General features: G+C 52.1%; 3 protein-coding genes across 5 annotated transcripts in view; 2 read left to right on the plus strand and 1 right to left on the minus strand.

Annotated features, from left to right (window-relative positions):
- Window positions 1–337: 337 nt before the first annotated feature.
- On the minus strand, window positions 338–15,623 carry CDCA8 (cell division cycle associated 8). 2 transcript variants are annotated; one of them, XM_080799925.1, is made up of 11 exons: window positions 15,513–15,613; window positions 15,233–15,345; window positions 14,986–15,114; window positions 12,932–12,972; window positions 9,760–9,832; window positions 7,473–7,555; window positions 5,965–6,029; window positions 4,785–4,880; window positions 3,575–3,701; window positions 2,730–2,816; window positions 338–1,728 (listed from the first exon to the last, which is right to left on the minus strand). In XM_080799925.1, the coding sequence occupies exons 2-11, from the start codon at window positions 15,327–15,329 to the stop codon at window positions 1,684–1,686; spliced, it is 843 nt and encodes a 280-aa protein (XP_080656051.1). In that variant the 5' UTR covers window positions 15,330–15,345; window positions 15,513–15,613; the 3' UTR covers window positions 338–1,683. The 2 variants fall into 2 exon arrangements, with proteins under 2 accessions (XP_080656051.1, XP_080656050.1); XM_080799924.1 differs by having other exon boundaries at window positions 15,233–15,623.
- A 127-nt stretch (window positions 15,624–15,750) lies between these two features.
- On the plus strand, window positions 15,751–21,200 carry AIRIM (AFG2 interacting ribosome maturation factor). Of its 2 annotated transcripts, XM_080800737.1 has the most exons (5): window positions 15,751–16,084; window positions 16,262–16,536; window positions 18,472–18,651; window positions 20,212–20,330; window positions 20,700–21,200. In XM_080800737.1, the coding sequence occupies exons 2-5, from the start codon at window positions 16,262–16,264 to the stop codon at window positions 20,735–20,737; spliced, it is 612 nt and encodes a 203-aa protein (XP_080656863.1). In that variant the 5' UTR covers window positions 15,751–16,084; the 3' UTR covers window positions 20,738–21,200. The 2 variants fall into 2 exon arrangements, 1 of the variants encoding a protein (XP_080656863.1); XR_013966678.1 differs by lacking the exon at window positions 20,212–20,330 and having other exon boundaries at window positions 15,767–16,084; window positions 18,472–19,883; window positions 20,700–21,179.
- A 47,789-nt stretch (window positions 21,201–68,989) lies between these two features.
- Window positions 68,990–69,445, plus strand: part of RSPO1 (R-spondin 1) — a gene marked incomplete at its 5' end in the record, with an annotated part of 12,536 nt that continues 12,080 nt past the window's right edge. Inside the window, 1 exon segment of the mRNA XM_080802253.1 lies at window positions 68,990–69,087. Coding sequence (XP_080658379.1) covers window positions 68,990–69,087 — 98 coding nt within the window.

Consider the following 69,445-nt stretch of genomic DNA (forward strand, 5'->3'; position numbering starts at 1 on the left):
CACGAAAACTGTATTATCTGTGCTCCTGCTTTGTTCCTGACCAACAAGTCTTGACTCAGTGGGTGAACTACAGATAGCCTAGATTTTGTCCTCCCACATGTCAATTTCTTGTGAACAAAGGTGTCAGGGGAAACCTACTTGGGATAGGTTACCTATGGCCTGCATGTTGGGGCGAGGGGTCCCTTCTTCATGTATCAGAGAGATTCTGCTACAGGAGAGGTTTCTGTATCTTCTGAGGGAAGCAGTTGCTCAGAGCCCCCCACTCCGACAGCTTCAGCTCCCAGACGGCCTCTAGTCTAGGTAGCGCAGCGTGGAGAGGACAGAGAGGCTGAATATTGATTAAAAACAAACCAACCCACAATTTATTGAAAACGGGTACCTTTCAGTAGCCCTAATTACAACAGCTTAAAAGATGCCATTAATCAGGAACACAATATGCACAAAAGTCTCAGGAAAGGAAGAATAAAACAACTTGAAAGGAATACAGCTGCAACAGGACTGGATTGCTAGAAGGGTCACAGAGCAAAGTGACACGGAGTAGAACACAGAGCCACACAGGAGAACACAGGGCCCTCGAGCATGGGGCGGGAACTCCTGAGTTTCCGTACTTTTGGACCACATCTCATGATTCGTCGGGGCGGAGGTGCAGGCTGGAGCACAGGGACCATGGGGTGGGCTCTGAGTAACTAGCCGATGCCCGAAGCACAGGCCAAACACGTGGAATGAGGCCACCAGGCAATTCACACCTGCCCCCCAGTGAACCCCGTAAGAGGAAGTGCTCTCTGCGAAGTCTGTGGACCTGGCAGGGACCACTGGACCACAGAGAGCTTAGAGATAGTTTCTCTGCAGCTGGTCACGTAAAACCCTAGACTAAACTAAGCCCTAGAATTCTCTTATCCAAATTCCTACCATCTAGAGAGGTAGAGGTGCCAGACGTGGAAGCTGCCTCCAAACCAGTTTTTGGTCTTCGGTAAAGGGATAAATACAAACCCTGGTTCCACAAGTCAGCTTGGAAAAAACTACTGCGCACAGCGGGTGTAAGATCCTGAAGCCCCACTAAGTATCCACCACCGCAGAAAGCAGGGCTGGGGCCGGGCTGAGATGGGCTCTGCTGTGGCTACTGCTGGGACACGTCCCATTCTGCTGTCCTGTCCCCATTTGCATGGTTCCTCCCAGCTTTCTGGGTCTGTCCTCCTATGGCCCAGAGCTCTCACTGCTTTGAGCCTAAAACTCCCAGCCTCAAGCAACACAGAGCAGAAATGCCAGATGTAGAGGGTTCTCTGAGGAGGGGGAGCAGGTGGTCTTCCTGGGAACCTGAGGTTCTCTCCCACCACCTCCCCTGAAGTAACAGCAGGACGGAGAGGAGGCTGGGTTACAGGAGGCAGGCGGCAGCAGCTCTGAGAGCAGGAAGGAGAATTCTGCCAGGAGAGTGATAGGAGGTTTCGACTGCATGGATGCAGCAGGCAGTCGGGTTGGGAGGCGTGAACAGCAAAGCTTAATCTAACCGATGGGGGAGCAGTGTGTCTCCCCGCTTCCCAAATTCTCCCAGAGGAATACCACTCCCTGCTCTGGAACTTCACACTCAAACAAACAGTAAGCCTGAAGGGAAGAAGTCTCTTCAGGGTCCCGGAAGTGCCCGCAGAAAGTCCATCCTGTCAAGCTCAGTTTCTTGGGACAGCAGCCTCATTTGTGAGTCCGTATGCTGCTGCAGATCTGGGCAAGGCGGCTCTACAAAGGAAAGGGGCAGGTCACTGAGAGAAAAGGCCACTGGCCACGCGTGCCTGGTAGCCACTTGACAAGTCACCTCGGGGGGACCCCGGATTTGGGGTGGGCAGGTCCGAGTGGATCTCAGCCCTCTGCGCTCTAGCTGGATCACAAACTAAGTAACTGTTCTGAATGCCCACTCCTCATCTGAACGCAGGAGTAAAACAAGACCTCAGATGAGCCAGTCGAGCTATGGGTGCAGACGAGAGGATGAACGTCACTGGATCTAGGCGGCTAGGTATGTGTGGGCCCTTGACACCTGGCCGTGTGCCCTGGATGTACACTTCACAGACTCCCCCCGAATGGGGGTCCCATCCACCGCCCGAGACGGTGCTGACTGGACCACGGAGGCCCATCTGACCAAAGCAGAATCAATTTACTTTCCCTCCTGAGAACTGAAGGGGCGACAAGGAGGGGAAAGTCAGTGCTGGGCATCAGAGCGGCGAAGTCAGAGTTGGGAGTGCGGCTGCCGGAAGTCACAGGCAAGCTAGTATTGAAGGAGAAGGAGTGGGGACCCAGAGCCCCCTGGAGGAGGTTCTCTGCCGAGAGGGAGGGATGGAGGAGCGTCGGAGAAGCGCATGCGTGGGCTTCAGACAGAGAGGCTACGGGAGCACCAGAATGGAGCTCCACACACTGCTGTCACTGACGGTCCCACAGCTCCAGAGGCTTGGCTGTTCAGCGCGGTCTCTGGTTCTGCGGGACTCCTCGGAACAAGCCCCTCCCTCTCTCCCTCCAGGAAGCTTCCCTCCCTGGCAGTCAACCGACTGCCCAACTGAGGCAGAAGTCTGAGTCTGCAATGGAACTTCTGTGGCAGCAGCCCGGGGACGGAAGCGCTGCGAGGTAAGGGGGAGAACAGCTACAGTCCCTTGGGGGAAGAAGACAGCACAATGCTAAATGTGAAGCCCAGGCGGAAAGACAATCCTAGGTACAGCTGAACTGAGCAAGCGGAGGGTTACGAGACTCACAGAGAGTTTCTTGATGTTTCCCAAGGCCTCTGGGTCCAGCTGTGCGATGTCCATCCTCTGCAAGTCACTAGCCAGCAATCGCATGCTCTGTGTGGAGAGCGGGATGTGCTCAGTTGCCATGTCCCCTGGGGCAGGACCCTGCACCCAAAGGCCCAGTGTGCCCAGGGGTCCCCTCGATATCCTGCACTTTGGGCAGGAGGATGGGGGCAGGCAAGGCAGTTAGGAGAGGTGCTTGCCCTGAGGAGATAACGACAGCAGTGCCTCTCACTGGCCCTCGGCTGGCTCACCCGGGGACTAAGGGAAGGGACATGAGCTTATAAGTGCCCTGCAGACACAACTGAGGTACACCTTCCCTCCCTCCCGGGAGCTGACGTCTGCAATTTGCTCCACTCAGCTCAGGGCTACTGGGCTCAGCCCATGTCAGAACCCCTCTGGCTTTTCCAGAGTGGGAGACACAGTTCATGCTCCCCTTTCTAGAGCACACACCCTGATGCTGCCTTCCTCTGCACTCCCTGTAGGGTCTCCCTTACTGTCTGTGTTCCTAGACTTGACTGTGAACCTATCTTGACTACTGAACGCGTTCTCAAGAGCGGGAAGCACGTCATCTACACCTGGGGGAAGCCACAACACAGGTGGGCAAATGTCAGCTGATGAACAAACGGAACATGGAGCTGGGCAAGGATCCCAACCTGGGCGAGAAAACTGGTTCTGAGTCCTGCGGAAGTGTGCGCATCAGGACCCATGCAACCCAAAGGACTGTGGGGGTGAGAAGTGGGTGATGGGCCAAGGAAAGAAATGTCCAGGGAGCTGCGCGTGGTGGCCCAGCCGTCCTGTGAGACGCTCACCTCTCCACCGCCCACCGGCACCGTGAGGAAAATCTCTTTGCTGTCAGCAAGAGGGCTGCCATTCGCGGAGACATTGTAGATTCGCTCTCTGGCTGCTGGGGTCCGTAGGCCCGGGGTCTTGAAGACCCTGTGAAGTGGGAAGATCTCTGTCAAGATGGCTTGGCAGAGTGAGTGACACAAGGCGCCATGAGCTCTTCCAACCCCCATCTGGCCTCAAGCTGTAGTTTTCAAATCCTGCATTTCTAAGAAGGCGAGTTCTAAATTTAGGGCAAAAAGTCTTTTTAAATAGTAATGACTACACACAGCTGGAGAAGGGAGCTTGTAATGATCAAACACGCATCTAGCCAAAGTCAGTTCTTATCCATGGAAATCTTAGGTCCCAAGCTCTGCATGGACACCAGTCATCCATCCATCCATCCACAGAGCCAGAAATAAACTATGGTTAATGCACTTCCAAGAGTGGCTAAGTGCTTCCAGCAAGACGAATTTTCCAGGGTCAAAAAAGGAGGATTCAGAGATTACATCATTATATTAATTCCCAAATGAACTTTCTCAAGACAGTTAAAATCCTGCTACCTGTTTTTCTCTAAATGTCCTTTGCTTTGTTCATGTGAAAAAACAGTTCAAGAGTGGGAATTAAAAGAAGTCTTTCTCCCTCCCTCTCCTCACCCCAGAGATTCTGACTTTCAAATCCTTAATGCCTTCCAGAAACATCCTCTGTATAAACACAAATGGGATCACTTAGGACACGCTGTCATGCAGTGCACTGGGAGGTGCCCGTGGCCACGACCCTGCTCCATCAGCACAGAGTCGCCTCTTTCTGGCCCCAGAGCATCTCCTGTCCAGTTGACCAGCCGGTGGAAGAGATTAGCTTCCAGCCTGGGTCATGTCAGTCTCCCCAGCATGACGTGGTGCCCATCCGCACTCTCACAAAGGGTACAGGAGAGTACCTGCCCATTTTGAAAAAGGCTGAGCAAGAGTCACCAGAGGCCTCCTAGTCCTCAGAGGCAGAATGTTCTCTGCCTCTCATCAAATAAAGACTTATTCTGTCGCTGGAAACAGGTGAACCTGCACTTAGGGGAGAGGCAGACGCTCAGAAGCCCAGAAGCTACCCTCTTCCAAGGAGCCGTGTTTTCCCACTAGCTCTTCTTATGGACGGAGGCGAACTGGTGGGCTCCCGTCAGACGTAGGGGCTGCCCCCATTACTCACCTCGAGTCAAACCTAGGGGTCAGGCCTGGGGTTGGCTTCACCATAGACAACTCCAGCCGGCCCACAGCTGGGGTGACAGTGTTATAATGGCTTGACCTGCGGGTAAGAAGTGGCCATTAGGGGTGCCTGGGTGGCTCAGTAGGTTAAAGCCTCTGCCTGCAGCTCAGGTCATGGTCTCAGGGTCCTGGGATCAAGCCCCACATGGGGCTCTCTACTTAGCAGGGAGCCTGCTTCCCCCTCTCTCTCTGCCTGTTTCTCTGCCTACTTGTGATCTCTGTCAAATGAATAAATAAAATCTTAAAAAAAAAAAAAAAGTGGCTATTACGTCCACAGGTCACACATGGAGGGTGCTGACCATGTGGCTACGTCCCGAGTGCCTCGAGTACACCAGCTCGTGCAGCCCTCCCAACAACCCGAGACACACAGCTGTGATCCTCGTTTTCAGCCACAGAAACTCGAGTGTACCAACTCCAGCAACTTGGCCAAGATCACAGAGCCAATGAAGGGGGAGCCAGAACTCTGAAGCTGGGCAGAAAGCCTCCAGAGTCCGGCCTCTGAGTCAGGCTGACAGAACAGGAGGAAGGAGACACCTTCTCCACACCCCGAGGGTCCCTCAACCAGAGCTCCTGCCCTCTTGCTAGGCAGCCACCACTGCTCAGGGAGTGTCCTTCACAGACACACATCTCAGCCACTACTTTCTAAGCTTCTTAAGATGTACCCCCCGTCCCGGCCCAAATGGTTCAGCAGGGCCCAGCATAATCAGTTCAAGTCCACGGTGATTCTTTACTGATTAGGAAACAGGTGGACCATCTCAAGGAACAACTGTAGGTAGGTAAGTCACTTTGTGACTGGCCCCGGGGTTGGGGTGGGGCAGGGGGAGGGGGCTCTGCACATGGGCTGTCAGGCAAATGCACAAAATATACAATGCTTATGATAGGTTTCTGGTTCTCACTCTCCCTGCTGGGATTAAAACAAACAAAAAAAGGTGGGGGTGGATAGAGAACATGGGCAGAACTGGAGAACACGTTGGGTCAGATCATTTCTAGAGGCCCCTCCAGCTTGGAGATTCAAGTTCTGCTTGAGCACAGGCCACAAAAACCCTTGTACCCCGTCTCTGCCGTGATGGATGGGGCTCTCCAATAAAACCAAAACACACGCAGACATTTGGAAAAGCCGTCACCTTTTGCTTTTGCCTTTTCCTTGTATGGACTGGGTTCTCTTCTTGGATGGAGGACACCTTTTGACCTGGATTCACAATCAAATGACACTGTGGTTATAAGAAGCCCCAAAAAGGGGAAAGTGAGAGCGGGTAAAGGGTAAGGAAAGGAGGGGAGGGGGGTCAAGTCTGGAAATGTGAATTGATGAACATGAGCTCTATCTCCCAGAAGTAAGTGCTGTAGGTAACACGGAACATGGCTGGGGAACTAAGGACGTCCACTGCCTGGGTCTTCAAAGTGGACGGTTTTGGCCAAGATTAAAGGTAAATCTCTTAAACTGACTGTAGCCTGGCCGGCCCTCAACACTCCCCCATGCAATGCTGTTGTGAAGGTCACTCAAGCCATCCTGGGGTACCCAATCTTCCCCGCTGCTCTGGCTGTCCCTACACAGGCTGCTGCGTAAGCTCCTCTTTCTAGCTTCCCTCCAGGTACCTGTCCTCAGCCTCCCCCTCCATGCCCTCCCTGCACGACCTCATCGATGCCCATGCTAGGAGTCAGTGTGCCTCTCAACCTCCTACTTCTCCCTGAACTTCAGGCTGAAATTCCAGAAAAGGATGGACTCCTCGACATGTCGGGTAATTAGCACCCCGGCTGCTCGCCTTCACCTGAACCCAGCACCCTCTTGTGGGCCGCCTTCCATGGATGAGGGGCACCTAAGCTAGAAACCAATCGGGTATCCCTGCTTCCTCCCTTCCTCCACCAGTCCTGCTCACATTTGTCAAAACTATCCCTTCTGGGGCGCCTGGGTGGCTCCATGGGTTAAAGTCTCCGCCTTCAGCTCAGTTCATGATCCCAGGGTCCTGGGATCAAGCCCCGCATTGGGCTCTCTGCTCAGTGGGGAGCCTGCTTCCCTTCCTCTCTCTCTGCCTACTTGTGATCTCTGTTAATAAATAAATAAAAATCTTAAAAACAAAACAAACCATCCCTTCTCTGTGTATAGCACGAGACTCTCAGTTTCAGAATTACAACAGCCTCCCAAATGGCTTCCTTGTCTCTGGTTTTTCCCCTCGTCCATTTGTCACTCAGTGTGACCAACCTGATGAAATGCAAACTTCTGAGCTCAGCACACAAGGCCATTCATCTTCGGGCCCTCCTGTAGGCAGATCACCCACAGCTTATAGCCCTGTCATCCCCAGTGGCTTCCTGTTCTTTAAATGGAACTTGAGGGAACGTTCCTATCTATCTCCTCCTGGGCTTCCCTGCCCTTTCTTCTTCAGCTAGTGAAATCCCCCTCACTTTTAAAAGCCTGGGTGCACCCTAAGCGGGGAGGTAAAATTTGATAGCTTCCTCTTCGGCCTTCTATGTGCTGTGTACCCACTTCTCTGAGGGCTTTCGTATGAGCCATTAAAGCGGTTCTTCTCTGTGAAACAGTGAACTCTGGTGGGTTGGAGTGGGGTACGGGGAGGTCAGGTATTTTTGTGTTTCCCTGTCCCCCGTCAGCTCCCAGCCCCAAACACAAGTGCCTACTAACTCTTGAAGTTTGAAGATTCTTTTTCTTATTTTCTTCTTCTTCTTCTTCCACTATCATTTCATCCAATTTCATTATCTTTCGTGCTGTAAGAAACAGTTTTAACAGAATCATCTTTCTCATAGGAGTAAATTTTCATGCATTCATGTTTCTTAGAGGAAATAAAACGTATGAAATCTTTGGCTGTAATCAAGAAATAGACTTTGAATATAAACAAGATGACTTTTTTTTTTTTTTTTTTAAGACGGTTTAGAAAGAGAAAACTAACCAGACTGGCTAACGAAGCCCACATGATGCCCAGTATTCCACTGAGAGCGCAGACGCTGGACTCAGCTAGACTCGAATGTGAGGCCCGGTCCTAGCACCGCCCAGGTCATGGGGCTTTCACTGCACTGCCTCAGTGTCCTCATCTATAAAAGGGAGCAGTCACTTCATAGGGACAGTGAGACCTGGAAGGCGCTCCGCAAGAACAGCATCTTTGTTATTTTTGTTCCTATTTCCCCAAACACTAGAATTGTGCCTGTGAGTGTTTAAGTGTCTGTGGAATGCATGAACATAGAGCCCTTTTGACAGTACAGGACACGTGTCATAAGAATTATTATTTATGGGGCACCTGGGTGGCTCAGTGGGTTAAGCCTCTGCCTCCGGCTCAGGTCATGATCTCAGGGTCCTGGGATCAAGCCCCGCATTGGGCTCTCTGCTTGGCAGGGAGCCTGCTTCCCCCTTTCTCTCTGCCTGCCGCTCTGCCTACTTGTGATCTCTCTCCCTCTGTCAAATAAATAAAATCTTTAAGAAAAAAAAAAAATTATCGGGACGCCTGGGTGGCTCAGTTGGTTAAGCGGCTGCCTTCGGCTCAGGTCATGATCCCAGCGTCCTGGGATCGAGTCCCACATCGGGCTCCTTGCTCCACAGGGAGCCTGCTTCTCCCTCTACCACTCTGTCTGCCTGTGCTCACTCTCTCTCTCTTTGACAAATAAATAAATAAAATCTTAAAAAAAAAAAAAAGAAAAAAAATTATTATTTATTACAATATTATTATTTACATAGATTAGAAAACTTTCTAAGCACTACAGCTGTTTAGTGATGAAAGTTAGTGTCTCACTGCTAACTCTGTACTGAGCCAGACAATCTTGAGCAGGGATTCCAGAGATAATTCAGGCATCTGATCATGGCGGGTAGGGTCTCAGATGGGACAGCTTTTTAGCTTTTTACTTTCTGACACATTAAATTATATATTTATTTATTTATTTTTTCCTTTTTGGAACTAGCTTACAATGTAGACAAAGCCCAATGGTCAAGAAGGCACAAAACCAAGTTTTACTGTTGGTTGACTTGGATCCTGGTGTGTCTGTTCCCAGGGGTGAGATCAGAAGACCCCTCCCCCACCACTTGAGCAAAATTGTGGAATCCAGAAGAGAAATCAGTATTCCCCAAATGTGGAGACAACCCAAAGTGAACTAACACACTATAAATATGCGGCCAAGGATCTCCAGGAACACCCGAGCCCAATTCTGTCGTAATCTCACCAAGGCAGCACTGGAGTGTGACACTGGCAAAGTGAAAGCTCCTGTTCTCTTCATACTACGAGGTCATTCGATGGAAAGCAAAATGGACTAAGAACTGGGCCGTGTTTCTGGCCCTCCCCAGTGGAGAAGTGCCCTGGTCAAGATCCAGGCCCTAGGTCAGGCCTCGCCTCACAAGATGTAGATGCACTGAGCTATGAAAGCTTAATGACAGTGGCACAAAGTCTGTAGTAGGGCTCATCCTGTCCCTGCTCCATGATGCTCACGGGTCACAACCGCGTTTCCCAAACATATTTCCCCTGGGACAGCATTTCTCAGAGTGTGGGGTATGAGGGAGGGATGATTTTCCGCAGCAGGTCACTGAGTCCAGGAACGTGGAATGGCGCCCGGAGGATACTGGTCCTTTCACAATTCTCTCAACCCTTCTGATCACACGGGGGTGCCTTGGCGGGCCTCACCATGTCCCGTAATGCCTCTCAGTCCTGCCACCCTCTAACTGGCGGAGCCAGGGGCAGTCATGCTTCCCACACAGCTTTTCCTCTCCTTCTACTCTCACTCTTGCTCCCACAATGGCCAACAGTTTGCTCACTATCAGTCCTGCATACAATGAACTCAATGCAGCGGCCAAAACCACATTATCGGATTTGCAAGACGGAGGACCAGGCATTAGAGGGAAGAGCCCCTACCACTGAGGCCTCTCTGAGCTGCCGGCCTGCCACCTGGCCTCCACTCTCCCAGTTCAACAAGGGGTTTTGAAAAGTACTCACTTTTGGCAGATTTCAAGGGTGTCTGAATAGCTTCTGCTGTTAGTCGGTTTATTTCTGTGATATCCAGGTCCGCCTGTTGCCAACACAGCCAGAAAACACCAGGCATATTCCATCAAATATGGAGAATATTTTAAGACTCAAAACAATTAATTTCAAAAACATATTCTTTATTACTTACGAGACTGTTACGTATTAGTTATAACATGGTATTAGTGAGCTCCTATAAATGCACTATACAACCCAAGAGCTAAAATCTTGCTGATTACTTGCTTCTAGCTCTATAGTCTTTCCTGTTCTATTTCCTTCTCTTCCCCCAAAGGTGACCACTATCATTGCATAAGCATGTTTGTGTGTGGGTTGTTTTTGTTTGTTTGTTTGTTTGTTTTTTACAAAGGTATACGTGCTTAAATAATATTTGGTTTCGCTTCTGCTGCTTCTGGCGTAGTTTGTTTGTTTTCACTGTCATGTAGCATCCCACTGTGTGACTCTATCACAATTAATTTCTCCAATCTCCTGTCAACAGTCTTTTGCTACTCTAAACAACTTCTCCATGTGTCTGATGCACATGTCCAAGTTTCCTCTTGGCTGTATGCTCAGGGAAAGTGGTTGCACTTGATTATGTCCCGTTGGCAAACAATACAGGTTGCTAATGACTCATGTTCTCTGCACTTGGTGCTGTACTAGACTTTTCTCTTTTTAAAAGTCTAGAGAGTCAATAAGGTTTTCTGTTGCACCCACAGGCCCTTCAAAAAGGCTTCTAGTCATCACCATTATAATTAAATGTGCTCCCCGTGGTGACTACCTATGTGAATGAGAATAGCTACGAGCAGGCATGATTCTCTGCCTTTTCCTGCAGGACACATGTAAGTATTAGAGGAGGTGTTACAGACTAGGGATGACAGGTTTCATCTCCAGACTGGTAGGGAGTCCGGGGAGTCCTCGGAGGAGCATTCTGAGGCTGTCCAGTCTTAGCAAGAGACAGTGCTGTAAGAGCTTAGTGAGGTCTGGAGTGGTCGATGGAATGGATAGTGGCCAACTAGGTGCCGTCTCTAGAAACAACTTGCACGTTATGAAGGTGTCAGTGGTGGCAGGCCCCTGATCATCTTTGTGCAGAAGAGTTAACAGGCCTAAGACTGATATCCTTAGAGAGGCTTATTTGCATGGATGGGCTTGCGTCTTGCATGAGAACTTGGATTTCAGGATTCCCACCATTCCCTGGTTAGAATGGCTCTCTGGGCCTAAGCTTTGTACAAACAACATGGCTTATGCTGCATACCTGTTTTCCTCCCAGAAGTCTGGAATTTTAGTACATGCTAGGCAGAAGATGCCTATGTGACCAGCCCCCAATGAAAATCCTGGGTATTGAGTCTCTAATAGGCTTTTCTGGTAGACACTGTCTCACGTGTGTTGAATTAAGGTGTCACATTTGACTCCACTGGGAGAGGACTCTTGGGAGCCTACGCCTTGTTTCCTCTGAACTTTGGCCCAGGTACCTTTTCCCTTTGTTGATTTTGCTTTATATTCTTTCACGTAACAAATCATAGCTGTGAGTATGACTATATGCTCAGCCCTGTGAGTCTTCCTGGGAGTGGTCTTGGGAGACCGCCACATACCTAATCATTATGAACTTTTGTGCCAAAGTATCATTCCTTTCCTGAGTTCTAACGCATATTAGCTAAGGCTACAATTCTCTTGACTTGGTGTGATGACACCGGCTATTTCATATTACATCAGAAGCTCTCTGATTTGTAGTTCTTTATGTCTGATTAATTAAAATGAGGGTGATGCATTAGCTAACAGGTATAATTCATCTCAGAGGTAAGTCTTTTGAAACATCAGATCTGGGTGTGTGGAGGCGGGAACATGTTACAAAGAAAGAAAAAGCCAGAACTAAGAATGTTTTTATTAGCTCTTGATTTTACTTTTCAGTGATCTCCACTCCTCTCCTGCAATATTCATCTCCAAACTCTTTTTTTTCTGACTGAACAACTGGCTCTGAAACACCTTTAACTTCTGAGGCAGGTGGAGATCTGCCATTCAATGCTACCATGTACCCTGTGTAGTCAGGTCCCTTCAAACCCTGAGATTCCAAGAGATCCTAATAACGCAGAGAAGGAGGCAGATTTTTGGCTTCACTCTGTAAACCTGATGAAGGTTATAATAAACGACTCTCCAGACAGATAACAAATGCATGTATGTATGCGCATTGTTTTTGTCTGATTTTAGAGTGCCTAGGGTCTCTGTGAAGACCATTATGGACTAGTTCCCAACACTGTATAACAAAACTTTCTGCAAGGGTAGAAATGCTCTATTTCTGGGCTACCAATATGTAGTCACTAGTCATGTGTGGCTAGTCAACATTTGAAATGTGGCTAGTGTCTCTGAGGGACTGAAGTTTTAATTTAATTAATTTTAATGGATTAATGATTTATTTAATTAACTCTAATTGATTAATTGATTAATGGTGGCTATTGTACTGGACAGTACAGATCTAAAATCTAAACTCTTTATTTTGCTTCCTCATCTGACTGTCTTCAATCCTAATGCTGATGCTGGGATGAAAGAGGTGAGAGAGGGTGAGGAATCCTAAGAGTCCCAAATAAGAGCGAAGCTTCTAGAGGATGACGTGATAAAACAACAGTCTCGGGACACCTGGGTGTAGCAATTGGTTGAGCGTCCGACTCTCAATTTTGTCTCGGGCTGTGATCTCGGGGTGGTGAGTTCGAGCCCCATATCTCGCTCTGCGCTCAATGCGGCATCTGCTTGAGTTTTTCTTACCCTCTCCCCCTCCACCCTTCTCTCTCTCTCTCAAATAAATAAATCTTTATAATAAAATAAAAATAAAACAACAGTCTCTGACACCTAGCAGACCAGGCCGTCAGGTAATGACCTAGGGGCTTAGAGGGACTGGGCTTGAGGCTTTTGCTTTGCCTGAGAGATCAGGGCAGAGAGCCACAAGGAACCTGCCAAAAATAGAACGCCTCCCTCTGTAGAACTTAACAGTATTTGGGCTTCACAGACTCAGCCTTTGACAACCACAGTTTTGCAGTTGGCACAAACAGGTCATGTCCCCTAGGAGCCCTCTTCCATGGTAAACACCCACTGGTTGGATTTTGTGACGGGATTAAACTTAAAAACTAACCACGGTTTCAAAATAGGACAGGTCACTTACTGTTGCGGCCTCTTCCAGTGCCTGTTTGCTTCCTCCAAGGGCTTTAAAAAGAACATTTTATTTAGTTACTATCAGATCTTAATGATAAACCATCTTCCCATTAGCTGTCTAAAACTGGACCAGCCCTGGCTTCAACACTCAAGGCCCTTTGTAACCTTGTTTAATTTTTCCCCACAACTGACTGGCCGCCTTATAGCATATTCTAGGTCCCACCACACACAAGTCCTTATTTCCCAGATGTGCCACCGTCTCCCGTGCCTTTGCCCCTCCGCGCTTATTATTCCCTTTACCGGAAATGCACCTCTGCACCTGGCAAATTTCTAATTCATCTTTCGAAACTCAGTTCAAACCCAAAAGTCTTTATTTTTCTATGACAACAGGTTGCGGCAAAGTGCTGAGCTAGTTGCTCAATTCTCATCATACCGAACAACTACTCAGAGCTGTTTAAAGTATCCCCCCTCCACCGCCTTGAACTAAACTCCTTGAAGACAGTTTTGGGCAAAAATATGGCATAGGGTAGGTATGTAGCCAGTGTGTGTTGAACGAAGAGGTTTGTGCAAGATTTAGATGTAGAATAAAGTTAGGTTAATCCTCCTAGAAACTCTCATAGTGTCCTGTAGAACTGTTAAGAATTCACGCTTTGAACCAGACAGAGTGCTTAGGTTTAAACACCCTCTGCTACTAACTAGCTTATGAGACCTTGAGCAAAGTAACTAATCTCTCTGTGCCTTAATTCTGTCACCTGTAAAAGAGTAGCAATATTAACAATGAATACCTTTGTTGTGAACATAAAGTCAGTTAACATGTGTAACACACTCAGTACAATATCTGTCTAGCACATATAAACATACAGCACTAGATAAATGTACCTACTGATCCCTACTCTTTCCCTTTTCTGGTACCTACGATTTTGACTATCTAATCACATGTGCATTTTTAAAATGACCCTCTTCTACTAACTTGTAAGTTCCTGAGGGTAGGCAATGTCTATGTTATTTCCCAAAGCACTTTCAGCCCGTAGCACTGTGACTGAGACATGCTCAGTGAATATTTGTAGAAATGTGCAAATAAAAGGGCAGGTCAAAGAATCATTAAATATCTATTATTTGAACAGAACATGCATTTCTATTCAGGAAGGAGCCGATGTAATAGGTAATAATAAGGAAAATAGGAAAAGTAAGGGTAACCCAGCGGAAAGGAAAGCCTCTTGCATGTCCTTGGACATTTAACAGGGGAGTGGAGAACAGGCTGCAATTTTTCTCCAGCCAGAAAAACTTGAGCCCTTGCATATCACAATTTGATTTGCTCATTTTTTTAAGTTGCCAGGTTCCGTAAGATGCAGAAAGCAGTGCTTAGGGGTTATCCTCCCATCTGAGCTCTGGTAACAAACCAAGTTATTCTTTTATTCATCTTTATTTATTTCTTTAAAAGATTTTATTTATTTATTTGACAGAGATCACAAGTCGGCAGAGAGGAGGCAGAGAGAGAGGAAGGGAAGCAGGCTCCCTGCGGAGCAGAGAGCCCCAGGCCGGGCTAGATCCCAGGACCCTGGGATCATGACCTGAGCCAAAGGCAGAGGCTTAACCCACTGAGCCACCCAGGCGCCCCTTTTATTCGTCTTTAAATGATTGTATAATATAAAGAGAGAGTGTTTTGTGACACATGAAATTCACAAAAAATTCACATTTCCATGTGTCCATAAGTACATTTTACTTGGACACATACATGCCCATTCATTACAGCTATTTTGGACTTAGAACAGCTTGAGCTGAGTAGCTGCAACAGAGAACCTTCCGGCACAGAAAGCCTAAAGTATTTACTAGACAGTAAATTCTCCTTTAGAGAAGACATTTGCCTACCTGGGCGGTGTGTGTGTGTGTGTGTGTGTGTAGATGACGTTAAGTTCTATACACAAAGGTAAAGCAGGGAAGTGAGATACGGAGCGGGGGGAAGCGGTAAGGCTGCAATTTCCTAAAGTGATCATGAGGACTTCACTCAGGCGACCACAGAGGCGCCCCAGGGCCGAGGTCTGGGGGGACGGCAGCAGCTCTTACCGAAGTAGTCTAGCCAGTTCATCTCGCGCAGCGCCTTGGGGAGCCGCAAGATCTCGATGTTGTACAGGTTATCCATCTCCTTGAGGAGGTTCTGCCTGTCCGACTGAATTTGCTTGGATCGTATTTGCACTGCGAGAGGGCAGAGCCGACAGAACACGGGTCACCGGCCGGTGAACGGGGCCTGGAACCCTGCTGCCCGCACCCCAAGCCACCGGCACCCAGCGATCGCCCCGGGCTCCGCCCCTACCTTCGCGGTCGAAGTCCCGAAGAAAGGAAGCGAGCTTCCGGCTCCGAACCGAGTTCGTCTTGGCGACCCGACTGCCGCCCTTCCTAGCCGGAGCCATGGCGCTTGGGCGGAGGCTGAGGGGAGCGGGGGATGCAGCCACTGGGAGGTCAGCGGCCGAGGTCGGGGAGGGAGAGTAAGGGGGCCGCGGAAGAGCGGGAAAGGGCGGACGGGCGCCCCACGGAGCTAGTGGGGGCGCCCTGCCTTTGAAGGCCCGAGCATAAAGGTGTCGCGAGGCACGTACCTGCGGGTCGCCAAACGGGTTGAGAAAGACCTCACCGCTCCAGCTGAGGGGAGGGAGCAGCTTCGTGCCTAACCGGACGTGCGGCCGCCGCCACCAAATTCAAACTGCCACAGGCTGACGAATGAGAAGTCGCCGTCTTAGGAGGGTCCCACAGCATCCAATCACAAGGAAGCTCCGCGGCCGGGCCGCCGGTGCACACGTAGGACTACAGCACCCAGAAGGCACTGCGGTCTACGACATACGTTCGCGACTCGACAGCCGTGCTGGGGCCATGTGCAGAGAGACCGCGGGCTTCTGGTGGTGGCCTTGGCGGGTCCACGGGTTTTGATGGCATTAGATTTAAGTTTTCATGCAGGTTTAGGGAAAGCGACCGGCAGTTTCCAGGAAAGGAGACAAGAGTCCGGCTCTGGAAGTACGGGTTCGGAGACAGCCCTTCGGCCTGGGGAATCCGCAGTCTGAAACCGGAGACTACCCGAGCCGCGGGCGAACCGCTGGCGAACCGCCTCCGAGGTCTGGTCAGGCAACCCTTCCGGAGGTGGGAAACCTAGGCCCTGCCTCCGGAGCCCCTAAAGGTAAGACAGCGCCTCGCGTCAGGACGTCCTGTAGGAAGGGATACACAGCCCCCATCGTGAGGAGACCCTGGTTTAGCGGAACCTCACCTGCGCGCGGTGATCACTGGACTCGCTACTTCCCCTGAGTTAAGACGCTAATGCTCCCCCCCCCCGCCCTTTCTGTTTTTATCTCGCCAGATGACTCAAGACCAACCTTGGCTTGCTGTGCAGGATGCCCTGAGGAAGTGCTTTCCCGTGGTGGAGGAGCAGCAGGGCCTGTGGCAGAGCACCCTGGGGGACTGCCAGCCCCTCCTGGCCTCCCTCAGCAACCTGGCAGAGCAGCTGCAGGCGTCACAGAATCTGCGGTTTGAGGATGTGCCTCCACTTCGGGCCTTCCCGGACTTAAAGGAACGGCTGAGGCGCAAGCAGCTGGCGGCTGGCGACACTGTCTTGGACAAGTTAGGGGAGAAGCTGTAAGAGTTCAATGCCGCTCCTTCTTGGCGGAAAGATTGAAAAACTTGGTGTTTAATAAGTAGCTAGGATCCGTCAGAAGAGTGTTTTTCCCTTTACTTGAGAACACGGTATTTGGAGGTGTCTCAGCCTTGCCTCCTCTCCATTTGTTGCAATGGGACCTCTTATCAAAAAGTCATTTTATGGAGTACCTGGAAGGTGCAGTCAGCTGGGCTTCTGCCTCTTGGTTTTGGCTCAGGTCGTTATCTCCCACGGTGAGTTCAATCCCCATACTGGGCTCCGCACCCAGTGCGGAGTCTGCTTGAGACTCTCTTTCTCTCTAAAATAAATAAATCTTTCTTTGAAATATTTTGTGGCATTTCCCTTGTCATGTAAGTCATGACAGTGATGGTCTCAGTAGAAGTTACAGTGGAAAAGAAAAGCTATCGAAAAAGCTAATTAGTCCTTCTCTGTAGTCTTCTTTTGTCAAAAGCAGGAATTGTACTTTAAACTTAGTAGTGCTAGAGCTAAGGGTTTTATGTATAGTCTCACATAAAATATTTTCAACATCTCTGATTTAACCTCACTTAATCCCATTTTGCTGGTGAGGAAACTGAGGGCCAGATTGCCTGTGGTCACACAGCTAGTAAATGGTAAAGCTGGAAGTCTAACTCAAGTTTGCCCGACACCAAGACCAGAGCGTTCAACCACCATTCTGTTCTGCTGTACGTTGGCATCTCTGTGCCAGACGTAGTAGGTCTCTAAACTCTTAGTATGCCTAAATGAGATCCTCTATTTTAAAATTATAAATATTGAGGATAGACAAGAGACCTGGCACTTAGGCTTGCTCTTTTTTTCTTTCTCACTTATTATTTTAGAGAAAGAGTACCAGTGGGGAAGGGGGCAGAGGAAGAGAGAGAATCTCAAGCAGATTCCCCACTGAGCACAGAGCCCCACCTGGGGCTCCATCTTAAGACCCATGATATCATGACATGAGCCAAAATCACAGGTCAAATGCTTAACCAACCGAGCCACCCAGACGCCCTGCACATAGGCCTTTCCTTGACCAGAACAAACGAAGTTCCTGGTGTATATAGTCTGTGCTGTAGACTAAGGGGAAATGGGTATATATGGGGACTTTGTATATTCATTTGTACAAAATAAGCACCTATGGGATGCCAGGCACAAGGTGCTGGGAATAGAACAATGAACCAGACTTAGTTTCTTAGTTGATTACAAGAGAGATGATTAGCATCAATTAAATTACATTGCGGTATGTTCTGAGGTAGTGAACTCTTATTTCAGTTGATGACCTATTTGTGTGTGATTATTGGGCCGTTATTTCGTCTAATTTTCTACCTGTGAGTCAAAGCCACACATTTTGAAAGCCACAATTACAGGTTAGGGAATGCTTTGCCCTTTGGGAAGTTGTGGCCTTCTTGGTGGCTGGGTCTCTTGGAGTCACCAGTGGAATAATAACTATTGACCATGAGTTAGGCACTTCCCTAAGCACCTTATGAGCGTTATTGCATTTAATCTTCATAAGAACCCTTTCATTGATTCATTCATTGTATTTGTCATTCTATGTGCCAGTCTCTGTGTTCTAAGTACTTAGGGCATGCAGTGAGCAAAACGGATCATTTTTATACATGACTGAGAATAAATAACTTTCCTAAGGTCCGCAGTAGTTATGTGCACCCAGAGCAGTTTTTCCCATTGGGACATTTGGCAGTATCTGGAGACATTATTGATCGTCACAACGTGGGGAAGGTGGGGGTGTGGTGTGCTCCTGTCATCTAGTTGGTAGAGGCCAAGGATGCTACTCAATGCCCTAAATGCACAGGGTAACCTCCCACCACAAAGAACCATCCAGGTCGACATGTGAGTGTGCTGAGGTTGAGGAACTCTGCCTTAGGCCTTTCTCATGATGTTGTCTAACAGGAGACTTTTTCCCTCAGAGCCACCCTCCTCAAGGTGCGGGACACCGTCAGCAGGCACGTGGAGCAGGTGTTTGAGATCTATGAGCAGCATGCAGACTCGATTGGCATTGATGCTGTTCTGCAGGCTTCGGTGCTGAGCCCGTCTGTGGCTGACATGTTGGAGTGGTTGCAGGATATCGAGAGACATTATCGACATTCGTATCCTTTGCACACGTTTCAGACAGTGTCCAGAGTGGCTTCAGGAAGTCTTTTTAATTTCAGTTTTCAAGAGATTATACAACTCTATGGTAGGGGTCAGTTCTCCTTGGTCTCTAAGCTTAGAGAAAAATAAAGCAGGCCAAGTGGGGAGTGAGGGTGGAGTTGTGATTTTAAATAGGGTGGTCAGGAGAGGCCTCACAGATAGTGACATTTAAGAAAAGACCTAAAGGCGAGGGAGAGAATCAAGTGTTGTTTGGGGGAAGTGTGTCCCAGGTAGAAGAAACATCACATGCAAAGGCCCTGAGGTAGTAGCGTGCCTGATATGTTCTGAAAATAGTGCGGATGCCACTGGGCTAGACTAGAGTAAGGAGGGGGACCCCAATAGGAGGCATGGTCAGAGAGACAGGGCCAGACTTTGTAGGGCTTTGGAGGTCTTTGAAAGGATTTGACTTCTGCTCTGAGTGAGATGGAAAGCTATTCAGAGGTTTTGAGAGGAATAGTAACATAATCAGCCTATGTTTTTCACAGAGCTGCAGCCAACAGTACTGAGCGCTGACTACATGCTAGGTGCTGTTCTAAGAATGCCCGCATAGCCACTTGTGAGGTGCTTTGATTCTGTTTCCTCGGTGCTGCTTGGATTTTCCTTCTCTATCTGCACTGCCTCTTCCATAGTTTCTCGCCTCTCATGTGGCCCATTGGTCTGTGCAGCATCTTGATGGGGTTCTCTGTCTGGCTTCTTTGCCTCTGAGCCAGCTCCAGCTAGTGACCTCACTGTGTCCTGAAGACATCTTCATTCTGCCTGTCGCTTACATCGAGTTTTCAGCAGCTTCCATGGCTCACAGGCCAGAAACCCCACTTTGGTCTTCAGTGCTCTTCGTGTTCTGGTTGAGCCTGCCTTCTCAGCCACCTTTCCTACTGCTCTACACACTGTTCCTTGCCGGCCAGATTGGAGGATTTCCTCAGCGCTGAAACTAATCCGTGCTTCCCCACTTCTGTGCCTTTGCTTATGCTCTTCCTACCGGCCAGAATCTTCCTGCTGCTCTGTAAGTGGGAAGTATGCCCCCTCTGAACTGCCACACGGTGTCCTCTTTGATGTCACTGACATTCTCTCTTTTCAGTTCCTGGTTTTTTCCTCACCGCAGTGAGATCCTAGGTGGTTGGGGCCATGTCTCATCCCTCCGGCCCTGGAGCACTGCAAGTGAGGAGGTGCTCAGTAAAGATGGATGGCATAGGTGAGTTCTGCCACCTGATAAATGGAATGATAGCCCCTCTTTCCCTCTTCGAGCTTCCCGTAGCTCTCCCCAGGGCATTTTCCCCCTTCAGCACATTTCATTTGCTTATTTTTTAAAAAAGATTTTATTTATTTATTTGAGAGAGAGATCATGAGCGGGGGGAAGGGTAGGAGGAGGGCAGACTCCCCACTGAGCAGGGAGCCTGATGTGGGACTCAGTACCAGGACCCCAGGATCATGATCTGAGTCAAAGGCAGATGCTTAACCAACTGAGCCACGCAGGCGCGCTCATTTGCTTTTCGAGCAGTCAGTCCTTAACTTCGAGGAAGTTACCTAAAGAGAAAGTACCTCCTGTCCTCCGTCCAGTGGGGAGACTTGGCAAATATCCAAGCTTTGCCCGAGGCCTGGAACCAAATTTCAGAAGATGAACACCAAAGCCTTGTACAAGGTACTGGTTTTCATTTACTCCATGTCTGCGTTCTGTCTGTGTGTCTCACTTCTTTAGAAGCATTATAGAGATGCCCTTGCAGTGCCCCTGTATTTTATATAAATTGGGTGTTTTAATTTTTTTTTAAGATTTTATTTATTTATCTGACAGATCACAAGGAGGCAGAGAGGCAGGCAGAGAGAGAGGGGAGGAAGCAGGCTCCCTGCTGAGCAGAAAGCCCGATGCGGGGCTCGATCCCAGGACCCTGAGATCATGACCCGAGCTGAAGGCAGAGGCTTAACCCACTGAGCCACTCAGGCGCCCCATAAATTGGGTGTTTTATGTTCTCTGGAGAGGTGATATGCCAGTTTTTCTCTCTTCCTATTCCAGATACCCTGTTGAATGTTTCCTTCTTCCTGGAAGAGTAAGGAAGCCACGTGTTTATCAGCAGACTAGGGGGACACAGTTGAAGACCGACATTGGTGCTTTCTGGTATGGTAACCTGACATACTTGAAAAATCAGTGCCTAGAGCCTGAGGACTGCCTTCTGATGCTGGAGCCTCTCCCTGCGACGTCACAGCTGAGGGCACATGGGCCACCCCTTGCCCTTTCGATGCTCGGCAGTGGAAGGAGGTAGAGAGAGAATGCAGGAAAGGTGGTGCAGGAGAACAGTGGGGCCACCGCCGCAGAAGTGGTAGGGAAGGAGAGGGCAGGGAAGGGAGTGTGGCACCACCCTTGGCACCATCCAAAGCTCTGAGCTTGGTTGACACCCGGCCCTGTTCTGTGTATTTGTGTCTATACCTGATTCCTTGATGGAAGATGATTATTCTTGATGATTTAAAGGAATAAAGGTGATAATTGATGGAAGACAGTACAGATCTTCCTGGATTTACAGTGAGGTTACATCCTGATAATCCCGTCGTAAATTGAAAATATTGTAAGTCAGAAATGCATTTAATACCCCTAACCTACCAAACATTAGCCTAGCCTACCTTAAATGTGCCCAGAACACTCACATTAGATTACAGTTGGGCAAAATCATTTAATACAAGGGCTTTTCATTTATTTTTTTCAAGATTTTATTTATTTATTTGTCAGAGAGAGAGAGAGCACACAAGCAGGCAGAGCGGCAGGGAGAGGCAGAGAGAGAAGCAGGCTCCCCGCTGAGCAAGGAGCCCTCTGTGGGACTCTATCCCAGGACCCTAGGGTCATGACCTGAGCAAAATGCAGCAGCTTAACCCACTGAGGCACCCAGGCGCCCCAGGGGCTTTTCATTTTACAATGAAATATTCACTATCTCATGTAATTGACCGAAAACAGAACAGCTGTTTGGGCTTCAAATGGCTGTATCGGTCGTTTACCCTTATGATCTCTGGGCTGACTGAGCTGCGGCATGCGGCATGTGCTGTTGGTGCCCAGCGTCATGAGAGAGGTGCACACCGCATGCCGCCAGCCCAGGAAGAGATCCACATTCAGTATGTGAAGTATGGTTTCTGGTGGACACGTATTGCTTTTTGCACTGTTGTTAGAGTTGAAAAATCCCAAGTCGAACCACCGGAAGTCCCGGCAGCGCATCACTGTTTTCCAGCTGCTGTGGCTCCGAACCCTCAAGTCGACGTCAGTTTCCCGAGCCCACCACCAGGGGGAGGTGGTGCAGCATGAATTATGCTCAGAGCTTTGTCTTTGAGGAGTTGTCCCTTTCTTCCCCACCCGCCTCCCCTGGGAGTAAGTGACTGGGGAGAGACTGCTAAAATGACAGGGGTTTTGACCAAAGCTGGCGCCTGATTTGCCACATTCCTCTGATCTTGGAGTAGCTGCATGGTGGGAGAAGACCACCCAGAATCGGGCCATCGAGGTTACGTTTCTGAAGCCCAATGCCTTCATCTGTGAAATGGTCAGGCACTTCCAGACCTGTCAGCTTCGGGGCTGTGGAAAAATCTGGGTCACTGGATGTAACGAGGCTTAATAAAGAGTATAGATATTTTTAAAATGAAGATGACTTTTTTCTTACTACAAAAGTGGTATTAATGCTTTTTAAAAAGTCATAGGAAAACTGTAGAAAAAATGTAACTTTAGAAAAGTATGAAACAAGCTACATCAGAGATATTTTGATATATACCCTTTCAATGTCCATGATCGCACATTTAAAAAGACCCAAATATAGTATCTTTGACATATACTGTTACTTAAATAATCTTTTTTTTAACATAGTTTGGCCATCTTTTCATATATGTAAAAATAGCTCAACGTAATTATAGTAGTTAGCACTACACACATATACCGTTTTATGAATGTATTAGAGCTTTTATTTTTCCAGATTTTTATGTTTCTACCTATAAAGATAATACATTGTGATTGTGAAAAATGAAAGGATTACAGAAAGTGGCAATGCATACTGTCTACTGTTTTTAACAATATGATAGGTATTCTTCCAGGAATTTGAAAAAAAATGTATCACATCCATAATAATTGTAAATAAAACTTAAAAACATTTGGGTATCAGGCCTTATGATGTGCTCTGGGGCAGGGGAAGGAGATCCCTAGAAAGGTTTATAGTTCAACCAGGGAAAGATTTAAACCAGTGTCTCTTAAGTTTTAATGTGTATGGAAATCACAGGGCTCTTGTTAAAATGTCGATTCTGATTCCGTAGGCCTGGGGTGGCAGCGCCCTAGATTCTGTGTTTCTCACAAGGCCTCGGGTACTATCGATGCTGATGATCCCGGGACCAGACTGAGTTGAAGAGATTGAAATTGTAAAACAGTAATGAAAGTATTTTTGGGGGGGCGGGGGTGGAGGGCGGACAAAATAGGTGGAAGAGAGTAAAGGGTACAAATCCCCCACTTATAAGTTACAGGAGGGTAAAAAAAAATAATGAAGGTGTTATATTTGACATTAAACAAAAGAGAGGGGACACCTGGGTGGCTCAGTCGGTTAAGCAACTGCCTTCGGCTCAAGTCATGATCCTGGGGTCCTGGGATCAAGTCGTGCATCTGGCTCCTTGCTCGGGGGAGGCTTCTCCCTTTCCCTCTGCTGATTCCCCTGCTTGCGTGCTCGCTTGCTCTCACCGTCTGATAAATAAATAAAATCTTTGAAAAAGAAGAAGAAGAGAAGTGATAACTGCTTGTCAGAGTACTTCATAGTGACAGTGACATCTGAATTAGGACTTGGGGATGGGGAGGAGTGTAGGGCATTCCATGCTGAGGGGACAGTCTAAGAAGCAAAGGGAGTGTTTGAGAAAGATTGGAATCCAGCATGGATCAAAAGCTTGCTGTGTACCAGGCACTGCGCTTGTTTGCTTTTATCTCCTAAAACTGGCAAATATTAATAGTCCCACCAAGCAAGTCACTACGGTTATTAAAGGGCTGGAGGAATGGTTCCCTAGGGTGGACTGGAGCCCAATTGTGAAAAGCCCGAAAGGCCTGGCTTGAAAGTGTGTATTTTGTTCTGCAAGTGGGAGTGTGTGTGTTACAGAGCTCTTTAAATCCTGACCATAAATAGATACAAGGATTTACAGTGCTTCATAATAACTATGTATTACTTAAATATCACTGTTTTTATTTTGTTTGTTACTTTTTTACTTTTAAAATGCTATCTTTTTTAATTGTCCTTTTAAAATTAAAATAGATTTATCTTTTGAATAAGCGACACATTCACACTGTGCAAAATTCAAAAAGAGTACAAGAGCACATTCAGTGAAAAGTTCTCCTCTCCCAGTTACTCACTTCCCTTCCCTGGAGGCAACCAGCATGAAATGTTTCTGATGTATTCTTCCAAAAATATTCTTTGCTCATATCCTCACAATGGTTGGTGTCCTCTAAGATAGCCCCCAAGGGTCCCACCTCCAGTATTCATGTCCTTGTGTACCCTCCTCTCCTTCAGTGTGGGCTGGGCTTACAGATTTGTTTCTGTGAACAGAATATTGTGGAAGTAGTGTGGTGTTACTTCTGAAACTAACTGATAAAAAAGGACTGCAGCCTCCAGTGTGAGCCCATCACTTACTGTTGGATTCCTCACCCTCCAAGAAGTCAGCTGCAGCCCCATGGAGTGCTCATGTGAGAGACTGAAGCCAGCCAGCCACCATGTGACTGACCTTGGAAGCAGACCCCCAACTGCCCACGCTCCCGCCCACTTGAGCCTTCTGTTGAGACCGCAGCCCCAGGTAACAGCTCAGCTACGACTTCACGAGGACCTCAGACAAAGGCAACCAGCTAAGCTGTGTGCAGATGCCTGACCCATGGACACATAATAAATGTTTGTTTTAAATTATTAAGTTTTGGGGTGAATTGTCCCACCACAATAGATAACTAATACAACAAGCAAATGGGGTTTTTTTGGTGTGTGTTTTCTCCCTGATTTTGCTACAGCATGCTACAGACTCAGCTTTGCACCCCCCCCATTACTGTATCTTTTTTTTTTTTTTTTAAGATTTTACTTACTTATTTGACAGACAGAGATCACAAGTAGGCAGAGAGAGAGGAGGAAGTGGGCTCCGCGCTGAGCAGAGAGCCCGATGTGGAACTTGATCCCAGGACCCTGGGATCATGACCTGAGCCGAAGGCAGAGGCTTTAACCCACTGAGCCTCCCAGGTGCCCCCCAATTAATGTATCTTAGAGATCATTCTACATGAATATACAAAGAGTTTCCTTGATTTTTTCTAAAATGGTTCCTTATTTCTCTGTTGTTTGGGTATACCATAGTTTACTTAACTAGCCCCGTACTGATGGACATTAGGTTTCCAAAGGCTTAGTGTCCTATAGGTTCCCACAACCTTCCTGTGCTCCCACCTCTGTTCATTATGCCTGTTTTCCTGGAATTTTTCAGTTAGCTAATCATACCCCACCCACACCCACTCATCCAGTGAAGAAAGAACTCTGTTGGTATTTTTACTGGACTCGTATTTATAAAGTAAGGAGAATCATCATAGTGAGAAAACTTCTGGTGCTGCTGCTTTTTTGTTAAAGATGTTACTTATTAGCAAGCGAGTGGGGGCAGAGGGAGAAGGAGAGAAACAGAATCTCAAGCAGACTCCTTGCTGAGTGCAGAGCCCGATGTAGGGCTTGATCTCACAACCCTGAGATCATGACCTGAGCTAAAATCAAGAGTCGGATGCCCAACCAACTGAGCCACCCAGGCATCCCCCACCATGCTCCTTCTTTAAGCATGCCGTAGCTATTAGATGTGAGCTCTTTTCTATCTCCCTCAGTTGGGGAAATAGATTCCTGGGGGTCAGAACCCCTTCCCTGCCAATGAGACAATCTGTTGGGATGAAGTGAAGAATTTAGGTTTCTTTACTTCCTGTCCCTACGCCATCCACGTTTAGAAGTTCACCTCAAGGGCGTCTGGGTGGCTCAGTGGGTTAAAGCCTCTGCCTTCGGCTCAGGTCATGGTCTCAGGGTCCCAGGATCGAGGCCTGCATCGGGCTCTCTGCTCTATGGGGAACCTGCTTCCCCCTCTTTCTGCCTGCCTCTCTGCCTACTTGTGATCTCTCTTTCTCTGCCAAATAAATAAATAAAATCTTAAAAAAAAAATTGACCTCAAAATTCTCTTGGCACAGTAGCAGTTTTTCCAAATCAGTGAGATCCTAGGCTCCAGAGAGGAGGAATTCTGCCTGCCCAAGGAGGGTCCAGATTATGTGGTGACTGTGTTATGTCTAACTTTAATCTGAATAATGGGGGCCAGGTACCATCTTCAACTGTCCAAGTGTTCAGTTGTTTACGATGCCTCCACTCTGCACATTTGCATGGGAGGGTGTGCACTTGGAGGAGGAGGTTCAGGGAGGAAGTAACATCGACTCAGGAAAACTTGCTGAATTGCTTGTGACCCGGACCTGGGTTCAAGTCTCAGCCACTTACCTGCTAAGTGACCTTGGGTAAGCCATCTTCCCTCTTGGTTTTAGTTTCTTCTTGTGTATTGATGGAGATGATGTTCTACCGCTTACAGGATTGTACGGTTTAAGTGAGAAGAGATATGTGAAGGGTTTTGGTAAATTTGGAGACATGGAGGGGTTGACATATACTCCAGACTTACTGGTCACCTACTAAGTGGGCAGCCGTGCGGTGCTCTTGGGCACCTTCAACACTTAGCAAGCAGGGCAGCAAGCCTGCTTCGAGAGACTGGGTTTCCTATGCGCCCGCAGCTCATCAGTGCCAATACCACAGTTTGTACCAGGGTGTTCGTGGTTCTGGTGGAAGGAGTCTTTCCCTTTCACCGGTTTCCTCTCTGCACCCTTGACGCCCACTCTGCTGTAACAAGAGTTGGGTTTCCTGAAGATCCAGTCCCGCACGGGACAGGGTTCCAAACGCAGAGGTAAGTGCGGTGTGGCCCCCATCTGGCTGGGCAGTGGCACATGGGGGGCTCTCTCAGGGCAGCTGCAAGCTTGCCAGCTAGCTTCCCCCTTGGGTCCCATGCCACAAGGGCTGGAGTGAGTCCTCCGGCTGCCTGCCAGCGTCTCACACCTCTGCCCTTAATGCCTGGGCCGGGAGGAGATAGGCAGTCCTCAAAGAATGACAGGGGTGCCCTTCCTTGCACTCTCCCTCCCCATCATTCCTAGAATGTGCCTCAATTTCTACAGAGTGTGAAGGAAAGCCATTTTTTTTCTGAGTCTGGGACCTGGTCCAGCGTATGAGGCCCCAGGCCCAGAGATTCCAATCAGGCACGTTTGAGGAGGGGCTGGATACCTGCGTTCTTATCAAGGACCCTCATTCTGTTGCAGGGCATAATCCCAAGAAAAAGCAGCAGAGAGGGAGCTGAGTAGATGAGCCACAAAGATCGCCCTTCTCCGGGGAAGAACCTAGACTTAACCGTTCCCGGATTGCCCCTCTTCTTCCCTCATTGTTTCTCAGCACCTGCTCAGTCCTCAACCCCGACAAGCACCTCAGTTCTCCTCCCCTAACCCCTTCATACCATTTGGAGAGAGGTCGTAGTCACTTCTGTATGGGGCACCTTACAGAATGCCACATCCATATTCATTCATTCAGAGGCCTCCCCGTGTGCCCCACACACAACTGCTTCTGGGGGATTCAAAGACAAATAAGAGAAGTAGACGGTCTGGCAGGCCAGACAGACACGAAAGCTCAGGTCAGAACTGCTATCATAAAGGACGTGCGGGGAAGGCGGTGGATGGAGAGTGACAGATTCTTCCTGTGGGTTTTTGTGGGAGGCAAGGAAGGGGAGTATAAGAGTAGATCCGCAGCAATTGAATTTCGGGGAGAATCTTCCTCTGTTCTCTACTGGAGAAAGGAGCAGGGCATGGGTGTGCACGGGCTGCTTGCCATCATGTGAACAGGGAGCAACCCCAGGTGCTTGCTCGGGCTCTTCCATCCCCGATTCAGACGTGCGCACTAGTTCTTAATTTGCACAAAGAGCCCAGACCAATAAATCCACCACTCAATTGAATCCCTGCAGCGCGTTTATAGGCAGCAGCCGACTTTTATCAGCTAGTTTGTTCTTTCCTCTAAGCAGAGTTTTATGAGGGGTCTCCTGAGCTGGCTCATAACGTGGTGAAACGCCTACAAAACTCGACCGTAAATCCCCAGCGCCCGCCAAGCAGAGGACGCTGTTCTCCAGGCACATTTTGTCCAGCTGGTGGCTCTGTCCCCTTGCCCAGTTTGCATTTTTGCACTTGTCTCTTTAAACTTGGATTTGTTTTCCAGCTCTCTGCGGCCTCTTTAAAGGCAACTGAAAAATGAGGGGTAGGGAAAAGGAACTAGAAGGTTACGTCTGTGCTAAAAATGACCCCTGGCTTATGTTGCTCTGAAAGCTGGTTCCGATCCCACTGCTGAAACAGAGACATCAGGCTTCCCGACCACACGAAGCCCAGGGCAGGGGACTGGAGTCCAGCGCCGACAAAGCCCATTATTAATACTTCGCCTCTTTTCTGGGCTGTCACCCTTTGTATTGCCATCCTCGGGTGTCCATTCTGTAAACTAAAGGAACAGCTCCAGACGCCTTTTCCCCAGATGGGCTACAAGCATGACATCTTTGCCCAGCACTTTGAACTCCCCCAAGACAGGGATGAAAGTTGAATGCCTCTCTCTTCCAAATAAGGCAGGACCTGGTCTGTGGGTGCTGGTTGGCTGAGGGGGCCTGGGCACTTGGGGCCACAGATGGAGAAAGCTGTCTGTCTAGGAACTGTTAAGCATGGCCCCCGAATTTCTTACCTCTGTATTTATAGGTTCTCTTCATTTTGGTCAGGAGATCATGAGGGCCAGGAGAAGACCCCTGCGGCTGCCCCTCATGGGGCCTCATCCTTGGCCTACTCTCGCCTAGATCCCTCTTGAGGATGGCCTTTCCGGCCTGTGACCTGCACTTAGAAGGGTCGCCCTCTTGACATTCTTAATATTTTGGGAACCAGAGGGAGGATTTCCATTTTGCACTGGGCCCTGCCATATGTGTCGCCAGTCCTGCTCAGCTTCCTTCTGGACGTACTGCAAATGGCCACCCCAGAGCTGGGAACAGACACTCTCTCCTCCCAGGTCCGAGCCTGCACAGACCCAATGACTTGCCTGTGGGTGAGGACGCTGGCCTTGCTCCACTCACAAAGGCGCCTGTTGCCCAGTCTTCCAGTCACAGGCAATCCCCATCATGCAACCATGTTTCAAAAAGCCCTGAAGAGGTGCCTCCCGGTCCCGACCCATGTTGTCAGCCGCTCCTGACACAGTATCACCTTTCAGACCAGACTTCTGGTTTGTGCACGCCACCAGGAGGAAGCTGGAGTCTAGGAGCCGGGCGGGGTGATGGAAGCCAAACAGGACAGCAGCGGACCCCCACCCCCGACAGAGAGCCTCAGACCAGGCCAGCAAGGCATCCTCCCTTCCCTAGCCCTGCCTGGCGTGGGTTTCCAGATCCACCCACCGTTGCTACACCAGCGGAAATGGCGGTCACTGTCCCAGCCAAACCCTAGGACTGTGGTGACAACCCTGAATGGGCCCAGCCACCACATCAAGGACACAGCTCCACCCTCCTCTCTGCACTCCCTCCCACCTCAGGCTTCCCCGCCTCTCTCCTTCCCAAGAACCCAGGGCGTAACCTCTGCTCGGGGCCAGGGTCGGTCATTGGCCTTTGCAGCTGCTGTGTTGGGAGAGAATGTTTTGGACACCTCGGGAGTTGGGACATCTGCCACTCACCCTTGTGGGACCTGAACAGGTGACTTGATCTCTCTGGACCCCACTGTCTTCATCAAAAAAAGCAGAAATAAAGTGGGATGGACAAAAGTTTCAACTCACAGGGCCACTGTGAAAAGTAAAGGGGTTGATACGTGTGAAAGGGCTTTAAATTGTATAGAAAGAATTTTCCTCAAGGAAGCACCAGGGAGCGATGAAAAGAAGGATTTTGGAACCAATAATAATAATAATATAATGACTACTTATTGAGCAACTTCTCTGCTTCGTGCTTATACCTAGAGCTTTTATACCCATTACAACAACCCTGTGAGGTAGGCACTATTTCCCTCCTTCTGCAGATACGGAGCCCGAGTTAGGAAGGTCACGTGACTTTTCCAAGGGCAGAGCCTATTTTCAATTTTAATCCTCTATGATCTCCATGACCCCATCCACTACATAGCCGTCTGAGGCAGACCTGGCAAGGTGTCCCCAGTCAAGTCCTCTAAACCTCTCTGTGGCTTAGTTTCCTCCCCTGTGTAATGCAGACCATGATGTCCCTTTGACAACCTCCAGGATGAAACCAGCCCATGTCTAGCACAGTGCTGGGCACATTTTCTCTCCCTAGCAGCTCTAGCCTCGAGAGCTGCTTTGAGCCAGATGGTGGCCAACTCCAGGCCGGAGCAGAGGTTCCCAGCCCAGGTTCGGGTTCGGGTGACCGCTCAGCGAGGGAAGCACTGCTCATGTAGGAGTCAGGAACGTAAGGTGTGGCATTTCCTGGCTGTGCCTGGCTACACTTCAGAGGCAAGGGTGGGGGATGTAAGACTTCCCCAGGCCCAGGGCAATCTGGGCACATGTCCCATTTCTATGTCTACCCGCTGAAGTCACCATCAATCTCCATGAGTCACCAAAGCACCAGAATCCCACACCGCTGCATGGGAGCCAGTGCGCCCAGTGCAGGCAGCCCTGCAGACGATTGTGAGAGTAACCAGCACCCCCGGTTCAAGCTGTGGACCCCATCGCTTTGATCGAAGGCCCGGGATCTGAGGAGGGCACTCCTCCCCCATGGAGGACTCTGGCCTAAGAGCTTCCTCCAACCTGTTGTCCCTACACCTGGTGTCCCCAGGCAAGTCAAGGAGTTGCCATGACTTCTACCCTGTGTAACTCTGACCAAGGGAGGAAGAATCAGCGTCTCCATCAGTGAGGATTTCAGGATTTAGACCAGTGGTTCTTATTCTTGGCTGCACATCGGAGTCCCTTGGAGAGCTTTACAAAGCACCAGTGCTTGCATCTACCCCAAGAAGCTGATCTAACTGTCAGGGATTCGGGCATTTTAAAAGCACACCCCTGGCCCCTTGGCTTCAGTATGTAGCCAAGGTTTGAAAACAACTCATTCTTTTAGAATGTCTATCGTGTATCAGGCACCATGCTGGGCTCCGAGCTGAACAAGAGTCTGGACTTCTACCTGCATGGGGTTGCATTCTAGTAAGGAACAACAAAGGGAGCAAGAAAATAGGTAATTTCAGATGGTCACAGGACCAGGATAGACTGCCCTGGGAAAGGAATAAAAGGGGCAGAAGGGACTTTCTGAGAAAGTGATGTGTGCACTAAGACCTAAATGAAGAGAAATGGGCAGATGTGTATTACCTCCTGCAGCAGTTTTCAGTGTTGTCTGGGGGACTCCATGACCCTGTCAGGGGAATCTGCAGGTGGAAACATTGTATCACATGAAGACACTATGTGTCATTTCTACTGGTGTTCTCTCAAGAGTGTACAAGGATTTTTGCCACACCCAGGGATAGGTAATAACAATATTGCTCTGACCGCTAATAAGACAGGTGCTTGTGTACTCTAATGTTTTATTTTTTTTCCTTTGCCAATATGGTCTTATTCATTTATTTCTATCATGTTATACATATTGCATCATTTATATCATATTCACTTATATTATTCATTCATCATTCATCGTGGCTTTATTTATTTATTCATTCATTTAATAAATATTTATTGGTATTCTAATGTTCCAAAACATTCTTAGATTTCATTTCTATATTGGCAAATATTGATCTATATAACCCATGTAAATACAAACAGAAGCTCTTTCAGGGCCTCAATTTTAAGAATGTAATGGGGTCATGAGACTGAAAAGTTTGAGAACTGCTGATCTGGTGGAAAAGCCTTTGAGAGTGTCCCAAGGTGGGAACAGGAGCAGGAAGGCGGTGGGACAGTGGGAGGAGGGAAAGGTGCCAGTGGCAGATGCAGTGGTGGGGAGGGAGGTCAAGGCCAGGCATACAGGGACCTGGGGAGAGCACTACCCCAGGCGGAGGAGGACAGAGATGTCTGGTGTGAGATAAAAGACCAAACCAGGACTCCAGCAGGGGAGATAGAGAGCTGTGCATTCCAGAGAGATTTGGAAGGAACCTGGTAATAAATGTAGGGAGTGAGGAAGAGAATGGCTTCAAGTTGCTAACCCTCCAGCAAGGTAGGGGCCACAGGAACTGGAAGAGTTTTGGGGTAAGTGGTGGGAGACAGAATGTGGGTAGTGTCAGGGGTGGGGGACATCCGGCCGGTATCTGGACAGATAGGTTTGGATGTCACCACAGGCATGGGCACCAGAGTGATAAAGCTTTGGGAGAATGTGTGTGCAAAGAGAAGAAGAGGCATCTGACGGGTCTTGCTAGGGATTCTCATCCCATGTGACACGGTCCAAGTTGATGTCAGAAAGGATCCGAGCAGAACCAGAAGGTCCTGGGGGCCAGGAGCCAAAGAAGGAGAATTCCAAGAAGAGAAGCAGGTCTGGTCTGGTAAGAGTGCAGAGGGGTCCGGTAGGGTGAGGACGGAACCATGCAGGCTGTGACCTCCGTAAGAATTTCCTGGGTTGTGGGTGAGCTAGCTTGCATGTGCTGAGGGGTGACATGGGATGAGGTTGTGGAGAGATGAGTGCAGATTTTCGAGGGGGGAAGGAAGTAGAGCTTGAAGGAGATGTGGAGAGTCTTTTAGCCTGGGGGACATAGAAACCATTTGTGAAGGCTGAGAGGGGAGCACCAGAGCAGGGGTGGAGAGGATGGCACAGGACAGGGGCAGGGCAGGATGGAGGAGGCAGTCACAGCGGGTTTGGGGGGAGCGTAGGAAGTGGAGGGAGTGTCAACTGCATGGCAGGTAGGAGGCAAGGTGGTGTGCTGGGGGGATCAACCCGAGGGAGCCTGAAGAGAGAGGGAAGTGGACAGCCACCGAGGAGGCTGGGTGAGGAAGCTGGCAAGCCTGGCTCGGGACTTCCCTGCCCCTGCACCCAGAGTGGCCCAGGGGGCTCAGAAAACACCACAGACTGGCTTGAAGAAGTGCTTCCCTTCAAAGAGCTTCTGGTACTTTCCTTGAATGTTTCCCAGTTATCTGGTCCATGCTGGGAGGAAATGGATAGAATAGGGAATGGGGTGAGAATTAACCTCTCACTCCATGTGGGGAAATGGATGCTGAGGGAAGGCAAGTCCTCACAGAACTTCTGAAAGCAGCCAGGGCTGTAGAGCAGCTGTCCAGGTGCCCCAAGTGGGGACCACTTGGCTGTGGGGGGGGGGGTGTGTACCTTCAGCAGAATCCTCCTCCTCCTTCCCCCAAGGGCCCCTTCCCGAGCTCCTCCTCTTTCCTGCCTCCTTATTCCCCACCCCCACCCCACTCCAGTTTGTGGTCCCAGGGTGGTGACGTCACTGTCCATCCTTGTCACAAAAATGTCCTTTCCTTTCCTGCTGCCTCTGCCCCACCCCATATCCCTCCTTCCAGTCCACCCTCCACCAAGAGGGTCTCTAAAATAGAGCTCTATCCATGGGGCCCTCTTACCCCTGAAGTCTTTCAAAGATTCCCAGCCTGTCAGGTAGAGACCTGAACTCCTCCTGAAACCAGCATGAAATTCACAGCCCCTCATTAGCTTACCCACCCCTGTTCATCTCCCAGCACACTCCTCAGGTCTCCCCTGCCCCCACGTGGTTTCTGTTGGGAAGAAGCTGAGCTTCTCTCCGTATCCCCCCAGGGGAGGTTCGATTCGCTTTCATGGCTCATTTGAAACCCCACCTCCTCCTTGAAGGCTGCCTTGACCACCCAGGCCAGGTTGCTTCCCTCATCAGATTCCTCCTAGTACCACACACTCCAGGAGGACAGCCCATCCCACCCTGCAGTAACCGGCTATTTGTACATCCATCTCCTTTCCTTGGATTGTGAGGTCCTCCAGAACAGGGACCAGATCTGATCCTCGGTTATGTCCCAGCAAGAGGAGCTGAGTTGGGAGGCTCCTGGGTGTGGAAATGAATGAATGAATCAATCAATCCACCGATCGGTGTTCTCATGGATCTTGCGTCATCAGCGTGGGAAGCACTGCTAACAGCTTGTCTTTATATCAAACAAACCCAATGTTTTATATATGGTTTTTATACAATCCAAAAATATCTAGAGGTCCAAAGACCCTGGGAGGGGGCTCTGCAGAAGGCATGGAGGAGGCTCGGGCCCTGGGGAGTGGGAGCGTGTACAGAGGACCGTGGCCGCCTACTCCCCGGTGCACCCACCACCCCCTCCCCTTCGGAAACCCTCCAGGAGGCCATTAGCCAGCACCCCTGCGGAGTCACACCCAGGCAGCTGGGCCTCAGGACAGCGCAGGCCCAAGGAGCGCCCACGGCCAGGAGGCCCTAAAGAGCCAGCACTCCGCTCAGGCTGGCACAAGTCTGCCCGGCCCAGAGGTAGGGGGCTGCACGGAATGAACCCTGCCCTGAGAGGCCCTGGCTCCCCAGCCTGCGTGACAGTCCGGACAGTTAAAATGGTTGTGCGCAGTCACATCTGCAGGTAATTTCTACATCCATCTGCATTGGAATGGAGTGCAGTCAATTAATTAGAACAACACCCTCTGTCCCAGCGCCATCTCTCGGGAGGGAGGGGCCCCACGTCCCCTGGAGAGCATGTTGCTCCGGCTCCGGGTTGGAACCCACTGTCTCCTAGTGGGCTCTAATTGCATTAGGAGGAACCGTGAGGTCAGCGGGCATGCTCGTTCCCGGCGGCCTGGCCTCCAGCCGCCTGGGTGCGTGCGCAAGGAGCTCCCCGGCCGTGCCGCCTGACATTTGCAATCGTTTAATCGGAACAAGTTCCATCTTTGAGCTCTGCTCAGCCTTTCATACAGCAGCCAAACTGTCCGCCCTGGACAGGACATAAATCCTGCCGGGGAGTCACTGGGCCAGCTCTCCTCCCGGAGCTGCTTCTCTTCATTCCCAGAGCTCGCCAGGGGCGGCTATCCGCACCCCAGTTTGGGAAAGGCCCCAGGGAACAGATGGGGTGCAGAGGAGAGAGCACTGTGTCGCGAGCCAAGGACAGCATGCCAGGCTGGGCAAGCTACTTCACTCTCAGAGCTTTGGTTTTCTCGTTTGTAAAAGAGGATGATAACCTGCTCCTTGGAATTGTTCTAAGAGCAAGAGGCCCCCACTGTGCCCGACGGCCTGCAGAACACCGGAAGGCCTTCTTTTTGTATGTCCTCGCTGAGATACATCACCTCTCTGTGCCTCAACCCCCTCATTGGCAACATGAGAGACTGTGGTGGGGTCCAGCTCATACGGCGGTTGCAAGGCGAGCTGTGAAGGGCAAGCGGGGCATGATTAGAACGGTGCCTGGCACGTGGCACACACGCAGAACACATCACTGTTCGCTCAGCACAGCTGTTGCTGTCTTTATGCCTTTGCAGGACACGGTGCCAGGAGAAAGACCTGGTAAACACATTTCTTGGGATGCCTTAGAGGTTAATCCTCTCCTGGTGGGGTTCTGAGCTGAGACAAGTTGCAGTTTTGGAAGAGAAAGGGGGCCAGTGGGAGGGCTGAGTTCCAGACTGACCAAATGTCTCATTCATTTAACAAATGTTGATTGAGGTCCTACTGTGTGCCAAGCACTAGGCTAAAAATACACAGTGGAGAGGGATGTCTATCCAGGTTACTGTCAATCAGACGATCTGGTGATTTCATTTTTTGCTTTGCGGGTCTATCCATTTTTTTTTTTTTAATCACCCATGAAAGGGGAAGTTTCCCTGACACCAGCCCAGTGGAGATTTCGGGTGTGTCTCAGTGGGCCCACGTCCCAGGCTACAGCGTTCAGGGTCTTCCTCTGCTGGGGCCTTCCCTCTTTTTTCTAGCCCAGTCTCTCTGCCTTCAGGAAGTCCACCCGGTTCCCCTCTCAATGGGCTCACATGTCCTGTCATTAGCTACTGATCCTCTATCACTAACAATGTATATCTCGAAATTATCCCGTTCCTTGTCCATGACCTGGGATGGATAGTCTCCATGTCTCTCCTTCCCTGGTCTTCTCCAGACCCTAGTAATGCCCAGCACAGAGCAGATGCTCCACAAATATTTATCAAAGGCGTGAAACGCAGCCTTCGGGCCTGTGGCCAGGTGTAGGCCTGGGGCCCCTAAGAGGTGACCTACCTCCACCTTAGGCAGCCCCCCAGCCTTTCCCCACACCCAGCCCCATAGAATGTCTCCAGGGCCAAGGATTTCACCATCTTCCTCTGGCTTCTGTTCCAGCTGTGAAGCCCCTATTGGTCAGGAAGTCCTTCCCAATGTGTGCCTAAATCTCCAGGAATAACTTAAGCCTGTCGTCCCAGAGCCAGGCAGCATGGAGGCAGGTGGGTGTCCCCTGAAACACCTCTCCTTGCTCCCCCAAGGAAGAGACTGCACCAGGGACCAGAACAGAAAAGCGAGTGGGGGCGGGGGGCGGGGGGCGCGGTGGAAATGGAACAGACGAATGTCAAGCACATGTTCCCGAGGAAATAGAATGTAGTTGTGGTTAAGTGGGGCTTGGCAAAGCAGGGCTGTGTCCAAGCACACTCTTAAGGGCTGCCCTGGTGGAGAAGGCCTTGGCAGTGAAGTGGGGTGAGCTCCCGAGCCACAGGCAGCCAGGCCTCCTGGAGCATGGCAGGTGCTTGCTGGGGGCTGGTGTGCGGCAGCAGGGATCCAGGACCGCCTACGAGCCTGGAGTGCAGGAAGCCGCGGGGTGGGGGTCTCCAGGACCTCAGCCTTCCCAGGCTGGGGCTGAAATGAGAAATGCAGCCTGGCCTGGGCAGAAGAATCCAGACCCTGGGCCAGGACTGCTCCCCACCTGGCAGGCCAGCACAAAGGGGCCTCAGGCAGGAGAGGCTCTGCAGGCACGAGCAGCTCCTTCTACCGCCCGACGCAGACGGGCCACTGCATGCTCCCTGCCCTCCACGCCAGGGCCCACTGTCACCTCTTCAGTGCAGGCCTTGTGCTGGCCCAGAGAGAAGAAACAGCTTCCCAAGGGCCGGGAGTTGGGTGGGGGTGCATGTGTGTGTGACTGCAACCCCCACTCTCCTTCCCACCTCCTCACTCCTTAAAGAAAGATGTGTGGCCTCTCTGGTTTTCCTGAAGTCCTGATGGTACTCCAGCAGAGTGTGGGGGGACAGCTCTGGACCAGGAGGCAAGCAACTTGCAGTCAGCTTCCGGTCTGCGTAACCTTGGGCATGTCTCTTCTCTCCGGGCCCTGAGCTATCTCAGCTGCACAGAGTGGGTGAGGGCAAGGACCTCGAAGTGCTTTTCATTTCTTACAGTAGTGCACACTTCAGTATTTGGAGAGAAAGCCGAGGCCGTGTGTCCACAAGAAAACCAATAAAAGGGGAGCAGCTCTGGTGGGAGTGGGGGAGACTTGGGGTCCTGCTGCGCCCCTGTGCATCTCCCCCAAATCCATGTCCAGGAGCCATGGGACAGTGTGGTCTCTAAGCCGCTTGTTCTCAAGCTTAATGGGGCTTCTAAGCAGTTGAGGACGGGAGGTCTAAGGGCAATGCTGCAGGCTGGAAAGATGTCCACAGCCAGTTCAGGAGTGGGGATAGAGGCTGTCAAGACCCTTGTGGCATGTTCACCAAGAGGATATTTCTTTTTTTCTAAGATTTTAATTTTTTATTTGACAGACAGAGATCACAAGGAGGCGGAGAGGCAGGCAGAGAGAGAGAGAGAGAGAGAGGAGGAAGCAAGCTCCCCGCTAAGCAGAGAGCCCGATGGGGGGCTCGATCCCAGGACCCTGAGATCATGACCTGAGCCGAAGGCAGAGGCTTAACCCACTGAGCCACCCAGGCGCCCCACCAAGAGGGTATTTCTTACATGGGACTAGGTGCCTGGCGATGGTCCGTGCTGCAGCGGAAGGAGCAGCAGGCCCTGCTTTGCTCCTGACACTGTGCGTGGAGGGAGACACGGATGTTCTTTAGGAGGCTACTGCAGGACACACTGCCCAGAGGCAGGAGGCCGATTCGATGACCCCTGGAGGCCTGCACCGGTGGGCAGGCACAGCAGGGAGCAGGTGTGGAGGAAATCTCGGGGCATGAACCAGCCCCCCACTGCCGCCCCACCCCAGGTCTAGAAGTGCCTTGAGACCTTGTGTCCAGCCTTGCTTTCTCCTGGGGGAGCTAACTTTGAGAGCTCCAGGCCAGCCCCTGCTTCCAGCCTCTGTCTCCAGCCCCTGCCCCGGAAACCCCCTCATTCCACACTATCTGCTTAATCCCTGTTAACAGCGGGCTGACCTCCCGCCTCCGTGGCCTCACATTGAGCCTGCCCGGGTCTTCACAGGCCTCCTTCGAAAAAATAAATAAATACTTTCTCCATTATCCCATTAGCAGCTTCACAGGTTTTTCTGCTATTCCCAACTCCAGTGAAAGTGGAAACACGTGTCCTGAAGAGCCTCTGCTTGCCCACCACCACCGTGGGGCGTGCGCTGAACTCCAGGTGGGAGCTGGGCCTGTCCACCTGCAGTTGCCCCCTTGGGAGAGACCTGTTCCCAGCCAGCCTGGCTCCCCATGAGTTCTGCCAACGCCAGTAGACACAGCAGGAGCGGGGGTGGCCTCCACAGCCCAGACAAGGAACCAGGAGAGGCAGCTTCTGCACACTGCTCCTTACCGGCTGTGTGCCTTCAGGCAAAGCTCTTTACCTCTCTGGGCCCGAGGCTCTTTCTTCAAGTGGAGAGTATGATTCCTCTCTGGAAGGACAGGAGGACCAAAACAATCTGAGAGAACAAGGGTCTTAAAAGGCACGAAGTGCTTTGCCAGTGGGGGCAGGTGTTTGGGAAATATTTTACTTTTCTGGCTTTTGTGCCTGCAGATTTTTAAAAAAGATTTTATTTATTTGCGAGAGAGAGAGAGAGAAAGAGCACAAGATCGAGCACGAGCAGGGTAGGGGGCAGAGGGAGAGGGACAAGCTCTCTCCCTGCTGAGTGCAGAGCCCCTTGATCCCAGGACCCTGAGATCATGAGCTGAGCCAAAGTCAGATGCTCCTGCAGATTTAGAAAAGGAATCAGCCAGGCCTTTGCTCACCATGCTGTCTGCCAGCCCAAGAGAGGGGCCTGTGGAAGCTCACATGCTCTGTGAGTTGGCCTGTCTGCCTTCCACTCGGTGCCTACCTCCACTTATCATGGCCACAGCTCTCTGAGAAGGTTCTAGAATGCCAGACTGTTGGCTCCTCAAGGTGGGGCAGGGAACCGCCCCACAGGCTCGTCAGTACCCACAGTGGGCTCTGGCATAGAGCAGGATCAGGCTGGGAGCTGCGGGTGTGTTTGTCTCCCCATCTCTTCCATCTCTTGGCTGTTTCTCCCTTCCTCTGCCCATGGCCCCAGGCGAGGGGCCCAGAGAAAGGCAAGGCCAGCCCTTTGGCCCAGGTGTGCAGGGGTGTGGGCTGTTTCTGGCTGCCCATGGGCACTGGGGAGGCGAGCTGCCAGGCAGGCAGGTGGGCTGCTCTGCTAGCCTGAGCGGAGCCTGACAGCAGCCGGGATCGGGATCTGTCGACAGTGTCTGTGATGTCACCACATCACTGCTCTGCCTTCCTGCTCCTCGTGAAGGTGGACTCGGTCCCAGCTGAAGCCGTCACTGAAACCCTCGTGTTCTATCTTGGCTCCCACCCCTGTGCCCCTCCCTGTCCCTCCCAGAAGCCAGTTCTACTTCACTTCTGCTCTGGCGTGTGAGTTCCTTGAGGCGGCAAGGGTGCCTCGTTATCTCCGCTCCAAGCGGCGTGCCCAGCCCTTGGAGTCAGCCATGCTCCCGTCAACACCTTTCAAAGCCGAGCTTGAATTGTGACTCTTCTCTTCTTTTTTTACGATTTTATTTATTTATTTACTTATTTATTTGAGAGAGAGAGAGAGTATGAGAGGGAGAGAGAATCTGAAGCAGACCTTGCACTGAGCACAGAGCCCCACGTGGGGCTCGATCCCACCACCACGAGACTGTGACCTGAGCCGAAACAAGAGTCGGACCAGCTGTGCCACCCGGGTGCTCCGAGTGGTGACTCTTCTTGATTGGCTGTGCGACCTTAGATAAGCGACCTAACTGTATCTGTATCTCTGTTTCTCTTCCCCTTTAAAGTGCAGACAGCGTGTGGCTTTGCTTTGAGAAGCTAGTGAGACCGCGCATTACTGCAGCGCCGGCCGCTTCGCAAGCCCTCCAGAGGAGAAGCTATGGTTAGGATGCTCCCTCCGTTCCTGGGGGGCTCAGCTGCAGGAACTGCAGAGTGAGCCAATGAGTGAGCGAATGCATGCTCATTCCTGGGCCCCAGCCCTTGGCCCCTCTTCCCCCCAGCCCCTCCTTTCTGTTCCTGGCCAGGTGGGAGGCGCTGTCAGCTTTGCCAAAGTGCGGTTTCCCAATGGACGATGGACGAAAGGCTGTCCAGACACCTGGGAGCAGCAGGATGACTATGCCTGGGCAGCCTCAGGGCCCTCAGCCTCCCTGGGCAGACAACACCCTGGAGCACATTCCTGGCTGGCGAGCTGGACTTGCCCACCTGTGCCATTGGACTTGGCCTCAGTGCTCTGTCTGATGAGTTAGCCTCATCCTACCAATCCCACAGCTCCTTGCTGTGGGTCCGTGTCAGCTACATGCCCGCACCTGGCCTTCCTTTCCCGGAGATGGAACCAGGCTGCCAGGCTGTCCTTCCAGCCTTGGAGGGTGAGGTGAGGCCGGGGGAGGCCTGTAACCTATCTTGGCCAATGCTGGTCCTCAAGGGGATGGAGGGGAGGGCCGAGGCTTCTGCCTCCTAGGATCTTGGGCTCTCTCCTGTGGGGGTTGGGGCATTTGGGGAGGGTCTTGGAGTCAGCTGAGCACTCTGGCATCAGGTTCCTCACAGGCTGGGATGGGGGGGGCTGGCCCAACCCCTTCTTGCCAGACATTGGTGGGGGCTGGGCACAGCCTTGTGGGGATCTGGCCTGGACACGGCAGGGGGCTGGACTGCCTGACCTCCTGGGAGTCCAGAGGCTACAATTCATGAGAGATTCTCCCCTCTGAGCAGCTCTCCTGGGAAAGCAGGCAGGTCTGGGTCAAGGGGAGGGAGTCTGGTATGGACCATATTCAGGGGCGGATTAGCTGGGGGAACTGCTCCCACCAGCAGGGAGGGGAGAGATAAAGCCTGTGAGCTGGAGAAGGGGGCCCAGCACGGAGACATTCCCTCCCCTGACCCCAGGCCCGTGCAGAGCCGGTGTCTGTGGTGGGGGAGGGGGCCGCCCCCTTTCCCAGGGTACTGGCCGGGGGAGCCCAGCACTTTCTCAGGCCCTTTATTAAATTTCTCAGGAGCAAGAGGGGAGGTTATCCCTCCCCCTCTTCCCTGAACTCCCCTCCTTTTGTCTCCCTCCCCAGGAGGGTCGGAAAGGAGCTTTTCTCATTATTGTGGTTATTAAAAAATAAATGAGCCAGAGACACACACACAGAGACAGAGACAGAGAGAGAGGCAAGCAAAGAGAGACAAAGAAAGACAGGCAGATAGAAGAGGGAGCTGGGAAGACAGAGACCCAAGGAGGTAGACGTATAGACTTTGAGAGACAGAGAGAGAAATAGGCGATGAGCCATTGGAGGCAGCTTGGCGGACTGGGAAGAACAGAGGCAGCATTGGACTTTCACCTGTTTCTAAAGCCCACCCGGTGTGCAGTTGTGTGACCTTGGCCAAGCTCTTTCATCCACTTGAGTCTCTGTTTCCTCATCTGCAAACTGGAAATCATAATTCTTACTTTGTAACATCACTCCAAAATGCAGAAAGAAGTCCTGTACGACGCTGTGTGCAAAGCCTGGAATGTAATAGGTGTTCAGAACACAGCTTTAATATATACCGTATATTGGGAGAGAAATAAATAAAAGATGTACAGTCTAATCTACCTGTGGGGGCGTGAGGGGGGCAATGGCAGCGAGTGCGGGCGGGGCCTGGGGACACCTCCACTGCCCCCTACTGGGAGGCCAGCAGCTCTTCTCTGGGGAAGAACAGTTTCGGGACCCTTCCCCCTCCTTGTTCCTCGTCTCACTTCTGCGTGTCAGCTCTTGGCTACCGAGTGGAGAGCCAACGGGACTCAGAACGTCCTCTCAGGTTTTCTGTCTGTCTGTTTTTTATCTCCCAAATGAAAGGACTTGAATACTAGGTTTTGGAAGCAACCAGCCCTGGCACTGAATTCCAGAAATTTCCTGTGAATTGTTCTGAGCACAAAAGGGATACTAATGTTCATTTAGAGGTTGTTTTTTAAATAGCTTTTTTGAGGTACAAAACTCACTTGTAAAACCCACTGGCGTTAAGTGTACAATCCAAGGATCCTCAGCGAATGTACAGAGCTGCATGACCAGCACCACAGTCCAATTTCAGGATGCGTCCATCACCCCCAAAATACACCTTGAGCCCGTTTGTCGTCCCTCCCTGTTCCTACCCTGAGCCCCAGGCAACTACGCATTTGTGTTCTGTCACTATAGGTTTGTTTCCCTGGATGTTTCCTGTGAGTGGAATCCTATGAGATGTGGTCTTTGGTGTCTGCCTTCTGTCCGAGGGGTCAGAGGACACTGAGGTCCGTCCCCGCTGTAGCAGGTCACCTTGCCTCCCCGCTTTCTAGAGCTCAGGCCCACTCTGCTACAGGGGCACCTCCTGTCTGTCCCTTTACCAGTGCATGGACATTTGGCTTGTTCCTCTGGCGTTTGAAGTGTTAAATACCATACTACATATAAAGTGATTAGATCAGGGACGCCTGGGTGGCTCAGTTGGTTAAGCGAAGTGTCTGCCTTCTGCTCTGGTCATGATCTCAGGGTCCTGAGATTGAGCCCCTGCTCAGCAGTGAGTCTGCTTCTCCATCCTCTGCTCATTCTCTCTCTCTATCTCTCTCTCAAAAAAATAAATAAAAATCTCCCCCCCAAAAGTGATCAGTAAATATCAGATGGCTTTGAGTGGATTGAGAGAGAGGGAGAGAGAAATTTCTTTGTGGGCTTGCCCAGGGTCAGGCACCTTCAGGAGCCCTTTATGCTACTTTACATCTGGGGTCACCCTTCTGGGGTAGCTAGGGCCGGGATCCGCTGCGCTTTACAGAAGAGGAAATCCCGGCTTGGACATGGCGCTGGCTCCACCATGGTCACACCTGGTCACCACAGGCAGGTACGGAGCCTGGCAGTTTCTCCGGACTGCTCCCTGGTGGAGGGGTCAGGACCTGCCCATCGCCCTCAGGGAGCCTGGAGGGCACAGCTGGATTTCCTACAGGCCTCCTCTCTGAACACCCAGCACTGGCCTCTGCCCACAGGGCCTGCTGCTTCATGAGCTAAAAAATAACCCCATTACACACACCCCTGCATCCTTCCCCTCTTCTGTCTGTCCGCATCCCCACATCCCCCAGGCATCTCCTAGCCTAAACCACCTCCCGCCTTGGGCACGGCTTAAGAGTTGTGGAGTCCATGATCTACTTTAATCCTCGGACAACCCCTCAGCCTGGCGGTGCTGGCAGAAAGGCTCAGAGAGGTCCAGAAACTCGCCCAAGCTCGCACAGCTCATGTGTGAGTGGTGGAGCCCAAATTCCAGGGTATCCGTCTGTTTGGTTCCAAAGGCCATTCTCCACCTCTCTCCCTCGGCTCCCCTCCCTCGCAGAGGCTGGAGCTCCACATCTGGCTCCCAAATGACCCTCCCCACCCTAGGAGAGAAGGCAAAGGCCTGGGGACCCTGTTGCTGGGGGAGGGGGACGGGGAAAGGGGGCTGGAGGGGATGGGCAGAGAAACTGGCTGACCTCCTTCCCTCCGGCTTGGAGGCCCTCCCCAGGGCAGCTGGGTGCTGAGCTGCCCTCTCCTCTCCTCCTAGCTTCTTCTGGGAGACAATGTGCTTCTCATTAGGCTGGCGTTGGGTTTTGCAAACCACACGTCTAATTGTGAAGGTTTGGGAGTGTGAGTAACTGTGATCTCGTGTGAGGGGAGAGCCGTCAGGCCTCTCCCACTTCCCAGAGTGAGTCGGGGCTGTGCCCCCAGCCCTTGCCGCCCCAAGTGCTTGACCAGAGGGCCAGGGAACAAACAGGCTTTTTGAGGGGAGTCCTTTAAAGCATGGGGCTGGTGGGGGCTGCGACCAGGTCACACTGCTTTCATCCTCGTCCTTTAGGGGGATGGAAGAAACATCCAGCTATAGGCATCTCTAGTACCCTCTCTCGAATTAGGGCTCCCTGAAGGCAGGGCTGGGGCCCCTCATCCCTTTCCAGGGCTCCCTCCCTCTGCCTTTCCCCACACCCCAAAGGAGGACATGGGGGGAGAGGCAGTGGCTTCGGAGCTGGTGGGGGTGGGGAACAGGCATCCTGCCCCACCCCCACAGGGTTGGGTTCACAGCAGAGAAGCTGTGTAATGAGCGTGTAACTGAGTTAGGCCCACGGGAGCCTCCAAAGGCTCGGGTTTCTTCCCCACCCAGCGGGTCTGTCTGGGTGACTACAAGGGGCCGGGATGCGGCCTTCTCAAAAGGTCCCAAATCCTCTGAGTCCAAGCCAGGCTTCCGGCGAGGCTGAGGCAACCGGGCAGGGTGTGAACGTCAAGTTGCTGGAGCTCCTTATCCCTTCATAGGGCAGACCAACCGGCTCCATCAGAGCCCCGTGGGCACACAGGGACCTACGTAGACACTTGGAGTCACTTACACCCTCAAACACACTTCTGGAGTCACGTGCTCAGGCATGCGTACATAGTTACATTCTAAGACACACGTACTGATGCCTGTTGCAGACACACTCAGACGTGTCCTCATTCTTAGGGCAGAGCTACGTGCAAGGAACTCTAGGTTCCAGTGCTGGAAAGAACCTTGAAAGTGTATCAACCAGCCCCCGCCTGGCGACGGGCTCTCGCCAGCCGTCCCCAGCCGCATCATCACCCAGGGAGAGACCAGCTCTTGGTCCTGGCTCCAAGGTCAAGGAGTTCTCATGACATGAGAACTTGGGTCAGATGGATCTTATTGCTCCGGTCCTTTGGGAACCACCTCCAGTGACTCAAAACCTCAGGTGCTACAGCCTGAGGCTGGTTTTCAAAAGAGAGATGGGGCTCTGGGGAGGGGGTGGGCGGGTAGGAAGATTCACAGGGAGCCCTTGCCAAAGGGAAGCATTGGTTTGGATTAGGGAGGACACCTTGTCCAGTCCAAGCTGAGAACATTTGGCTTCTTTGTTTGCTTAAACAAAGAAGATCAGGCCTCTGTCCCTATGATGACCGTGGCCAATGGCTAATGCCCTCAGCAGACAGGGAAAGTATGGGGGCGGGGACCAAGGCAGGGTGGGTCAGGAAACCCCAGCAGGATAGCCAATTTGGCCCCCCAAGTCTGGGCAGGGGCTTAGCAGGGAGGAGCAGGGCCTCGAGGTGTTCATTCTGGTCCCTGGGGCTCCAGACAGGGGAAGACGCCACCTCCTTCACAAGATAGTAAGAGTACCCTCCTCAAGGATTGTTAAGATTGAGCGAGTTATTGTAGGTAAACTCACAGCGCAGCAATGGGCACACAGTCAGGGCCAAGTAGATGTTACCTGAAAAAAATTGACAACTGCGGGCCCCACCCTGATAGGTGCTGGGGGATCCCACAACAAGTAAGGTGGACCAGTGTCTGCCCTCAATGAGCTCCAAATCTTGGGGGCCAGAGAATAGAATGGTGTGTCCTCCTTGATTCTGTAGTCCCAGTAACGTGCAATGGCTGCTGTAGTGGGTGAAGGCAGGGTTTTAGGGGAGCACGAAGCAGGGGGTCCTCACCTAGGCACTGGATTGGGAAGGATCTTCTGAGGCAGGGAAGTTCAAGGCGAGACCTGCAGGGTGAGTAGGAGCAGCCAGATGAAGAGTGGGAAGAAGTGTACTGCAGGCAGAAGGAAGAGCAGGTGCAAAGGCCCAGAGGCCAGGATGTCTAGGTCATTGTAACAAATTCCAGAGTCGGGGGCAGAGCCTGGCCCAGAGTAAAGCCTCAGTCAATAGCTCTTAAGCAGGGTGTGGATCTTTGCCTAGCTCCTGTAGTGGGCACTCACATGTCATCCCCTAGAATCTTTGTAGCAGCCTTGTGAGGCAGGGCACCCCTACTGTACAGAGACGCACTGAGGTCCAGCAGCTTACAAATGCGATCAAGGTCACACAGCTGGTGGGTGGGTGGTGGAGTCAGGACCCTTTACCTTCTCTTCTATTTGGCTTTGATGGATCAGGGGAATGTTTCTCCGCTGCTCCTGTAGAGACCCCGTAAACAAACACCCAGCCATGAACTGGGGACTGGGCCCTGAGGCCCTTTCTTTGGACATGCAGCCCCTGGGGTTTCTGAGACAAATTCTCCAGAGGCCCCATTTCTCAGATGCCTTTGTCCATTCTAAGCTTGGGGTGTGACCTCCTCCCACAGCCAGCCTCTCGATGGCCTGGACCGGAGTCTCCCACTCAGTGGCCCCACCTCTGCCCATCTCTCCTTCCCTGGAATTCCTGGGTGCCTCATCCCGTCAGGTCGAGGCCTCTGGGCCTCCATTCCCAGGGCGGTTCTCAGGAATGTGTGTCTGCCGTGGCAGACGTGGGCCTGGGGTGAGGCCTGCCAGGACACCCCATGTTGTACACCCGTCTCCAGGCCCCTGCCTGCCCCCACCAGCGCCAGCCTCTGTGGTTTTCTTAGCGGACCCTTCAGACCCAGACCTCTGGGGGCCGGAAGGACAATGCACCCTCCTCTGGAAAGCTCAGGTCCAGGGGGAGGCCTTGGTGTGCCTCGTGGGGGGTGTAGAAGCCAGGCCCGAGGAGCTCCAGGCCAGGGGGTGAGGGCATCGATGTGTCTGCGGGATTGCTCAGGCCCAGCTTACAGCCTCCAGCATCACGTGTGGTCCACTGTCACCCTGTCTCCAAGTTAACGATGTTTCTTCCTCTGGGTGCCAGGTTTCAGACCCCAGAACTGACACCAAGCCCACCGCGCAGATAGAAAAACTAGGATTGTGCTTGCCAGGAGGGGCTAGGGGCAGCCGTTCCTTCCCCAGAGAGGGGAGGCCAGTCTGTCTGTCCTTCTGCCCACCCATCCTTCGGCCACTCTCAATTCCCAGCCCCTCTGGATGCTCCCTGGAGCCTGTCCCCAGCGACCCCCTTCCAGGGAACGTGATGAAAGGTCTATTTATTATACTTCAGCTCGGACAGTTGTTTCAGATGTTTCCAATTCGTCAGCCTCTCAGACATCTGTTCCTGGTTGAAGTCAGCGAAGAGAGGGAAGAAAAGAAAACTGGGGCTTCACACACCCTCACTCCAATGCACATGGACTTGCACACCCCCCCCCTTCCTCTCTCCCCCTCCCTGTCCCTTCCTCTCCTCCTTCTCCCCTCCCCCTCCCGGCCAACCCAGACCTTCCGGGTCCACTCCCTGACCCTCCCCGCACCCAGGTCACGTTCACCTCCACTCTACCACGCGTGGGTGTGCACACCACCGTGGTGCCTCAGCTGCCACAGAGGTGCTCGAGTCCACACACGCTGCCCGGTGTGCCCAGCCTCCCGCCCACGCACCTGTCTCCTCTGGGGGCCTCCCACGCAAACCCCCCACCCCCACCCAGGTCCTCCCCTATCTGAACAGCTCACCAGTCACAGGTGAGCCCTCACATGCCAGAGGGGGGCCCAGATGCAGTCTTGGTTGCAGTCTGGATGCTGAACCTCTGAGCCATGTGACCTTGCCCTCTTCCCCCTGCGAACCTCTCGATTCCCTTGTTTACAAATCGGGTAGGCAAACCTTCCTCACTTTGTGGGACTATTGTGCCGGCAGAAGTCCTGTGTGCGAGCACCTGGCCTGGTGCCTGGCGGCCAGCTGACCCTCCTGGAACAGAGCCCTGGTCACTGGAACTGTTACTATTCCCTCCTTCCCCTCCCCGCAGGCACCCCCACATGCCTATTTGCTCCTATACTAAATGCAGGGGCACAGGGTGGGATCGGAGGTTCTCCAGGGTCCCTGGGAGCCGTGAGGTTCCGTGATCCCGGACTCCATCCCACCCCCACTGACAGAGCGGCGCCTGCCTGTGTGCTCAGCAACCCAGTCTCCCCACGACACAGACACACATGGAAATGAGGGTACGTACCCTCAGAAGTGAAACTCCTATGCCCACTCTCCTTAACGCACCCACACTCTCCCACACACTCACGCACACTTGCACACACATTCCCATCCAGCTCCCCTTGCTGGGAGGCCTGGGGGAGGGGCTGGGGATTAGATAGGTGGGAGGGGTTGCTGGGACCAGAGGTGGGTTTGCTGGGAATGGGGCTGAGGGAGGAAGTCAAATGCTCCCACTTCTGGGCAGGCTGGGAACATTACTGTAGGGGGGCCAGCCCCATGTGACTCTGGGGGCCCGGGATGGGTAGGGTGGGAGATGATAAACACCTCTCCTAATGCCTAGCAGGGCTCAGCCCAGTTACACACACACACACACCCTGGGAGAACTCTCCAGAAGCTTCAGGTGAAAGGGAGGTTCTGTTGGGGGAGAGACAAATCATTAGGATGAAGGGTCAGAGTGATGACTCCCCTGCCCCAGTAGTCCCTGGGTTGGCACCTCCTGTCCGCCAATCCTAGTTCCCAGATCTGAGCCATGAACTTGGAAACAAGAGGCCCCCCTCTCTGCCCTCCCACCTACCCCAGTGCCTGCCAACCACAGGTGGCTTCCGTCAGGGCTCAGTCAGACCAAACCAGACAGCTCCCACTTGGGGCGCTCCAAGCAGGTTCACCGACCCTCCACCAGTCTCCCGGAGCCCCTAGGAGGTCCGGCATCGTGGTGGGCTGCTGTGGGGTTGAGGAGTTCTGAGAATAGGAGGAGAGTAAGGAACTGGGATCTCCAGGCTCACTCTACCTCCCTCAGCTTCCCCCACACTCACCTTCCAATCTATGACTCACAGCCACTGCTCCCCCAGACCAGACCTCCAAAGCAGGTGGGAGGATTTTCCTTGTTTGATCCCTATGAGCCCAGAGCAGCTTGACCCCGATGAGCCCAGAGCAGCTCGGGAGCTCTCACACGTGTTCCCTGGGGGCCCAAGTCAGAGCCCTGCCGTCAGAGGCTCCCCCAGGGCCCCAGGGCCCCTCCCTTCCCTGCTCATACTCTGGACTCTTAGGCAAACCAGGGGCTCCTCCTTCTCTCCTCTGATCTTGGAGTCAGAACAGATCCAAGTTCAGATCCTCTTAGCCATTGGCTTGCTCTGTGATTTGGAGCAAAACATCTCACCTCTCCAAGCCTTGGGTTTGCTTCCCTGCAAGATGGGCACACTATAAGCTTTGTGGTGAGGACCCTCTGATGTCAGTGGCCACCAAAGCACCTGGCCCCAAGCGGGTGCTCGGTAAAAGCTTGACTCTGTCCTGAAGCCAGGTGACCTGCCTCCCCCTCCAGGGTAGCCTGCACTCTTGGGAATTCTCTCCTTTGGCAAACACTCCCATTTGGGCCTTCACCTCGGTAGGACAGCATCCTGTCCCGGTAGGGCGGGCCAGCAGCCTTTTCTGGCCCTTACTGTTTTCCTGCCCATCTGCTGAATCTTCAGGACCACCCGTCCTGGGGAAAGGAGGGGTGCGGCAGGGTGGCAGGTGGTGCTGGGGACACTTGGAGCTGCCCTGATGGGGACCTCTTCTCCCAGCCGCAAGGGGGGGCAGTGAGGACAGAAGCCCATCTTCCGCTCCCTGCCCCAAGGCCAAGGGCAGCCCTGGCTACTGCTGTGCTTTCAACTGCTGCCCACTTGCAGGGTTCACAGCCTTTCCCACCCTGTTCCTGCCCTTGAAGGAGGCTTTTGCAGGAGTCTGGCCTGGAGTCAAGAACTGCCTTGCCCCTCAACTGGAAATAAAACCAGGTGGGAGGAAAGGGCAAGAAGTAAGCATTTGTTGAGCACCTACTGTGTGCCAGTCATTGCTTCAGGACAATGCACATACTAGTGTACGTACCAGAACGCAACTCCACGCGGGCTGAGATTTTTCTCAGCTCTGGTCAGTGTTGTAAACCCAGGGCCTAACATCGTGCCTGGCACATGGTAGGCACTCGGTAAATACACGTTGAAGAAATGAGTTTGTACCTGTCATGCTCTCCTTTAACTCTAGGAGGTAGGTACAATTATTCTCTTTGCCTGAAGCTCAGAGAGGTTAAGTGACTCTCTCAAGGTCACACAGCCAAGTAAATAGCAGAGCTGGGCCTATGTAGCCCTTGCTCTGTCCACTTCCCTGTTAAGCAGGCCCAGATGACACAGCTAGTCCATGTGGGTAGGTGTGCTAGCATTGGAGTATCATTCCCATCCCCAGTCTCAAGGACACACACAGAAATCCTTACCTGTTCTTAGGATGCCCTTGAGGGCTTCCATGTATGCTCTTGTGTCCAGAAACTGCCTCTACCAACTCCAGCTCCCGCTGACCTAGACACCCCCTGAATAGGGACCAGACATGGGACATCAGTTGCAGGACGCAGTCCACGGCACCCAGGCCTCCTGGGGGCACACTGACTCAGCGGGTTCTTTCCATCCGTCTCTTTGAGCAGTGTCTAGACGATGTGAGCGTGTGTGCGTATTTGCACTCATATGTGGCGTGCACACATGTGCTCGCCACGTCTGAGTGTCTGTACGTATTGGGGATGTGTGTGCAGGTATGTGAGTCTGAGTTGCTTCTGCCTCAGCCTTCAACTCTTCCCAGACAAAGGAGGGTCCTGGGAAGCCAGCACAAAGGAGGTGGAAGAAGTCAGCATTTGGCCTGGTGTCCCGGGGCAGGAGTGCATCACAGAGCAGACGGCTGGGGTGGGCATCAGGGGTGGAGAGTGACGCCTGGGCTGGGGCTAGCAAATCCAGACCCTCCTCCCCACCCCCAGAAGAAGAGCGATGTGTCCTATCTAGAGTCAAGTGCGAGCAATACACACTCAAACACACATAGTCCCACACACACACACAACCTGGGCAAGCAAGTGTCCATAACCATTGATCCCCACACATCCAAACACACACGTGTGGATACACACACCGACGTGGGCTCCCATCCCCCCGGATGCAGCTACATATCGCAGATAGTGGTTCACACACATGTCCGCACACGCCAATGATGAGCACGGAGATCCCGGACATACATGTCACGAGGGACAGATTCACTCTCCTCGGAGGCGCTCCTGCCTGACTGCTGCACCTGCCCCAGCCACCCTGTCCCTCTCCTAATCCCCGCTGTCCCCACTCCTGAGCTCGCTCAGGCCCTGAACCGCACTGGAGGGCTCGTTCTGCAGGATGGTGAGGGGCTGTCCATCGTCTCCTCTCTCCAGAGTCCACGGGCCCCAGCGCCTGACCATGATGAGCTGTGTGGCCTGCCCTGGGTGACTGCTGTCTGAGGCAGGCTGGCAGGAGGAGGGGCTGACATGAGCCTCCATGCACTCAGACTCAGGCCGCCCCCCAACAGCCCTGTGTATGTAGCATCTTCTCTTGGGGTTCCCCCTTCACAGTGTGGCTTGGGCATAGCCTGCTTCCTGGGGGTCTCTGATGATTACTCACCTTCAGGCTTCAGGACTGCCCCTGTGCTCTTGCCCTCAATACAGACCTTCCCTCCACTCTTGGCCTAACCAGCTTGTGCTCTCTGGGACCATCTGAGAGTCACTTTCTTTAGGACCCTTTATGGCTTGTCCACCTTGCCCAGGGGTCCTGCTACCTCTGATTCATCCCAAAGGGAGCACCATTCCCCTGAATTGTGACTGCTACATTACTTGTCCCTCTCCTCCTCTGGGCTGCCCTCAAGGGCAGGGACAAAGTCTGTTTTGTTTGCCGTTGCTGTCTAATTTTGTTCGGTTTCAGTTTAAAAGTTGGTATACAGTAAATCTTCATATATACGAGTTGAGTAAATGGAAGGAGCAAGAAAGTGAATGAGAGCTTCAGTCCTGTCTCCGTACAGACACCCTGGTGTTTTTGGAGTTGCTGGGTGGTTAGGAGATGGGGGCTTCAGCTGGGAGTTGGGCCACCTGGCTTCCGGGCCCTAAGTTGTAGTGTGACCTTGGGCAAGTCACCTGCCCTCTCTGGGCCTGCTTCCCTTCTCTGCAAGGTGGAGGAGCGCTGACAGCTACACATTCCTGAGGTTTTCCCAGCTCTGCCACCTCCCTTGGGCTTCCCCCCCATGGGCCCTGCAGTCTGGGTGAGGCTGGCCCTTGTTTTTTGGGAGGAGCAGGGATATGGCTGGAGAATCTGAATATCCTTTACAGAATAAAGTCTTGAGTCTCTGGTTTGGCATTCAAGGCCTTCCACAATCCACTGTCAGCCCCATTCTCTTCCTTATTTCATTCCCTTCCTTCCTCCCATGCCATGCGTGCTCACGCGCGCACACACACACACACACACACACAGGCAAAGAGTCACGAACACCGGGTAAAACAACAGCTCAGTGGAAGCTGTGAATCCAACCTGCAAGAAAAAGGCCTTTGGGGCCTAGACCAGCTGCCAGTTGTTGAAGTTGTTGCTTTGATCTCTCCCCGAATCTTGGTGTGCCGGAGGGAGCCTGGACATGGGGCCAGACGGTTTGAATTCAGATCCAGACTTGGCTGCTTACAATCCATAAGGCTCATGGGCAGGTCACTTAGCCTCTCTGTGCCTCATCAGCAAAATGGAAATGGTAATCCCTTCCCTGTGGGGGAGCCTTTGACTGAAAGAAGTGAGAGTGTCCGCAAAGCACACGAAACGTCATGTGACCCCAGAGAATGATTTATTAGAAACCTGCTTTTTGCTTAGGCTCCTGACAAGGATCCGAGAGATACAGCGAAAGTCGGAGGTGCACTGCTGCCCACTTTTTTTTTTTTCCCCTTTAGAGTTATTTATTTATTTATTTGACAGAGAGAGACACAGTGAGAGAGGGAACATAAGCAGGGGGAGTGGGAGAGGGAGAAGCAGGCTCCCTGCTGAGCAGAGAGCCTGATGCTGCGATCCCAGGACCCTGGAATCATGATCAGAGCCAAAGGCAGCTGCTTAATGACTGAGCCACCCAGGCGCCCCCAATTTTTTGTTTGTTTGTTTGTTTTTGGAGAGAGAGAGAACATGAGTGAAGGGGGAGGGGCAGAAGGAGAGAGAGACTTTCAAGCAGGCTCCACGCTCAGTACAGAGCCCAAGGTGGGCTTGATCTCAGGTCTCTGAGATCATGACCCTGAGATCAAGGGCCAACAAGAGGTGTAGGGAAATAGTTGCAATGAATATGGTAAGCAGATGATTCATATTCTGTCCCTGTAACAATCTTACACAACTTAAAGGGGGAAACCCCCACAAGGACCCCAGTAGATTTAGGGGCAAATGATGTGGATGCAAAATTCACAGGAGAGAAATTAGAGACATTGGTAAAACATATTCCGTCTTATTTGTCGTCCAAGAAATGCAGGTTGAAGCAACGAAAACATTTCAAATTAGCAGTTTTTTTTTCTTCTTCAAAGAGACTAGCCGGTGTAGGTGATATGATGGAAAAGAAAAGTTCTGTCACCTGTTTCACTTGTCAGCTTGCTATTTCCCAGGCGTCCACCATGTGCCAGGCCCTGTCTGGGTGCTGGAAAGCACGCTGGCAAGACGAGCAAAGAGCCTTAGAAGCCTTCACACCAGCGAGGCAGGAAGGAGTGTCTGTGGCCTTAACTGATGTGGTGGAGAGGGGGGCCGTCCACACCCTGAGCGTGTCATGGGCCCTTGCCTGAATGGTCAAGCCCTGTTTCCTTGCCCTGTACAATGAGGATAATAACATCCACTCCCAGCACTGTCGTGAGCATGAGGGCAACGGCAGGTGTAAACACCAGGCTTCCAGTGCCAGAGCCCGGGGAGAGATCCTGTACATTGTGCGTTATTTGTCACAGGGGCAACCCCCCACCCCAAATGCCTAACAGTCAATGGGGGGTAAGTATGTGTTGCTACGCTCACAGCTTTGCCGGCAGAAGCCGTTCAAATGATATTTCAAAGGACCTCTAATGGCCTAGCCCGACACTTGCAAGGTGACAATTGATATAAACTGTACATGATGAGTGACATGACTGTTGCAAAACAGAGTACCTGGAAGAAACGAATTCTACCACAGTGGGGGGATTAAGGGCCATCCTAATCCTCCTATATGTTTTCTAAATAATCGTCATTGCTCTTATAACTGGGAGCTAGTTAAGTATAATTAATGTTGTACAACATAATGAGCGGTTTCTGTATTGCCAGAGGGGCCTTGTCAGGCAGGAAGTCGAAAGGCTATTGTCGTGAGTGACGCAGACCTGTCAGGAAACTTTGGGTTTCTTAAAGCCAGGGGACTATGTCTTACTCATCTTTGTTTTCCTGGCACATTGCTAGAACCTAATCAATCACTGAGAAAAAATGCATATGTCTCCTATCTGTGAATTATATCAGTTCTCACCTCGGCCCTATAAGGCAGGAACTATCATTATTAGCATTTTGCATATGCATATGCAAAATAGCATATGCATGAGGAAACCGAACTTGTCAAGTTCAAGAGACGAAATGAACGAGCAGAGCTGGCCAGAGCCCAGGTTCATCTGGTTCCAGAGCATCGAGCTTTGCCACTTTGCTCTGCCCTGCCCTGCTGTGGGTGAGCGCGGACATTCACTCTCAAGGGATAAAGACCAGGGGTCAGAAGGAGACAGCGATGCTCCTGGGGGTGGGGTAGGAAGGCAGGCACCGTTTCCCAGGCCGTGAGATGGGTGAAGGGAGATGCAGGGTTTGGAGTTTGGCTGGGTCAGAGACAGAAGAACTGGGAATATGGGCCAATTTCAGGGGAAGAGGAATCTGGCTTTTTCTTTTTTTTAAAGATCTTATTTATTTGTCAGAGAGAGAGAGAACAAACAGAGGGAGCACCAGAGAGAGAAGCAGGCTCTCTGGTAAGCAAGGAGCCCCATGTGGGACTCGATCCCTGGACCCTGGGATCATGACCTGAGCTGAAGGCAACTGCTCAACTGACTAAGCCACCCAGGTGCCCAAATCTGGTTTTTCTAACCTGAATTTGAAGACATGGTGGGCAGCTTGAAGTTTTGGCAGGTGTGAAGATAAGAGAACCAGGCTGGAGACAGGTGTATTAGGAAGCCAGAGAACTATGGGTCTGTAAAAACAGAAGGGAGGTGGGAAGGGGAGAACGATGAATACACACTAGGTGTCAGAGTGTGACAAGCTCTCTGCATCATGGCAGCTGTGTTTTGGGGGTGCCTGCCTGGTCACGATGCTCCTTTCTTGGGAATTGTTCCTGTCCACGATCACTCCTGAAGGCACATGCCCAGGTAGCCACGCATGTCTCATGACCTCATCATCCTGCCTACAGGTGATGGCACCAGGGGTCAATAATGGACTCTCTTCAGGGCAATTGGATGCTCTCTTTCTGGAATGGGCTGGGGACCCTGGGAAACAGAAGTGGATCCTGGGCAGCTACACTGTAAGGTGGCAAAGAGTTGAGGCTGTGTTGCACCATGAGTGGCCATGTGGAAGCAGAAGAAGCGGGTCTTCAGAGAGAAGTCACCGTTGCACAGACAAGAGTGGTGACGAAGGACCAGGTGGCCTCATAGAGGGAAGGATGGAGAATGATGACCATCTCCTCTCTGGTCCCCAGGAAGCAGCCCATATCTCCTTTGTTTTTTTTTGTTGTTGTTGTTTTTGTTTTTTTAAGATTTTATTTATTTATTTGTCAGAGAGAGAGAGAGAGAGAGAGAGCAAGCACAGGCAGACAGAGTGGCAGGCAGAGGCAGAGGGAGAAGCAGGCTCCCTGCCGAGCAAGGAGCCCGATGTGGGACTCGATCCCAGGACACTGGGATCATGACCTGAGCCGAAGGCAGCCGTTTAACCAACTGAGCCACCCAGGCGCCCCTCTCCTTTGTTTTTTAAAGATTTTATTTATTTATTTGACAGAGAGAGAGAGATCACAAGTAGGCAGAGAGGCAGGCAGAGAGAAAGGGGGAAGCAGGCTCCCTGCTGAGCAGAGAGCCTGATGCAGGGCTGGATCCCAGGACCTTGAGATCATGACCTGAGGTAAAGGCAGAGGCTCAACCCACTGAGCCACCCAGGCACCCCCCCATCTCTCCTATTTTTGTTCCCTCTCCTTGGATGCTTGCAGATCATGGGTTGCAGCCTTCCAATAACCTCCTTTCCCTTGAGCTGGCTTGCCACCGATGACCTTGAACTAAGACATGAACATTCTATGTTAAGGGTAAAGTTCCTAGGGCAAGGCGTGACTCATTATTGGCTGCAGAAAGTGGTAGCTATCATTACCTCATTTACTCCTCAAAAGAAGCTGACAGTGGGGCGCCTGGGTGGCTCAGTCTTTGAAGCATCCAACTCTTCCTTTCGGCCCATGTCGTGATCTCAGGGTTGTGAGATTGAGCACCACATCAGGTTCTGTGCTCTACAGGAAGTCTGCTTGAGGATTCTCTCTCCCCCCCCTGCCCTTCCCCCCACGTTCTCACTCTCAAACAAACAAATAAAATCTTTAAAAAAAAAAAAAAAGAAGGTGATGAAACAGAATGTATGCTTATTGGGAAAATGAGGAGACCAATGCTCACTGATAGATTCAATGAATACTAGTTGAATTCCAGGACCAGAGACACTGGAGTGACAGGGTCCTAGCTTTGAAGATGTCGGTATTCTAATGGGGAAGATGGACAGCCAACAAACAAATAATCAACAAGAGAATATCAGGCCGAGATTAAGGGCAATGAGGAAAATAATTCAAAATGGACTATGAGTGCTACTTTGGACTAGAGAACGCCTCTCTGAGGAGGTGACATCCGAGCAGAGGCCTAAATGACAAGAAGGAGCTGAAGGACACTGAAGGAAGAAGGGAAAGCGTGTTTGGGGCACGCAGGGGACAGCAACGTAGCTGCCACAGCAAAGTAGGTGGGTAGGGGCAGGCCCCAGGGGGCTTTGAAGTGGGGGGATATTTGTCTCTAATTCTAAGCGCAGTGGGGGACCCACTGGGAGGATTTAAGAGCTATGCTAGACATCCCCTGAAGAGATCTATATCCGAATCCTTAAAACCTGCGCATATGTGAAGGACCTTGAGATGGGGACAGTATCCTGGGTCATCCGGGGTGGGGGGGCCATACAATCACAAGGGGCCTTGTAAATGGCAGGTGGGAGGATCGGCATCAGAGGAGATGTGGTGATAGGAGCGAAGGTCAGAGTGATGTAAGGAGGGGCCGTGAGCCATGCACATGAGCAGCCTCTGGAAGGCGGAAAAAACACGCAGACCCAATAACCCACCTCAGACTTCTGACTTCTAGAGTTGTGAGATGATACATTTGTGTGTTTGAAGCTGCTGAGTTGGTGATAATTTGTTACAGCAGCCATAGCAAACTTATACAAGGACTATGATATGATATGATTTATGTTCTTTAAAAATCAGAGTGATTTTACAGATTGGTCTGGCTGCTGCGGATTGTGGGGTAGGAGGGAAGGTGGGAGACAGCACCAGTGGGCAAGTGCTGGCAGAGCGGACAGAGCCCAATGCGTACATCCGGGAGACCCTGGTGGAAGGGAAACAGCTTGTTATGGGATCAGACCTGGGGAGTAAAGGAGACGCCAGCCAAATCTCTGGGGTTTTACCTCGAGCAGTTGGGCAGCTAGAGTTGCTGTTTAATGATACGAGCAAGACCGGGACTTGGATAAGAGCATCCACTCAGCTAGCGGCCAATCCAGGACAAAGACCGGGGCATCTGGACTCTCAGACCCAATGGGCTTGGATCTGTGAGAGTAATTTCATTAAGGAAAAGAGTTTGGGAGGGTTTTAGTTAACATTTAGTCATCGCTTAATATATTAGCGTTCCCAGAGAAACAGAACCAATAGTGTGTGTGTGTGTGTGTGTGTGTGTGTGTGTGTGTGTATTTTAGGGAATTGTCTCACATCATTGTGGAGGCTTAGCAAGCCCAAAATCTGCAGGGTAGGCTGGCAGGCTGGAGACCTGGGGAAGACTTGGTGTTACTGTTTGAGTCCAAAGGGTGTCTGGTGGCAGAATTCTTTCTTGCTCAGTGGACTTCAGTCTTGGGTCTGATTGAATGAGGCCCACCCACAGCATGGAGGGTCATCTGCTTTACTCAGAGTCCACTGACTTAAATGTTAATCTCATTTAAAAACTACCATCACAGAAACATCTAGAATGATGTTTGTACCATGGCCTACCCAAGCTGACATAAAATTAACCATCACATTTACTTCTCTTACTCTTGGATATTGTGCTTTTTACCTGTATTAGTACATGGTTGAAGGCAAGGGCAGAGGGCCGGGGATAACCTTGCATCTGCCTACAGTTAGGACCTGGAGGAGAGGGGGAGAGGAGGGCAAGAAACTGGAACCAGGATGGCGGAGAGAATCATTCCAAGAAGGAGGGGGTATCAGGGGTTGCAGAGAGCTAGAGAGAAGGAGAAAGACATAGAAGTTGTAGAATATGGCGATTCAGGGCTCCTTGGTGACCTTAGCAATGTGTCCTGCAGGGCGAGATGTCTGTGAGAGAGAGGAGGGCTCTCTCACACACAGGCACCGGGAACCCTAAGGTGTGAAGGGAGCAAGCAGGAGATGATTACCAAACACGCACCCGATAGAACGAAAAGGAGAAGGAGGCGGTGGTTGGGAAGGATGGGGGAGCTAGCGAGACGGAGTGGTCAGGATGGCCCTTTCGACAAAGGGATGTTGAAGCTGCCCATCTGAAGAGCTGTGCAAAGGCCCTGAGACAAGGAAGTGGTCAAAGACTTGAAAGAAGCCCAGTGAGGCTGAAGCCAAGAGAGGAGACAGATGAAGCCGGAGGGATCCGGCCTTATAAGGGATGGTGTTTGGATTTGATTCTAAGTACGATGGAAAATCACTGGAAGGTTTAAACAGGGTTGTGAGTGATGGGATCTGCCTTATAATTTTTAAGATTTTTCTCTGGCTACTGTGTGAAGCCTGTGCTGGTTGGGGGGGAGGGGAATGAGCAGAAGCAGAGGGAACAGTCAGGGATGCTTCTGTGCAGGCCAGGTAAACAGCAGCAGTGAGGTGAGCAGTCCCTGGGTTCGGGGATGGTCCACAGGTAGCTCCAACAGGATTTGACAATGGAGTGGTGTGGGAGGGATGAGGGGTGAGAATGGAAACTAATGCCAGTTTCCTGTTTATCAGGTTCACTGCTGTTTACCAAGAAGGGGAGTGTGGGGAGAAAGAGGTTCTGAGTAGGGTTCACGGGTTTAGGGGTAGCAGAAGGAAATTGAAGGAATCCCCTGGCTGTCCCAGCTGTTATGACCAGGGTGGGGCCCTGGGTGGCTTGAGGGGTCCACACTGGCGGCCAAGGGTCCAGCTGAGCGTGGCTGTGGATCAGCAATGAGACCATCCTGGGTAGCGGGGGATGAGCCCACGGAGTCCGGCAGGAAGAGGCAGAGGGTTTGCCGTTGAGACGTTGGGGCAAGGCCAGTGCCCGAATCACTACTGAGTGGTCCAAATGGGAAGAACCTGGATTAGGAGGAAGGGAGCAAAGGTCTGGAGCAGCAGGAGGTTATGGTGGGAGTCTGGGCGTCTGGGGGCCTTAGAATCTGTGGTCTCAGTGATGGAGCAGCTGGAGGTCAAGAGGGAGGGGCCATGTGAGGGGGAGGCGGAAGGGAAGCAGATAAGACCAGCACTGTCCGCGAGGTCCAAGAGTGAGCGTGGCTCGGACATGGGCAAGGAGGTCTTGAGCCTGCCATGGAGAAGACCTGGAGACTGTTGTCAGAGTCCCATGTGAGCAAAGCAGGCGGCACAGGCCGTGTGGCAGGGATCTTAGGGGAGGAGAAGAGGGAGGTAGAACAGTAGGAGTTTGAGAAATGGGGGGCATTTGGAAGATGGTGGAAGGAGGGCCGCGAAGGGAGGGCTGGGGGTCGGGGGAAAGGAGGCGGAGACACAGGCTCCTTACTCCTCGTGGGGAAGACTGAGTGGTTTTCAAAGACCCCGCAGGATGAGGGCTGCATGTCCCAGGTGTGTGTTAGGGGAGCCCCATCTCTGCTATGACGAGGTAGAGAATCTGGGAAGGTGTATTTCTGGTGTACTGGGCTTCTGGAGGACAAAGCCGGCCCCCTGGAAGGGATGTTGAGAAGGGAAGGGGGAAAAGCAGAGCAGTGCTCTTTGAAATGACCTTGTCCCATCTCTCCGCTTCAAACTCAGCCTTCATAAGAGCTGCCAGGCAGCCCCAAACCTGCCTCTTGCCCCCCTCAGAAATTCTAGGGGCCACCCACTGCCCTCAAGGTACAGTTCCTGCTCTTCAGCCTGGTACACAAGGCCCTTCGGGAACCATCTCTTCTCTTGCCCTCCTCCGACCTCTCTTATCCTAAATCTCCGTACAGCAGAACCACTCTGGTCTCCCAGGGCGCCATAACGCATGTGGCCTCTGGGCCCTTGCACTTGCCGCCCCCTCTGTCTGGAACACTTTTTTCATCTCATGTGCCTAAAAAATGCCAACAAGCCTTTCAAGCATCTCCTCCTTGGAGAAGCTTCTCTGACTCCCTCAAGGAGTTGCGATCACACCTTCCTTTGTGCTGTCACTTGACCTCATCTTCCCTGTCTTATAAATCTCTCTCTCCCACTAGACCTGGAGCTCCTTAGGAGGACAGACAGAGTGACATTCATTTCTCTGTCCTCTGTTCCCAGTCTGGTACCTGGGTTACAGTCACACTCAGTTAATATTTAATGAAGGAAAGGACAAATGGATAGCTAGTTATAAGAGCCAGCATGTACTAAATACTTACTCTCATTCCCAGCATTGTGTTAAGCTCTTTGAATCCATCACCGAATGTTATCCTCATAAGAAGGCTGGTGTACATATTGTTCCTATACCCATTTTACAGATGAAGGAACTGAGCCTCAGGGAGGTAAAGTGACTTGCCCGAGGGCGTTGAGCTAGTTGGTAGTAGAAATGGGTTTTGAACTCAGGGCTAATTCCAGTGTCCATACAGTTAGCCATTATCCTATATCGCCTCAGTGAGAGAGGGAATACGAGATCTCAGAGAATAACAGGATCAAGGAGACCAAGGGTGCAGGGGACTCCGTGACAAATTGACAACAAAGTCAGCTTTTTTTTTTTTTTTAAATAACAGTGATGGTCACAAACACTGTTGGTTGCCTGCCCCCCAAGCCCATTTTCCCTTCTTCTGTGCCACAGAGTTCTGCTTTAATCTATAACACTCTTCCCCATATAATCCTGACTGGTGTACGCCGATCCTAGCAACAGCATCCTTCTTGTCTGCAATGGGTTCAGACAGTTAGCTTAAAAATTTTTTTTTAATTGTGATAAGTACACAGAACGCAGAATTTATCATTTTAACCATTTTAAAATGACAGTTAACTCTTTAAAAAGAGACTACTGGACTTGTGGCTGGACTCCGTTGATGAAGATGTGGAGCCTGGAGCTGCTGCAGCCATCTTGTGATCAGGAGGCCAGTAGCTGATGTGCCGAGGATGGTAGAGTGAGAATATGGGAAAGAATCTGGTTCTTGATGTGGTTGCTGAGCTGCTGGATCCTTCCTACCTCTGCCCTTCTTGATACATGAGATAATAAACCACGCTGCTGTTTAAGCTCTTTTTTTTTTTAAAAGATTTTATTTATTTATTTGACAGACAGAGATCACAAGTAGACAGAGAGGCAGGAAGAGAGAGGGGGGAAGCAGGCACTCCGCAGAGCAGAGAGCCCGATGTGGGGCTCGATCCCAGGACCCTGGGATCATGATCTGAGCTGAAGGCAGAGGCTTCAACCCACTGAGCCACCCAGGCGCCCCTGTTTAAGCTCTTTTGAGCTGGTCTTCTGTCACTTGTAGCTGAAAGTATACTGGTAAAGGGACAACCCAAGTGGGCCAATAGTTCTCACCTGGTAAAGGATGACAAAAACGATAAGGAATTTTGTCAATCTCCAGGAGCTACTGCCCAGGTCTGGATCCACTGAACTTTGGTCTTCTAATGAGAAAGGTGATCTTGGTTTGAGTGAGGAATGATAATGACCTGAGACATCCTCTGAATAAGCAGTCAGAATCTACAAAAGGCACAATCCTAGCCATCCGGAGGTTCAGCTCAGCAAACATCAGTTAGGCATGTCCATGGAGCTGGGATCCTAAGGATGAATTGTTTTTGCCCCAAAGGGGCTCACAGTGCAGTGGGAAAGACAATCACAGACCAGTGATGAGTGATGGACCGATCTACACAAGGTCCAGAGCCTGACATGCAAAGTGGCTGGGTGAAACTTCATGTAGGCATTTTGAAGGATGATAATAGAAGGGTCAGAGAAAAAGGCATTTCTTGGCAGAAGAACAACATATTGCAAACTCAGGGCAACACGGCTGTCTCAGGGAAATTACAAGCCATTTAGCATAATGGGAACCGGGCTGGCCTCTTACAGGTCATATGTCTCTGAGCAAATTGCTTGATGTTTTTGAGGCTCAGAATTCACATTTATAAGAAAAAGAGAAAAGGGAAAAAGGAGGAAAGTAAAGTGATTGTGAAATTAGGCAACAGAATATATATGCCAAGCCCAGGGCATGTATATGCCAATGCCCTGGAAGAGGCATATAGTAGTTGCACAAGAAATGTCCTTTATTTATTGTCACATGGTTCTAATTCATTATCTTCCCTGACCCAGGTGGCTTTCTTCCCTTACTCATTCCTGAGCCTAGTAGCGAGGCCCCCCAACTCCCGCAGACTTTTCCTCAGGCAGGAAACCCGAGCCCACGGTCTGGCCTGAGACATCTTCTAGGGCTGGGTGGTTTGTGTGATTCCTTCTCTTCTCTCTCTCTTTTTTCCCCTAAATGCAACAAAATAAAACCAAACAAAAAAGCCCAACGCCTGGCGTGGCTTGTCAGGGAGTTATGCAAGTGTGTAAAAAAATAAAATAAAATAAACATTGAGTTTTCGGCATTTGGGGCTTGTTTGATTAGGCGCAGAGCAGAGCCAAGGGCCGGTGAGACATAGGGAAAGCTCAGGGCAGAGGGGAGAGGGGAGTTGCTTGAGAGGGAGTTGGGGGTGGGGGCAGGAGCAACTTGGAAGTGGCTTTTAATCCTCCTGCACACTTGGCAATGCTGTGGCTGAATGAACCCAGACGCTGGGCACTGGGGACCCAACCGCTCCACATGCTCTGGCCATCCACCATCCCTGGTCCCTGGTCATCAGGACACCCCAGGGGTCATTTCATCTATTCCAGTCACTGTAAAACATCCTGCACCCTTGTCTCAAGGGGACTCAAGATTTAGGGCTCCCACCTCCCCCTCCTAAGCAGATTCCACAGCCTGTCTTGATTGCTTACCACCCCTATCCACCTCCCCCCATCAGTGTAGCTTTTCTGCTCTAACTTAACTGCTGCTAACTACAGTTTGGGTCCATGTTTCTTTCCCTGATCTGAGCTGAATCTGGAGAAGAGCTGTTTGCGGCCCCAAGAAGTGTCTCCCAGTACTTCAGGCTTGACTTCAACATCATCTGGGTCACCGCAGGTGTCTGCAGCCCTTTGAGACTCGTTCCACGCTCATGGATAGAGCCCCTGCCATTTACTAGGCTGTTGGATCTTTCATTTCACTAAACCCTCGAAACAGATGAGGCTCAGAGAAGTTAGGTAACTTCTGTATGCCACACAGCTGGTAAGCGATGGAGCAGGGATTTGAATCAAGGGTTTTTCTTTCAAGATTTCCCTCACTTTTCCACAGCAACTCACCCAGATTCCCAGGATCTTACAACCTCACATTTCCTTTGAACTGGGAAGATGCTCTGGAAGACTTGACCCTGAGAGGAGGAGGGCGTGGCCAGGACCACAGGCCCTGGTGAGCCTGGTCCTTGTCACTTTCTGGATTCCTGATAGGGAAACTGAGGTTTCTCGAGGCTCTCAGACCCTGTTCTGACCCCCAAGATGCCTGGAACTGCGGCGGGGGCTGTGGCTGAGTGGGATTCCCAGGGTGCCCCGTTGGGAGGGGAGGAGGCAAGGGCAAAGGGTCTGCTCCGAGGTCCGGAGGACGTGTGCGGCTGGCAGCCCCGCGCTCCAAGCTCAGCGCCCCAGCTGCTGCGGGCGAGGGCTTGCGGGAGGGGGCTAGGGACTCCCGGGCCTGGCACTCCAGTCCGTTTTTTGCTGCGGATCCCGGCAAGGGGGGCCGGCTCGGGGGGTGGGACTGCAAAGGGGGGGATTCCCTCCCTCGTGCGAGCAGAGGACTGGCCCCTCTCCGGGCTGGGAGCTCCGGCAGAGCGGAGGCGCGACGGAGAGCACCAGCACTGGGCGGAGAGCGGGGAGCGGACCGCCGGAGTGGGGCATTGCGGAGAGCGAGGGCCGGACCGAGCCGCCCCAAAGGACCGATGCGCCGGGTGGGGCGCTGGCCCCGGAGGGCGTGAGCCGCCCGCAGATTGAGCAACTTAGGAACGCGCAGGCGGAGCGCGGGCGAGCCGGGCGCCCAGGACAGTCCTGCGGCAGGCGGGCGAGCCGGCCGCGCCCTCGCCCCTCCCGGGCCTGCCCCCGCCGCGGCTGGCAGCGCGGAGGTGAGTCCCCCCTGAGCTGCTCCGTCCTCCTCCCTAGCGCCCCCTTTCCCGGGACCTGGGGTGCCGGGGCCCTCCCGTCGGGGCTCGGCCGAGCTGAGTGCCGGGGGGGCGGGGAGGGAGGGGGCGACAGCGAGGGGAAGGGACTTCTGGCTGCTGTGGGGTCAGAGGGCGGGAGAGGGCACCTCCTGGAGCCTCTCCTGCTAGTCCTTGCCGCCGCCATCCACGTCATCCCTCAAGCCGATGGGCAGCCCCCCCCCCGGTTGCTGCCTCGGGTTCCCCTCAACCCCGCAGCCCCCCGTGATCGTCCTCACTCTGGATCTGATCTCATCTGACTCTGAATCTGAACCTGATGGAAACTGATCGTTCTGGATTCCCCAAGCCCATCAGTCCTGTTCACCCCTCCTCCCCGGCTCTTGATCCCTGGTGCTGTCGTCTCGGATTCCCCTGAGACCCGTGGCCCCTGATTCTTTCCACCTCAGTCCCACAGCCTGGGTCTGGGTCCGACGTGGCAGGCTGCAAGCACGACCGCCCCCAGTGCGCTGCGAGGTGGCGCGACTCACTGGCCCTCGGGTCGGTCGCTGAGGGACGGATGGTACTGCTTGGTTGAGGAGAGGTGGGGGGCTGTGTTCGTCCGGGGCTCAGAGGAGGGCAAGGACGGATTCTGGGTGAGGGTGCTTGCGGGCTGAGGCTTTCTTGTGAAACTGGCCTCTTGGAGAATTCTCTTGGATTTGCGGGGGCGGGGGCAGTGAGAGGGACTTCTGATCCGCCTCCCCTCCCCCTGCACCTGCTGGGCCTCTCCGGGACAGTGGGGAGGGAAGAAGAATTTGCGCGCATGGGGCAGAGATGGAGGGACGTGCAGGAGCCTTTCCCGGCTGCCCTCGGTGTTGGAAGGGTGGGGGGCGGCCCCAGCACCTGGCTTGGCTCCGGCCGACACGCTAATTCCGACAGGTCGGGCAGGCACGTACTTGGTCCCGCCCCCCGCCCAGCAATACCTCTGCCCCCGCCCGCCAGCCCGCTCCGCGGCCGAAACTCCCCACCCGTAGCCGGTCCCGGGGAGGGTTAATGAGACATTATCGGGATGGTTTACATTTTTGGGTCTGTATCCGGCCCCGGACGGAGTACCAATTTATCCTGATAGTGTTACAGGCAAGAAGGTGAAAGTTATTGCAACCTTGTGGGGCACGGAGTCCCCGCCCTCAGCTCCCCCCCCCAGCTGTGTTCCCCTGGCCAGCCTGTGTCCTCCCCTCCCCGGACCACCTAGCCTGTGCGCGGCCTCTCTCCTCAGTCTCCCGCACCAGCTCTGCCTCTGCTGCCAGTTCCTTCCCCACCTCCGTGGTCAGCTCCCTGCTCCCCTGCCCTGCCCTCCAGACACCCAGTCCTGAGCAACAAACCCCACTCGGTGGTCACTGGGCTAGATTTGTCACCCGGAGACCCTTAACCTCTCAGTGCCAATACAATGGGAATAATTCACTTCTTTCCTAGAGTTATTCGGAGTAAATGCGGGCCCAACACGTGTCAGGTGGGGCAGGCACCTGATGAATGTGCACCCTTCACCCTTACCCTGGCAGAGACAAAATGCCCTTCCTTCCCCCCACGGATGCCTGAGACCTTGATTACTGCCAGCAGTTCCTATTGCTGGCTCTGCCCATCCAGGGTAGTCTGTGTATGTGCTTGGATGGGATGGGGATGGAGGGAGGGGTGGAGGGACCTGTGACCTTCAGGGGGCTTGTACTGCAGCGTCCTTAGTCTGAGATCTCTCCAGCTTTTAAAATGGGATTTCACATCAAATTCTGAGTTCTCTTAAAAAAAAAAATCAGAAGATTTGACAATATTAAATCATTATCTCTGCCCATCGACAGTCCACTGGAGTTGAATAGCACCCACTCCCTTTAGATGAGACATTTGCCCCCCAGCACACGCCCTCCACAACCGGCTAGCTGCCCTCCTATTTGTTGCTTATACTCCCGGCCTTAGCTCCTTTTCAGGGTTAATTCTATATGTATATACTTCTTTTCTTTAATATTTTATTTATTTATTTGACAGACAGAGATCGCAAGTAGGCAGAGAGAGAGGGAAGCAGGCTCCTTGCCGAGCAGAGAGCCTGCTGTGGGGCTCCGTCCCAGGACCCTGAGATCATGACCTGAGCTGAAGGCAGAGGCTTTAACTCACTGAGCCACCCAGGTGTCCCATGTATATACTTTTTTAAGTGCTTGAATCTCCTCCCATCCGGCGATAGGTGAGTGAGGTCAGTGTTAGTTGCTCCCGTGATATTCAGATCTGAATCCTCCTGTCCGTTTCCCAGCTGAGATCATGGTTCCAGTGATTCAGGTGGGAGTGGGCCAGAAGGGCCTCACGGGCGAGGACCGGATGAGCACCGCAGGAGGAAGGCTGAAAGCTCAGGCGTAGGAGGATTGAGGGGAATAGAGGCGAAGTAGAGGGAAGGCGAGGGAGGGAGCTGACATCGGTTGAGTCCCCAACCTGGTGTGCCAGGCCCTGGGCCGGGCAGGCACAGGAGAGGCAAAGGAGATCTCTTCTGCCCCTAAGATCCCATTGATAACCGAGCACGCAGTAAGACCAAATTCTCACAGACCCCGGCTTTAACACCAGGTTGGTCGGATGTGGCTTTCTCCTCCAGTGTTTGTCCAGTGTAAGGACCCACGGCGCCCCAAGAATGTATCTGCCAGGAGTCTTCAGTTTCACAAATGCCTCAATTAAACGTCGACCCTGCCATAGTGAGTGATCACACTGGGATAGAGGCAAATATGGAAACTGCATAACAGGGCTCAGTATTAAGGCCCGTATCCAGATGATACCAAAACAAAACACCTGTGTTGCTTTTTGGATGACCACTGGCATGTAGACACAAAATTGTGGCTTCCTGGTCATAGAAAATACAACCATTATGAGTGAGTCCTCCTGACGTGCCAGGTGCCTTTCTAAGCCGTTTCATGTATTGGCTCATTTAAACTATAAAAAACCACCATCCTGTCACAGATAAGGAAACCAAGGCTTGGACGAGCTGAACAACTAGGCTGAGGTAACAGCTAATACACAGCGCTGCCCACATTAGAAGCCCAGCATTCTGCTCCCTCCCTTAACCATCATGCTCTCTACAGCTGGCCTCTGGCTAAAGACCCCAGTCTGATAAGCTCAGCTGGAGGACCGACCACAATTTGCAGGTGAGGGAGGTGTGTGGTGGAGGGTGCGGAGGAGAAAGGCTCCGGCAGTGCACGTGGGGAGTCCTGGGGGGCACGCAGAGGCTTGCGTTTGGGGGTGGCTGGGGGCATCCCCGCCCCAGCTCGGCTAGGCTTCAGGGCCAGGTGGGACCCGTCAGCCTCGTGTAAACACTTCTCACAAGGGCAGCTTAACCACTTGAGTGTGACTGGCCTTCAAAGCTGGAGGGAGAGGCCGAGCAGGGAAGTGCCGAGCTCCCTTGAGGGATAACGATTTATCTCTGTGCAGGTGGGCTCCCTGGGGCCTCCCCCAGAGGCCAAGGGGAAAGGGGTTGGGACCGGGCTGGAGGGGCACTGCCGCTCCAGCATTTCAGATTTCTCATTAGTAAGCCAAAACTCAGCCAACTCTCAGAACAAGCCTGTGAAACAGGCATCTTTATTCCCATTTTAGAGATGAAGAAACTGACGTTCAGAGAGGCTGAGTGATGTGTCCAGAGGCATCTAGCTGGCGGTTGGGAGGGCGATGCTTCCCTGGCATCTACGAAGCTTCCTGAAGCCTGGCTCTTTCCTTCTGTCCCTGGGCGAGCATGGGTGGGTCTGCAGCCAAGTGTTCAGGGCAACGCTTTCCAGCATGCCTGGGCTGGGAGAATGTGCGGGAGTAAGTGATCCCAGAGTGTGAAGTGCGGTGTTCGGCCCAGACTCCCAGGTCGGGCTCCAGACACACTGCACTGGGGAGGGACCAGCTCCCCCTGCCCCCATCACCCGGCCAGCAGGCCAGCGGGTCCAGAGACCTGGCTCTCGCTGGGCCAGGGGATTATCCCCATTCTCTGTGTCTCTGGCCAGGGCGGGCACCACTGCCTCTTTTATCCTCTCACAAAGGCCAAGCCCGCAGGGCCTGCTGTGTCAGAGTTTCTGTGGCGGGGGAAGCCTTACTTCCTTTTCTCCCGCCAAGCCCAGAGGGCCACGCAGAGTCTGCCCGCTTGTCGGGGGCCACCGCTAGAGCTCCACAGGTGAAAGGCACAGGGGTGACTCAGCACTGGGAGGAGAGGGCTGAGGGGTCACTCACAGAAGGACAGAGAGCTCCTCTTCAAGACAGAGGCTATTCCTGCAGTATGAGGTCAGAAGGGTAGATCTAAAGAAGCACTTCCAGTCAGAGCTGGCCAATATTGGGCAGGGGTGGGGCCAGCTGGTTCCCAGGGATCCACAAATTGGATGTGAGAGTCTGCCATAGTCCAGCTGCTTGGGTAGCCGGCTCCAGTCCCAGGTTAGGGCGTTCTGCGAAATTCCCAGGTAAAGGAGCAGATTTCTTCTACAGGATGGGGGGTGCGGCTGGGGGGCAGGTGGGTAAGCTATCCTATTCAACCTTTCAGAGTTCTCACAGTCTTCTGGGTAGGAGACCATGTGGGAGGGTAGGAGACATTAGTTGGGGGGACCCCATGGTTCCCCAGAATTAACCTCTCTTTATCCTCCCCCAACAGGTTGGTTTTTGGAGGTGTCCCCGCTGAAGTGGCAAAGAGTTCTCCCATGTGACACACCCGAGGTGCCTTTGGGGAAAGCTCTCTGGACCTCCCAATGGGCTGATGAAGACGTGGGCTCCCCACACCCTCTCTGTCCCCAACTGAGATTATGGTGGATTTGGGATACGGCCCAGGCCTGGGCCTCCTGCTGCTGAACCAGTCCCGCAGGTGTTAGCAAGAGCCCTGCGCTGTCCACCCCCCCCACCCCCCAAAGACCACCCCTTCTACCGGGGGCCTGGAGCTGGCAAGTGACTATGCGGCTTGGGCTGTGTGTGGTGGTCCTGGTTCTGAGCTGGATGCATCTCGCTGCCGGCAGCCGGGGGATCAAGGGCAAGAGGCAGAGGCGGAGTGAGTAATGGAGCGGGGCTGGACCACTGCTGGCCTTGGGAGCGGGAGGGGGCCGCCTGGGGACCAGAGGGCCATCGGCGGTTTCATTCGGTGATGACCATGGCAGATTTTATTTTGTCTATTACAGCTGTGTAGATTACTCAGTAGATTATCCTGTTTGTGGATTATCCGGTGTGTGGATTAATTTGTTGAGATTAGCCCCTCTGTAGATTACCCACTTTTGTCTATTTTCCCCTTTGTAGACTTTGCTTTCTAGATTAACCCCTCTCTTGTGAGGATCCAGTGTGTGGATTATGCCTTTTGACATAACACCAGCTTTGTGTGGTATCCATGGAGATGGGGTCCCCTGCTGCTGGGGCCCC

This window comes from Martes martes (genome assembly GCF_963455335.1).
Source record: "Martes martes genome assembly, chromosome: 4".
Classification (NCBI taxonomy): domain Eukaryota; kingdom Metazoa; phylum Chordata; class Mammalia; order Carnivora; family Mustelidae; genus Martes; species Martes martes.

Bases quoted from the DNA above. Each gene is read 5' to 3' on its own strand.
- CDCA8 (XM_080799924.1), bottom strand. From the start codon at position 15,329: ATGGCTCCGGCTAGGAAGGGCGGCAGTCGGGTCGCCAAGACGAACTCG. The intron at 7,556-9,759 runs GTGAGTACTTTT...TGTTTCTTACAG, and splicing joins ACCCTTGAAATCTGCCAAAA to CACGAAAGATAATGAAATTG. The intron at 2,817-3,574 runs GTGAGCGTCTCA...CTCTCCACACAG, and splicing joins TGCCGGTGGGCGGTGGAGAG to AGCATGCGATTGCTGGCTAG.
- AIRIM (XM_080800737.1), top strand. From the start codon at position 16,262: ATGACTCAAGACCAACCTTGGCTTGCTGTGCAGGATGCCCTGAGGAAG. The intron at 16,537-18,471 runs GTAAGAGTTCAA...TTTTTCCCTCAG, and splicing joins GACAAGTTAGGGGAGAAGCT to AGCCACCCTCCTCAAGGTGC. The intron at 20,331-20,699 runs GTACTGGTTTTC...TTCCTATTCCAG, and splicing joins ACACCAAAGCCTTGTACAAG to ATACCCTGTTGAATGTTTCC.